Source organism: Nicotiana tabacum, chromosome 14 (assembly GCF_000715075.1).
Source record: "Nicotiana tabacum cultivar K326 chromosome 14, ASM71507v2, whole genome shotgun sequence".
Classification (NCBI taxonomy): Eukaryota; Viridiplantae; Streptophyta; class Magnoliopsida; order Solanales; family Solanaceae; genus Nicotiana; species Nicotiana tabacum.
This window is the reverse complement of record NC_134093.1, coordinates 77927819-77999907: the sequence shown is the minus strand read 5'-3', so window position 1 is coordinate 77999907 and position 72089 is coordinate 77927819.

Here is a 72089-nt window from a genome sequence, read left to right as displayed (position 1 = left end):
TTATATATGCGTATATATATTATGTATTTATATGGGATATGGGAAAAAGGTTATGGCGTTATATACGCACCACCACCTGATCAGCTGGTATACGTTGATGATTTTGCCCACAGTGGCCGAGATGATATGATGGGATGCCCTCAGAGGCCTGATGATGTTATGAAACATGTACCTATGCACGACATGACATCCATACGCATATACATGACACTATAAATATTTCATGATTTACAGAGTTATCCAGACTTACAGGTTGAGTCATTTACTCTATATTTCTTCCATGTCTATTATGTACTTATTTATGTTCCTTACATACTCGGTACATTATTCGTACTGACGTCCCTTTTGCCTGGGGACACTGTGTTTCATGCCCGCAGGTCCTGATAGATAGGTCGAGAGTCATCCAAGTAGGCTATCAGCTCAGCGGAAGGTGTTGGTGCGCTCCATTTGCTCCGGAGTTGCTTATGTGGTCAGTATGATTAGGACATGTACTAATTAGTATGGCGGGGCCCTGGCCCGACCTTTATGACATTTATGTACTCTTAGAGGCTTGTAGACATATGTCGTGTATGTGAAAGATTGTATGGTCTTGTCGCCCTATGTTTTGAGTTTATAAATGATCATGTTGGCCTATTAGTCCGATTTATCACATGTATATGATGATGTAATAAGAAAGATACGTTATGTTGGTACTCGGTTGAGTAAGGTACCGGGTGCCCATCACGGCCCATCGGTTTGGGTCGTGAAAAAAGTGGTATCAGAGTAGTTCTGTCCTAGGGAGTCTACAAGCCATGTCTAGTAGAGTCTTATTTATGGGTGTGTCGTGCACCACACTTATAAGCAGGAGGCTACAGGGCATTTAGGACTGTCACTCTTTCTTCTTAATCTAGATCGTGTGGTAGAGCTCAGTTGTAAGAACTCAATTTCCTAAACTCTATCCTATTCGTAATACAATGATGCCTACACTTAGAAAGACGGTTGGTAAGAGATATAGCTGTGGAAGAGTTGAGTCAGAGGGACTCGATTTTTGCATCATGCTTATGATGGATTAGTAGAGTTAGTTGACATTTCCGAAGGATAGTGCAAATGTGGTAATGGATCTCCTTGTGAGACACCTCGATGGTGCACCCTAAAATAGTACAGCTAGATATGAGTACTACAAAGATAAGCACTGGAAGCCTGGAAGGGATAAATATTACCTTAGTTTGGCTCCCATCTCTGGAAGAAAGAGAATGTTAGGCAATTCGAGGAGCCAATGGATGGAGCAAGAGGGGCTAAAAGCAAAAGAATGTTTTGTTCGAGTTTTTAGAATAAAGTGATAGACAGAAATGTTAGCAGGAAAATAAGAAGAGAGTTAATGGAGCAGTATGAGTAAAATGTGGTACATGGATGACAAGGGTAGATCAAAAAATGATAGTATTACAGAGTCTATAGTCAAATGAAGGGAAAAACGAGAGGTGACAGGCCTTGAGACAACAAAAGAATACAGGCCATAAAGTCATATCCTCACTTCGAAAAAATAAGTTTGTGACTCCAACGCAACTACCGGAAGGAAAAGTGAGACCCCGGAATAATAGAAATCAGTATGGGCTGGTGAATAAGATAAACTAAACATGAATTAGGGACTGAGTGACTTGATAATAGTCAGCATCATGAGAATTTCAGATTTGCGTTCCGGCGATAATAGAATGGACAACAGAAGACGATTCGTGAGAAATTCAGAAAATGGTCATTCAGGAAGACGCTTCCCTAAAGCAAGCAATATGAGCAAAGTTAAGCTTAAGGGATTGTATGTGCCAGTTGCACTAAGTGTCACCATTGCGATTAAGGGAATTTGTTATCCTTGGTACAAAAGGATTGCTACAAGGCGAGTAAGGGTCATTGATGTTGTGAAACGACGCCAAAGATGAAGAGGTAAAACATCTATAGGTAGCTTGTCGTAGCGCTAAATATTAGTACTTCCCCTAAGAGGGGAATGTGGAGTGAGGTGGCATTAAGTCAGAATTAAGTGGTTCTAGTAATTATGGAATGGTAGAGGGAGAATGCGATAAAATAAAAAAGGGACGAGATTGCACTTATTCAAAGCCTACAGATATGCTACGATTCCAGAACATTATGCAAACACGACGTCAAGGAAAGAAAGTAAGGGTCCTTGCCCAAGATGTTATTGATAGACGAGGAGTCAGTGCGAGACATAAGTTAAGACAAAGGAAATAACCCAAGAAAAGATTACGCGGAATATTGATATGAGAATGGGTCAACGAGCAGTCAGTAATTGATTCAGGAAGAGCCTAGTTGTGGCTAAACAGGGGGTTACAGACGAGGTAGCAGATCATGCAAGATAAACATAGTAAAACCCAATATGGTAAATCCAGTCTCGCAGATATGACATCGTGATCCTTGAGAAATATTCAGATAGAAGTTGGGGTAGTTAAAGGTACCATATGAGTGTTATGGATATAAAAGAGAGTGCCATTGGGAAGTTAGTCAAAATATCAAGTTCAAAAGCAACCCTACAAGCCCAAGGGGGTGGAAGTAAGTAACTACGGATAATTATAGGCAAGGAAGGACATCAAAAGGTCTGTCAAGTATACAATGTAATAAGCTCACAGCTTTACAAGAGTCAGAGAATCCTCCCTAAATACTACAATAAAAGACTAGCTGAGAAAGTAAGGAAGGAAGCTTTAACCTAAGCTGGGTGACCTAAGGAGGAAATGGTCTTATAACAACAGTCTCACAACAACATTGTATGCACTCTATAAGAAAATGGCACGTACTGTGGCTAATGAACGGGAAATAAAATCAGAAGTGATATTCAAGATCATATGAGTTGTATGGAATTTCAATATGCATGGGCACCAAGATAAGCTAAGTATGCACGCAAAAAAAGGGTAGAAAGACCAGGAAAAGTAATTGATCACATTTGAAGAAAGCTGAGATGGAACAAAAAGAATTATTCGATTCATGATCCAGAGTTAGTTACGTTATGAACGCACTTGAGAGTTTGGAGTTTTATACATGCAGCATATACAGCCATAGAAGATTCTGGTATAAGTTAAAAGAAAGAATTGAGCCCTGGTCATAGACGAAGGATTGAATTATTAAAGGATTGTATCATGGATATTCCTCAGCGCCCATGAAAGGTTAAACGTAATAACTAATACCATGAACCACAGATCGGGAGGTAGCTTAAGCCTACATAAAGGCTGATCAGAAGAAGGAGGAAACTAAAGAGTTATATCAACGAAGTAAATCAAGAATCTGATTATTGGACACAGAAAATTATAGAAATCGTGATTGGGAACATTACAGGATCACTCTTAATATCAGAGGTACTAGAGGGATAGTACAACAACCATAATCTATGACGGCCCTACGATAAAGTCAGTTAGAAAAGTACCAGCCTCATAAGAAGTCAGTATGAAACTCCCACTGGATTGTGTATGCACCAGAGGTGCAAGTATTATAATAGAGCTTCATGTTATGAACGTGAATTATACCTATGTGGAAGGGAGGTCGTGAAAGAGATAGAAGATACGATGCGAGATATTAAGGTAAGTAAGGCAAAGGTGAAAAACGTACAACATACTCAAAGGCAGAAGATCGTGAATAGTCCATGCTTTGGATAGAAGGCTAGAAGTACTGGATTCAATATCCAAGAACGATAGCAGCATCGTCAGTAGCGTACCTTCCAGCCTATGGTTTCTAAGTACCGAGAGATCTAGTCAAGAGAGTAAAGAAGAGTTAGAGATGATGTGATGTCTCGCTTAATGTTCCAGAATAACATAAGGGAATCAATGGTGCAAGCAAGTTCAAGGAAGGTTGTGAATAGTATAAATAGATACGTAGAAGTCACAACCTAAAGTATAGTAAAGCGACAAGGTTTTATGACAGGAGTAAGGATGAGAAAGGGCGAGTAAGAGTGTGACGAGAATGGGTCAGTTCTCGGGATTAAGCCCATGAAAACATGAGAGTCGATGAGTTCTCTAAGTTATACCAAGCTCAGTATAGCCTGAATGAACTCAAAGGAGTCTAAGACTAGTAGAATTTAGAAGAGATGGAATGCTGCCCTGGTAGTGAAATGAAGGTGTAATTGTGATAGATAAAAGATAACGGTTGGGCCTTCGACTGAATAATGATTTGAAGAAAGAAAAAAGGGAGAAGGAGAAAATATTTCGCGAACGGCACGAGATCAGAATACCCCCATAAGATGAATCACATCGAGATACTATGAAATACGATTACGGAAATCACTTCAAATATTCCTCGATGCAACGTAAGCCCTAGTGGCAAGGTTTTACGTAAGAAGTTTCAAATTATCAGTGGTATATTGTAGATCAATATTGAGGCAAATCATAATGGATGGACAAAAGTCACAAAGTATAAGCTGGGATTAGGTCGCCATTCTTAAGATGAATAGTAATGAGGAAGTATTAAAGGACTTAGATTTATACATATGGGATAAGCAACAAGAGTAAGATGGAATTTGGTAGCATACCTCCGCAACGATAAATCGAAGTAAGAATTATGGTATAGTATGACTTAAAGCTAATGATTCCCAGAGGGACATCTTGACATAATTTTGTATATGTTCACAAAGTGAAGCCTAGAGATTGGCTAAAAGCTAGAGGAAAGAGAAGAGAAGTGCCGCATAAGCGCACATACAAAGTTAGAGTCGTAAAGGCTGCATGATAGAAGGTAGCAACAGTTACGAGATTAGAAGGATTCTGACTAAAAGTCGTGGTGTGAGAAAGAGGCTTAAAGGGGGGGAATACCCTGGCCTTTGGGATTCATTCATAGAACAGCCGCCTAGTTGGCAAGAGGAGTACTAAACTATTCGCAAGAGCTATGGGTTATGAGAATGATAAGTGCATCCGTCAACATTAGAGGACGAATGGTAAGTGCATCCGTCAACATAATATAAGATCGGAAATGAGATGTTACGTCCCGAACTTTTGTACGTTGATGTTTTGTCGTAAGTTAATCAACGTAAGCTCAGGAATGAGATTATTTTGAGGTTATAAGCATTATGCTATTTCAAACAAGGGATAAGTAAATTCGTGAAGGTGAGAGGGTAAGCAAATCAAAGAAAATGAATTTCGTCGAAGCTTGGAAATTTGGGATAAAATACGGACCGAGCTATAATACCCGGTATTTATGGACTAGTGCCATACAAGGTACTACATGACCATGATAGTAAGATGTAAAAGGTATGTTAAAAGAGAGTAGTATTTTAATTAATTTGAGATAATTCTTAATTATGTGGGTGATTGGTTAATTATAGGATAATGGGATATTACCCAATTAATTAAGGAATTATGTTGGATAAGGATTAAAGGGCATGAGGTGGCAGCCCCCCATTCAAATTAAATGACTCATGATATAAAATGAAATGTGGCCATCCAAGGTGTCATACAAATGACACTTATGTAAAGACTACTAAGACATTAGAAGTTTGGCACTGTGGTCTTCACTTGGCCTTAACATAATCAACAATCTTATAATCTTCTCCATACTACAAATATTCAAAAACAGACGTGACCCCAATCCAACAAGATTTCTTGAAATAGAAGAATTACAACGAGATTTCTTAGCACTTTAGCAATATGAGATTTTGAGATTCTAAAGGAGTACGGTGCAACCTTTTCCAAGAATATCATATGGATTTTTCCCTACTTTAGGTATGTTAAGGCTATCCCTTATTTCTTTTGGCATGATCTATACGATACAAACAAAACGAAAAAATGTAGAACTTTCATAAATGACTCTATTCGTAAAAATGCTAGAGATGCCTATGTTCTAGATTCTCCATGTGTCCTATTATTTTATCATCTGCTCATGGGTCTCAGAAAATACGTAAGTTGATAAAGTTTATTTCATGATATTAATTAAAGGCATAATGGTCTTATGACACTCCAGAAGATTTTATTGATGTACTTCTCATGCATTGCATTCATTTTCATTGACCCATGACCAGGTGTGTGTGTGTGTGTGTGTATATATATATATATATATATATATATATATATATATATATATATATATATATATATATATATATATATATATATGTATGTATGTATATGTATATGGGATATGGGAAAAAGGTTACGGCGTTATATACGCAGCACCACCTGATTAGCTGGTATACGCTGATGATTTTGCCCACAGTGGCCGAGATGTATGATGGGATGCCCTCAGTGGCCTGATGATGTTACGAAACATGTACCTATGCACGACATGACATTCATACGCATATGCATGACACTATAATTATTTCATGATTTACAGAGTTATCCAGACTTACAGGTTGAGTCATTTACTCTATATTTCTTCCATGTCTATTATGTACTTATTTATGTTCCTTACATACTCAATACATTATTCGTACTGACGTCCCTTTTGCCTGGGGACACAGTGTTTCATGCCCGCAGGTCCTGATATACAGGTTGAGAGTCCTCCAAGTAGGCTATCAGCTCAGCGGAAGGTATTGGTGCACTCCATTTGCTCCGGAGTTGCTTATGTGGTCAGTATGATTAGGATATGTACTGATTAGTATGGCGGGGCCCTATCCCGACCTTTATGACATTTATGTACTCTTAGAGGCTTGTAGACATATGTCGTGTACGTGAAAGATTGTACGGCCTTGTCGGCCTATGTTTTGAGTTTATAAATGATCATGTTGGCCTACTAGGCCCGTATGTCACATGTATATGATGATGTAATAAGAAAGATACGCTACTTTGGTACTCGGTTGAGTAGGTTACCGGGTGCCCGACGCGGCCCATCGGTTTGGGTCGTGACAAATAGGTAGTCACAACCGGAATGAAATGTGCGGACTTAGTCAACCGGTCTATAATCACCCAAATACCATCAGATTTCTTCAAAGTCCATGGGAGTCCAACAACGATTTCCATGGTGATATGCGCACATTCCACTTAGGAATCTCTAGCCTCTATAGCAAACCACCTGCCCTCTGATGCTCGTACTTCAACTGCTGAAAGTTTAAGCACTGAGCCACATACTTCACTATATCTTTCTTCATTCTTCTCCACCAATAGTGCTACCTCAAATATTGATACATCTTCACGGCACCTGGATGAATGGAATACTATGAACTTTGGGCCTCCTCAATAATCAACTCACGTAACTCATCAACATTAGGCACACAAATCTGACCCTGCATCCGCAACACCCCATCATCCCCAATAGAAACCTCCTAGGCATCACCGTATTGTACCGTGTCCTTAAGGAAAAGCAAATGGGGGTCATCATACTGACGCTCTCTGATGCGATCAAATAAAGACGATCGAGAAACCACACAAGCTAGAACCCGACTAGGCTCCGAAATATGTAACCTCACAAACTGATTTGCCAAGGCCTGAACATCTTATGCAAGCCACCTCTCACCAACAGGAATATATGCAAGGATACCCATACTCACCGCCTTTCAACTCAAGGCATCGGCCACAACATTGGCCTTCCCGGGATGATACAAAATAATAATATCATAGTCTTTTAACAACTCCAATTACCTCCGCTATCTCAAATTTAGATCCTCTTGCTTGAACAATTGTTGTAGACTCCGATGATCTGTATATACCTCACAAGATATGTCGTAGAGGTAATGCCTCCAAATCTTCAATGTATGAACAATGGCTGCCAACTCTAAATCATGAACGGGGTAGTTCTTCTCATACGACTTCAACTGGCGTGAAGTATAACCAATCACCCTACCCTCCTGCATCAAGACACACCCAATACCAGTCTGAGAAGCATCATAATACACCATATAAGAACCCGATGTTGAAGGCAAAACTAGAACTAGAGTTGTGGTCAAGGCAGTCTTGAGCTTCTGAAAGCTCTCCTCACACTCATCAGACCACCTGAATGGAGCACCCTTCTGGGTCAACCTAGTCAAAGGTGCAACAATAGACGAGACACCCTCCACAAAGCCGCGATAATATCCGGCCAAGCAAGAAAACCTTGAATCTTAGTAGCTAAAGACGGTCTGGGCCAACTCCGAACTGCCTCAATCTTCTGTAGATCTACCTTGATCCTCTCACTGGACACCACGTGTCCTAGGAACTCCATAGAATTGAGCCAGAACTCACACTTGGATAATTTAGCATAAAGCTTTTTCTCCCTCAACATCTGTAGAACAATCCTCAGATGTTGCACATGCTCCTCCTGGCTACGTGAGTACACCAGGATACCATCAATAAATACTATGACAAAAGAATCAAGATATGATTGGAATACATGGTTCATCAGACGCATAAATGATGCTGGGGCATTAGTCAGCCAAGAAAACATCACGAGGAACTCGTAGTGATCATAGCAGGTCCTGAATGCCATCTTCAGGATATCAGAATCTCGAATCTTCAATTGGTGATACCCAGACCTCAAATTAATCTTGCAAAACACTCTAGCTCCTTGAAGCTGGTCAAATAAGTCATCAACACGCGGTAGCGGATACTTGTTCTTAATTGTAACTTTGTTCAACTGCATATAATCAATGCACATCTGTATAGTACCATACTTCTTCTTCACAAACAGAATTGGTGCACCCCAAGGAGACACACTATGCCTAATGAACCCCTTATCAAGAAGCTCCTGAAGTTGCTCTTTAAATTCCTTCAACTTTGCTGGTGCCATACGATACAGAGGGATAGAGATGATTTAAGTGCCCGGTACCAAGTCAATACCAAAATCAATGTCCCTGTCGGGTGGCATGCTCGACAAGTCTGCAAGAAATACATCCGGAAAGTCTCGCACTATCGGAATAGAATCAATAGTAGGAGTATCAGCACCAACATCCCTCACAAAGGCCAAATATGCCAAAACTCCCTTCTCAACCATCCGTTGGGCCTTCAAATATGAAATCACTCTACTGGGAACATAGTCCAAAGAACCTCTCCACTCAATCCTAGGCAATTCCGGCATTGCCAACATCACGGCCTTAGCGTGACAATCCAGAATAGCATGACATGGGGACAACCAATCCATGCCAAGAATCACGTCAAACTCGACCATACAAAGAAGTAAAAGATCAACTCGTCTCCAATCCCTTAATAGTCACCACACATGACCGATACACACGGTCCACAACAGTAGAATCGCCCACCGGTATAGATACATGAACAGTTGTAACTAAGGACTCACGGGGCATATCCAAATAACGAGCAACATACGATGATACATATTAATAAGTGGAACCAGGGCCAAATAATATGGAAACATCCCTCTGGCACACTGAAACAATATATATGATCACTACGTCTGAAGCAACGGCCTCTGTCCTGGCGGGAAAAGCATAACATCGAGCTTTACCACCACCTGATCGGCCTCCCCCTCTAGAGTGACCTCAAGCTGCCTGAGTCCCACCCCGAGCTGGCTGAGCAGGTGGTGAAGTAACTGGTACGGAAGTCATAGCCTGACCTCTCTGATGAACTGGACCTCCCATAAGACGATGGCAATAACTCTTTACATGCCCCAACTCTCCACACTCGAAGCAACTCTGATCCGTCAATGGCAGTGAGGACTAAATCGAGCCCTGAGAATTAGAATAACCACTAGAAGGACCTAGTACAGATGAACCCTGAACTAATGGAGCATGTGATTAACTCTGAGCTGGGAGGGCACTGAAAGATGAGTGACCTGGATGAGCACTATATGAACCATTGCTAGCTGATACACCACGATGAACCAGATGAGCCGTCTAAGCAGGCCTATAAGGATGACCCCTTATGTGGTGGGACTGTCCTCCAGGTGATACACTACTGAAACCACCCAAACCACGAGGCCTCTTGGCCTTCCTCTCCTCATGCTCTTGACTATGAACCTACTCTAGGCATCTAACAATATCAACCACCTCATTAAGCCTCGTACCTGATGCAATCTCCCGAGTCAGGATGAAGCACAGTCCATATTTGAGGCCATCAATGAACCTCCTAATCCTCTCCCTCTCAGTGGAAACAAACCATATCGCATGATGATCCAACTTTGAAAATATCATCTTGTACTGGGTCACTGACATACCTTCCTGGAGTAGCTGCTCAAACTGCCTACGCAACTCCTCTCTGCGAGTCTGTGGAACAAACTTCTCTAAGAATAGAATTGAGAACTCATACCATATAATTTGTGCAGCTCTAGCTGGACTGCTCAACTCATAGGCCTCCCACCATTTGTAGGCTCCCCCCGTCAGCTGAAAAGTAGTGAATGAAACCCCACTAGTCTCCAAATACCTATCGTGCGAAGGATCCGCTAGCACCTGTCTATAAAATCCTGAGCATCCTCCGACTCGGCCCCACTGAACTCAAGAGTCTTAAGCCTCCCAAACTGCTCTAGTCTATTTTGCTCCTCATCAGTCATAGGTGGGACAACCTAGGCCCGAGCAGCTGCAATCGATTGGGCTGGTAGTTCCCTCGGTGTCTGGAGTCCCTGAGCTCCCTACTCTGGAGTACGAGTGGCGGGAGTCAGAGCAGCTCCACTGGCCTGAGAAGTGGTTGGTGCAGCCGGAACTGAAACCACTTGAGCAAGGCTAGTGGATACAGTCAATATCTGGGCCAAAGCCTCCTGAAGGCCTGGAATCACAATGGGCACAACTGGTGCCTGAGCTGGTCCCACCGACTCGACCACATCCAGTACCTGCTCCTGAGTTGGAGCAACTGGTGGCTCCACAGGTGCTGCTTTAGCTGTAGTACGAGCTGTACCTTGGCCTCTAACGCGGCCCTAGTTGGTGGTACTGGTGGCCGTCCACCTGATCTAGTCGCATGTCTCCTCACCACCTATAAGAGAATAGAATAACAAAAATTTAGTTTCCGGAATCAACAAATTCGCACGACAGAGTACAGGAAATTAAAATTTTCCTAAGGGTTCGGTAGCCTCTCGAAGATAAGTACAGATGTCTCTGTACCGATCCGCAAGACTCTACTAAACCTGCTCATGACTCGTGAGACCTAAGTAACCTAGTACTCTAATACCAACTTGTCACGGCCCAAAATCCCATCCTATCGTGATGGCACTTAACACATTACTAGGCATTCTGACAATCCCATAACAACTACGCATTTGAATTAAAAACATGATTTAACAGGTTCAATAGTGAAAAGTCTCATAAATAACCGATAAAAACAATTGTAACTCAACTACAACAATTCCAAAAAGCCTGGTGTCACCGAGTACATGAGCTACTAGTGTCAACATAGACTAAAACTTTAGTACAACTGTCTGGAAAAAAAAACAGTACTGAATAAAAATGAAAGGAAGGAGATTCAAGGTCTGCAGGTGTCATAACAGCTACCTCGAAGTCTCCGAGCAGGTACTAGCACCAGATCTAGCAATCACCGCATCCAGATGTACCTGGATCTGCACACAAAGTGCAGAGTGTAGTATGAGTACAACCGGCCCAGTGTACTCAATAAGTAACAGGGCTAACCTTGGTCTGAAAGTAGTGACGAGCTCAGAAAGATACAGTCCAAATCAAAATAGTGACAACATAGATATAACAAGATAATGAAAGAAATAACTCAGAGGAACTTCCATATTCAGCTCGTACACAGCACAAACATTTAGGCATGCTTTCAAATTCAACAATTTAAGCCCAACACTGAAAAAATATGCGAAGTACATCTAGCATAAGGAATGTTACATCTTTATGCCTATATGTCAAATATGCATGTCAAATGTAATGTATCACATTAATAATCCCAAGTACTCACACTCTCAGAGTACTCAATCTGTCTATCTCATTTCCCACTCATCACACACAATCACTCAGCACTATACGAGTGTCTGGCATCAATGCCCCTTACCAAATCAAGTGTATATAAATCATTGTGCCTGTACTCACTGCGGGTATGTCAGACTCTGGAGAGGCGGATCCTACCCAAGCCCGAATATAAAGCCTATAAGTCCTGCTGCAGCGTGTAACCCGATCCATAATTATAGTAATAGATATAAAGATAGTATGTCCTGTTGTGGCGTGCAGCTCGATCCACAATATCACTCACAACCCGGCTCTTAGGACCCAATTTAGTCATCAATCTCTCTAGTCTCACGGGATCACAAATCGCGTACCATGCATCCCAAACAATTATAACATGATGTAACAATAATGATAACAGAGACTGAGATATGATATGCAAATGAATAAACATGACTGAGTACATAATTCCAGTTTAAGAAAATAACTCAACAGTAGAAATAATCTCAGTGGTCCCAATAGAATAAGCACATAGCCTAAACATGATTTCTAACATGAAACACAGCTCAATTACTCTAACACGTAGGAATTACACAGATAAAACAAGACTAGATAACTATACAGTACCACAAAATCAATCGAGTCATAATTCCCTTCACGACCACATGCCCGTCACCTAGCATGTGCGTCTACTACACCCCATGTTTTCGTACATAAGTGTACGTCGTAAGACAATTGATGTAAGCTCAGAAATGAGATCATTTTTGAAAGTACATAAGGTAAGTTAATCATGTTACCTTGGAGGTTACAATTCTTTAAGATCATAGATAACAAGTACCAAGAGGGTTGAAAGACTTAGAAGCTAAACAAACTGAAGAAAATAAGTTTCTTCGAAAGTCGACAAGTTGGGAATATTATAACATGTACTCTTGAGATAAGAATAGGGTGCTTAACATGATAATAAGGTTATTTTATAATTTATTTTATTCATATGACAGTCGTGTTTTATGTTTGGAAGTCAAGCAAGTTGTGGAACAAAAGTTGGCAAAGGTCATCACAAGTTACATTCATAAATGTGCTGAATATTAGGTCAAATATAGCAGAGCTTTTCTCCTAATATACTTGGAATAACAGGATGCTCCACATATCAAATTGAATATCTACAAGTCTAGTTTCTAACTCCTTAAACCCTTCATCGATACGACATCGGAGTAGAGAGATATTTGTAGTTTCGTGAGAGTGCATAGACTGCATAGGTTACAAGTAGGTGTGTCACTGAAGCTTTTTGAGCAATACATTTCGTGTGTTATATGAGGTCTTTTTTGGACATATTATATACCATATTGAAGGTCTTGGAATTTATCTTCCTATTCTCTTAACCGTTTATTTATACGATATCCGGATAAAAATATATAAGCGTCGGAAGAAGGGCTAATGCTAGGATGCCAAGCTAGCGCCTCTTTGACTTTTCAATAGTTGATATATATAGGTTTTAAATCGTCTTTCTCTTCATTTTTCAAATAAAACGGCCATATAACCCCCATACACTTACCCTTTAAGCTCTCTTCTAGGGTTTCAAATAAGATTAACATCCCGGGTACAAAATCAAGAAGCGATAATATTAGAACGATCCCTATGACGTAAGTATCGCTATATCGCCTCTCTTTTTCTTTGTAGTTTGAGTTTTGGAAGGTACTTCATAGTTAAGAAAACATCTACTTTCTGTATTTAAGCTTTTTAAATATCAAAGAAGGTTGATAAATTCGTTTCCTAATAGTTAGAACTCACGGGATGGTGATCGGAAGCCGTGAGTTCGATTTATTTCACTTTTAGTGGACTGTTTTGTAGTCCACCCGTGTTGGCTTATTATGCTGCTGATTTATGGAGTTTGGAAGGATGAAAGGCGTGGAGAAATGCCACATGTGGTAGGGTAGTAGGCTGGTCGCTCGTCGTTGTAATTTCAGGCTAATTGATAACCTGTTGATTGGGTGTGTTATAGTATATTTGGGGTTTTTGTTGTATTGAAGGTCCCGAATTGTAGTTGGATTGTTTTTGAGTTGCTGATTGTATTGTGTTTGTATATTGCCTATAGTAGGCTTGAGGGAACACTAAAATCAGGGGAAATGCTGCCGTTTTATTTTAGAATCGAGTTATCGTTTGAGATACGTAAAAATACTAGTGCCATCTAAGTTGTACATGTATTTCTTTGTTATAAGGTTGGCACGCTAATTGTCGCAAGCTTGTTGTTGAGTTGCATTGATGAGTTGAGGTATGTTAAGGCTATCCCTTCTTTTCTTTTGGCATGATCCATATGATACAACAAAATGAGCAAACACGCAACTTTCACAAATGACTCTATTCTTAGAAGTACTAGGGTGCCTATGTTCTTGATTCCCCATGTGTCCTGTTATTATATGGGTCTCAGAAAATCCGTAAGTTGATAAAGTTTATTTCATGATATTAACCGAAGGCATATTGATCTCATGACATTCCGATAGATTTTATTGACTTACTTTATTATGCATTGCATTCATTTATACATGTATATTAACCTATGACCAGATGGCGTTATATATGCGTATAGTATATGTATATGGGGTATGGGGAAAGGTTATGGCGTTATATATGCACCACCACCTGATCAGCTGGTATACGTTGATAATTTCGCCCACAAAGGCTGAGATGATATGATGGGATGCCCTCAGAGGCTTGATGATGTTACATACGCATATACCTATGCATGATATGACATTTATACGCATATTCATGACATTATAAAAATTTCATGATTCACAGAGCTATTCAGACTTACAGGTTGAGTTCTTTACTCTATGTTTCTTTCATGTCTTTATATATTGCTTTCACGCCTTACATACTCGGTACTTTATTTGTACTAACATCACTTTTGCATGGGGATGCTACTTTTCATGCTCACAGGTCCCGATAGATAGGTCGAGAGTCCTCCTAGTAGGCTATTAGCTCAGCGGAAGGTGTTGGAGCACTCCACTAGCTCCGGAGTTGCCTATTTGGCCAGTATGATTTGGACATGTATTGATTGGTGTGGCAGGGCCCTATCCCGACCTTTATGACGTTTATGTACTCTTAGAGGTTTGTAGACAGATGTCATGTATAAGGATACTTGTATGGCCTTGTCGACCTATGTGTTGAGTGTACAAATGATCATGTCGGCCTTATAGGCCCGTATGTCACATGTATAAATTTCTATATCATGTTGGGTCATCCTATGTCTAATATTCCCTTATGTTTTATTCCGGTTATCTCATGACGGCCCTTCTAGCCCACTTACCCATGACGGTATGATAAGAAATATATGTTACGTTGGTACTGGGTTGTGTAAGGCACCGGGTGCCTGTCGCGGCCCTGCGGTTTGGGTCGTGACAGAAGTGGTATTAGTGCAGTTGTTTCCTAGGGATTCTACAAGCCGTGTTTAGTAGAGCCTTGTTTATGGGTGTGTTGTGCACCACACTTATAAGCAGAAGGCTACAGGGCATTTAGGATTGTCACTCTTTCTTCTTACTCTAGATCGTGTGGTAGAGATCAGTTGTAAGAATTCAAACTCCTAAATTCTACTTTATTCGTAATACAACGATACCTACATCTAGCAAGACAATTGGTAAGAGATTGAATGTGGTTGTGGAAGAGTTGAGTCGGAGGAACTTGATTTTGCAACATGCTTATGAGAGGTAAATGTGAGGTCTTCAGCAGATCATGTGTGTATTAAGACGTGTAACCTTCTTGATAAGGAGCCCTAAGGCATGAATATCTATCTACTCATATGGTAAAAAGCAACGAGAGAATCAGAAGGTAGATACATGCCCTAAGGCATGAATATCTTCTTTTTGTTCTTTTTCAACAACAAAAAGAAGCAAGGTGAAGAAGGGTACGCGGTACCCAGTTAGTGAAGATTATTAGTTTTTACAATACAGGCAGAGAAATATAAGCATTTTGAGTTACTTTCAATAGTAACAGAGATATATATAATTGACCACACTCATCTCAATTATGCCCTATGGGAGCTAACAGATATAGTTTAAGAGAAGGATAGGGTGTCAGGATCCAGCTGGGGTTAGAGTAACCCAAAATTATGGATGGATTGTTATCATTATCTAATATTTCCGAAGGGTAGCGCAAAACATGGTAATAGTTCTCCTTGTGAGATATCCAGATGGTGCACTCTAGTATAGTACAGTCAGATATGAATACTAGAATATTCAAAAAATTTAGAAGATAGGCAGTGGAATCCTAGAAGGGATAAATATTTACCTTAGTATGACTCCCGCCCCTAGTAAAAAAGAGAATGTTAGGCGACCCGAAGATGAGATGAAGCAAGGGGAGCTAAAAGTGAAAGAATATTTTGTTGAAGTTCTCAGAATAAAGTGATAGACAGAAATATTAGCATGAGAGAATAAGAAGAGAGTAAATGAAGCATTATGAGTAAGATGTGATAAATGAATGATAACGATAAATCAAAATATGACATGATTACAGAGTCTATAGTCAGGTGAAGGAAAAGACAAGAGGTGACAGGCCTTGAGACAATAAAAGAGTATAGGCCAAAGGTCATGTCCCCATTTTGAGAAATAAGTTGGTGAATCAAACGTGATTACCAGAAGGAAAAGTTAGACCCCCAGAGTAATAGAAATCAGTATGTGCTAGTGAACAAGATAAACTGAACATGAATTAGCGACCGAAGAATTTGATACTAGTCACCATTGTGAGAATTTAAGAGATCGCATTCCGACAATAATAGAATGGACAACAAAAGAATAACCTTTAAAGGTCATTTAGGAAGACGCTTCCCTAAAGCAAGCACTGTGAGCAGAATTAAGCTTAAGGGACTAAGTGTGCTAGTTACACTAGGTGTCACCTTCGTGCGTAAGAAATTCAGTTATTCGTGGTATAAAAGGGATACCGTAAGGCGAGTAAGAGTCCGTGAAAATGTGAAAAGACGCCAAAGATGAAGAGGTAACTATGGAATAGTAAAGGAAGAATGTGGTAGAAAGGCGAAAGGAATGAGATTGCATTTATTCAGATCCTACAGATAGGATACTACTCCAGAACATTATGCAAGCACGATGTTGGGGAGAGGAAGTAAGAGTTCTCGGCCAGGTTGTTATTGATAAATAAATGCGAATGGACACTTGATACATAAAGAGCCAGTGTGAGTGGTAAGTTAAGACAAATGACATATAGATATGAGGATGGACCAATGAGTAGTCTGTAGTTGATTCAGGAAGAGCCTAATTATGGTTAGACAAGAGGTCATAGATAAATTAACAGATCATGCAAGATAAACATAGTGAAACCCAACATAGGGAATCCAGTCTCACAGATATGATGACATCGTGATCCTTAAGAAATATTCAGATAGGAGTTTGGGTAGTTAAAGGTACCGTACAAGTGTTACGAAAATAAAAGAAAGTGTCACTGGGGAGATAGCCAAAATTTCAGTTCAGAAGCAACCCTACGAGCACAAGGGCACAGAGGTAAGTAACTAAGGATAATTATAGGCGAGTAAGAACATCAAAAATTCTTTCGGGTATACGATGTAATAAACTCACAGCTTTACAGGAGTCAAAGGGTCTCCCTTAAGTACTACAAAGAAAGACTAGCTGAGGAAATAAGGAAGAAGGTTTCAACCTAAGCATAGTGACCTAAAGAGGAAATGATCTTGCAACAACGGTCTCACTACAATATTGTATACACTCCATAAGAAAGTGGCACCTATCGTGGCTAATGAACGGGAATTTTTTTTCAAAGGTGATATTTGAGATCATATGAGTTAAATGAAATTCCAGTATTCGTGAGCACTAAGACAAGCCAAGCATTGATGCAGCAAGTGGCAGAACGACAAGGAAAAGTAATTTCTTACATTTAAAGATAATTGAGAAGGCACGAGAGGAAATCTATGGTACTAGCAAATTAAAGGAAGGTTGAAGTAGTATAAATAGATATGTACAAGTCACAAGCTAAAGTATGGTACAGTGACAAAGTTTTAGGTAGATAGGAGTACAGATAATAAAAGGTGGGGAAAAGGTGATGAGAATAGTTAAGGCCTCGGGATTAAGCCCAACAAGATATTTGATAGTTTTCGTAAGTTATAGAAATCTCAGTATAGCCTGAATAAACTTGGAGGAGTCTAAGACTAAGTGCATTTAGAAGATATGGAATGCTTCCCTTATAGTAAAATAAAGGTATAATTGTGATAGATAAGAGGATGACGCTTAGGCCTTTGATCGAGTATTGGTTTAAAGAAAAGGTATTTCATGAATTGTACGGGATTAGAAAACCCCCATAAGATGAATCGCATTGGGATGCTATGAAATATAGTTATTGAAGTATAGTATTGTCCTTGGTGGATCAAGCAAATCACTTCAAATGTTCCTCGATGCAACGTGAGCCCTAGTGATAATGTATTACATAAGAGGTTTCAAGTTATCAGTGGTAGATTATGGATCAACATTTAAGGTGAATCAACAATTGATGGATAAAAGTTACAAAGTATGAGATGATATTAGGATGTCATTATTAAGATGAACAATAATGAGGAAGCATTAAAGGACTTAGATTTATACATAGAGGATAAGCAGCAAGAGAGTAACCTGGAGTTGGGTAGCAGACCTTGGTAATAATAAATCAAAGTACGTGTTATGGTATAGTATGACCACCTAGTTATAGTAAAGCCATAAGCATAGATAACCGAGGCTATGAAACAAGATACAGCAATAGACGTAAGTTTGACAAAGTACCGAGCGAAGAACTTCAGCACACCTATAGACGCCCAGAGGGACGGCTTGTCAAAGTTCTGTATATGTTCCCAAAGTGAGGCATATAGATTGACTAAAGGCTAGAGGAAAAATGAGAGAGAAGTCACATAGGCACACATACAAGGACAAAGTCATACATGCTGCATCACAGAAGGTAGCAATAGTGACGAGATTGGAAGGATTCTGATCACAAGTCGTGGTGTGAGAAAGAGGCCTAAAGGGGGGAATGCCCTGGCATTTGGATTCATTCACAGAACAATTTCCTAGATGGCAAGAAAAATATTAAAGTATTTGCAAGAGCTACAGGTTATGAGACATATGAGCAAATCATTTAATATTCGAGGACAAATGTTCCAAAGGGGGGAATAATGTTACACCCCACGTTTTCGTACGTAAGAGTACGTCGTAAGACAATTGATGTAAGCTCAGAAATGAGATCATTTTTGAAAGTACATAAGATAAGTTAATCATGTTACCTTGGAGGTTACAAATCTTTAAGATCATAGATAACAAGTACCAAGAGGGTTGAAAGACTTAGAAGCTAAACACACTGAAGAAAATAAGTTTCGTCGAAAGTCGACAAGTTGGGAATATTATAACATGTACTCTTGAGATAAGAATATGGTGCTTAACATGATAATAAGGTTATGTTATGAGTTATTTTAGTCGTATGATAGTCGTGTTTTATGTTTGGAAGTCAAGCAAGTTGTAGAACAAAAGTTGGCAAAGGTCATCACAAGTTACATTCATAAATGTGCTGAATATTTGGTCAAATATAGCAGAGCTTTTCTCCTAATATACTTGGAATTATAGGATTCTCTACATATCAAATTGAATATCTACGAGTCAAGTTTCTAATTCATTAAACCGTTTGTTGATACGACATTGGAGTAGAGAGATATTTGCAGTTTCGTGAGAGTGAGCAGACTGCATAGGTGACAAGTAGGTGTGTCACTGAAGCTTTTTGAGCAATACATTTTGTGTGTTATATGAGGTATTTTTGGGACATATTATATACCATATTGAAGGTATTGGAATGTAGCTTCCAATTACTATTAACTGTTCATTCATACGGCATCCAGATAAAAATATATAAGCGTCTGAAGAAGGGCCAATACTAGGGTGCCAAGCTAGCACCTCTTTGACTTTTCAAAAGTTGATATATATATAGGTTTTAAATCATCTTTCTCTTCATTTTTCACAGAAAACGACCAGAGAACCCCCATAAACTTACCCTTTAAGCTCTTTTCTAGGGTTTTAAAGAAGATTAACATCTCGGGTATGAAATCAAGAAGCGATAATATTAGAACGATCCCTACAACGCAAGTATCGTTATATAGCCTCTCTTTTTCATCGTGGTTTGAGTTTTGGAAGGTAATTCATAGTTAAGAAAACGTCTAATTTCTATATTTAAGCCTTTAAACATCAAGGAAGGTTGATAAATTCGTTTCCTAATAGTTAGAACTCATAGGACGGTGATCGGAAGCCATGAGTTCGATTTATTTCACTTTTAGTGGACTATTTTGTAGTCCACTCGTGTTGGCTTATTGTGCTACTGATTTATGGAGTTTGGAAGGATGAAGGGCATGGAGAAACGCCACATGTGGTAGGGTATTAGGCTGTTCGCTCGTCGTTGCAATTTCTGGCTAATTGATAGCTTGTTGATTGGGTGTGTTATGGTATATTTGGGGTTTTTGTTGTATTGAAGGTCCCGAATTGTAGTTGGATTGTTTTGAGTTGCTGATTGTATTTTGTTTATATCTTGCCTATAGAGGTCTTGAGGGAACACTAAAATCGGGGGGAATGCTGCCCGTTTTATTTTAGAATCGAGTTATCATTTGAGATACGTGATATACTAGCGCCATCTAAGTTGTACATGTATTTCTTTGTTAAAGGGTTGGCACGCTAATTGTCGTAAGCTTGTTGTTGAGTTGCATTGACGACTTTAGCTATGTTAAGGCTATCTCTTCTTTTATTTTGGCATGATCCATATGATACAACGAAATGAGCAAACACGCAACTTTCACAAATGACTCTATTCTTAGAAGTACTATGGGTGCCTATGTTCTTGATTCCCCATGTGTCCTGTTATTATATTGTCTGTTCATGGGTCTCGGAAAATACATAAGTTGATAAAGTTTATTTCATGATATTAACCGAAGGCAAATTGATCTCATGACATTCCAGGAGATGTTATTGACTTACTTCATTATGCATTGCATTCATTTATACATGTATATTGACCTATGACCAGATGGCGTTATATACGCATATCGTATATGTATATGGGGTATGGGGAAACGTTATGTCGTTATATACGCACCACCACCTGATCAGTTGGTATACGTTGATGATTTCACCCACAGAGGCCGAGATGATATGATAGGATACCCTCAGAGGCTTGATGATATTACGTACGCATATACCTATGCATGAAATGACATTTATATGCATATTCATGACATTATAAATATTTCATGTTTCACGGAGCTATTCAGACTTACAGGTTGAGTTTTTTACTTTATGTTTCTTTCATGTCTTTATATACTGCTTTCATGCTTTACATACTCACAACTTTATTTGTACTGAAATCTCTTTTGCACGGGGACACTGTGTTTCATGCTCACAGGTCTCGATAGATAGGTCGAGAGTCCTCCTAGTAGGCTATTAGCTCAGCGGAAGGTGTTGGAGCACTCCACTAGCTCCGGAGTTGCATATTTGGCCAGTATGATTTGGACATGTATTGATTGGTGTGGCAGGGCCCTATCCCGACCTTTATAACGTTTATGTACTCTTAGAGGCTTGTAGACAGATGTCATGTATAAGGATACTTGTATGGCCTTGTCGACCTATGTGTTGAGTGTACAAATGATCATGTTGGCCTTATAGGCCCGTATGTCACATGTATAAATTTCTATATCATGTTGGGTCGTCCTATGTCTAATATTCCCTTATGTTTTATTTCGGTTATCTCATGATGGCCCTTCTGGCCCACTTACCCATGACGGTATGATAAGAAAGATATGTTACGTTGGTACTGGGTTGTGTAAGGCATCGGGTTTCCGTCGCGGCCCTGCGGTTTGGGTTGTGATAGTGTCACCTCTACACCAACCATATTACACGATTTCCAGGGATTCATACCCTCAATACCAAGTTTAGAAGTGTTACTTACCTCAAAATGTATGACTCAATGCTCCAACAAACCCCTGCCTTGCGAATCAGCCTCCGAACGACCCGAATCTAGCTACAAAGAACTTAATATAATCAATACAAGCTATAGGAATAGATACCATACGATAAGGCTATGTTTTTTAACCAAATTCAAAAAGTCAACCCCGGGCCAACGCCTCAGAATCCAAAACAAATTACAAAATCCGAACACCCATTCAATAATGAGTCCAACCATACCAAAATCATTCAATTCCAACCACAAATCGACCCTTAAATCTCCAAATCTTACTTTCCAATCCCTAGTCCAAAATCCCCCAAATTTCACCTCAAAAACACACAATCTAGGTGGTAAAATCGATGGGGTATTCAATATTAATGAATAAAAGTGATCAAAAGTTGCTTACCTCTTGAAATATAGTGAAATCCCTCTCAAAAATCGCCACAAACCAAGCTTCCAAAGTCCAAAAAAGAAAAAAAAGACTCAAACCCTCGTTTATAACCTCCTGTCCAGCATTTTCGCTTCTGTGGGCTCACCAGCCGCATCTGCGGCTCCGCTTCTGCAGGCTCACTAGCCGCATCTGCGGAAGAAAGCTTGCTCCTGCGGAATCTCATTAAACCTCCCAACCAGCCGCTTCTGCGGCCCAAATCCTACTTCTATGGGTCTGCTTCTGTGGTCCAAACCCCGCACCTGCGGGAGTGCACCTGCGGAAGCCTTCCTCTTCTGCGATCCTTTAGCCCCTTACCAAAATCCGCATCTGTGGCAGCTCCATCGCATCTGCGGTCTCGCCCATGTAGAAAACCCTCGCACGTACAACCACTACCCAACTCACTCATGACCACACTTGTGACCCAATGGGCTTCTGCGGCTCCGCACCTGCGGCCAAAACCTCGCAGGTGCGGTTGCACCAGAACTGAGGCATAATATATTTTGCATAAGTCCACAACTCAATCTGAAATCAATCCCAATCTCACCAAAGGCCCCCGGGTCCCCATCCAAACATGCCAACACATCTTAAAATATCATATGAACTTAGTCAAAGCCTCAAATCACATCAAACAACATCAAAAACACGAATCACATCCCAATTTAAGCTTATTGAAACTAATGGATTTCTATCTTACAAAACCAATGTTGAAACCTCTCAAACCAATTCCGATTGACCTTAAATTTTGCATACACATCATTAATGTGTATTCCAACTTCCGGAACCAAAAGCCAAGCCCGGTATCACCAAAGTCAACTCTCGGTTAAACTTCTCAACTTTCCAAACCTTCAATTTTCCAACTTTCGCAAATTCAAGCCAAAACGACCTACGGACCTCCAAATCAATATCCAGACATACTACTTAGTCCAAAATCACCATATGAAGCTATCAGAACCATCAAAACTCCATTCCGGAGTTGTTTACTCATAAATCAACATCCAGTCAACTCTTTTAACTTAAGCTTCCAACTTTGGGACTAAGTTGTCCCAATTTATTCCAAAACATCCCCGGAACCAAACCAATCACCTCGGTAAGTCACACAACCACAATTGAACATAGAATAAGAAATAAATGGGGGAACGGGGTTACAATACTCAAAACGACCGGCTGGGTCATTACAGTATCAAGCCTACCTTATCTCACCGCATGCGTATCAACCCCTAGCCTTATACCACCGCATGCGTGTCAATATCACAACATAATCACAACTCGTACCATAAGTGCCCATATGCCACAACTTGCTGAAAGAATCAACAATACCAATATTTCCACAAAAAATAGCCCATGGCTCAACCACAATGTGCACAAGAATCTCAACAATAACAAAATGAAAGTGAATTTCTCAACAAGAAACATATCTCAACAATTAACAACTTCACCTCAATGTGATAATGACTTTCTCAACTTCAACACCAATAACTCAACAATAAGATATTTCACGAAATAAAAACTTCAATTACAAGTAATTTACCAATTAAAGATGTAACAAGGCAATAAGGAAGGCAATACTTTCAACTAAAGCATATAAGAGCAAATTAGCAAGTAAGAGGTGAAACAAGTGTTAACAATGTCAAATAAAGCATGTAAGGGTAGATTAACACATGTAAGGGTGGATTAACACATGTAAGGGTAGATCAACAATGAAAGATATAACATGTTATGACAATTTAATTAAAGGCATGAAAAAGAGACTAAATAGCCTAAACCGATCAAATACCAAACATAGCCCATGTATCCACTCGTCACCTTGCATACACGGCTTTCACATAACATAATTAGCACAAACAAATCAATTCCTAACGGGTAGTTCCCCCACACAAGGTTGGACAAGATACTTACCTCAACTAGGCCAACTCAACCCTCGAAAATAGCATTTTCTCTAAAATTCGCCTCCACACGGCTCAAATCTAACCAAAGGTGACTTAATATCATCAACCAATGCAAGAGAAAACAATTACAATAGACAAAGCTTTGATCTTTACAAAATTCCCAAAAAGTCAAAAAAGTCAACCTCGGGAAGATTCCGACTACCCATAACCCCATGAGTCCATATATGTGATTAGTTTCAAAATCTGAGTCCAAATCGACTCTCAAAACTCAAATTCTCATTTTTCAAAAACATGACAAAATTTCCAAATTTTTCCTCTTTGATTCACATAAATTTGATGTTAAAGCTAAGACATAATCATGAAATATAGTTGGAAAATGATTAGAATCACTTATCCAATGTTTGTATATGAAAATTCCCTCTCCAAATCGCCTCGTACCAAGTCTAGGGTTCTAAATTGTGAGAATATGTTGAAAACTCCTGACTCCCAGCCCTTTTGATCAGTTGTAGTCGTCGCAATTGCGACATGGGTTCACAATTGCGAACCCTCAAAATTGCAAAAAAACCCTCGCAAATGCGGCTACTGACATCCTAAGAGGAAGCCGTAAATGTGACATTGGCTTCGCATTTGTGAAGCCTGTCTCATCGCAAATGCGACACTTTTGTCGCAAATGCGAACTACCCAATATCCTGACACTATTCGTAATTGCGACCCAAGTTTCGCAATTGTGACACTTTATACCCCATCCTAAGGTCGCAATTGCGACCCTGGTGTTCGCAAATGCGACACCAGAGGCATCAGCACACCAGATTTCTGTTTTCAATCCAAAACATTTCGAAATATGTCTGAAACTCATATGAGCCCTCAAGGCTCCAAACCAAACATTCACACAAGTCTAAAAACATCATACAAACTCGCTCGCACTATCAAACCACAAAAATAACATCTAGAACTACGAATCAGACACCAAAACGCATGAATTTCAAAGTAAAGTTCAAGAACTTTTAAAAATGCAACTATGCGTCCGAATCCTGTCAAATCAACTCCAAATGATACCAAATTTTGCAAACAAGTTCTAAATAGCATAACGGACCATTTCCAAGTCCCAAAACCAAATTACGCAACCCGATAGCCAAAAGTCAACCTACGGTCAACTTATAAACCTTAAATTGCCAATATTTGGCAAAACAGCACAAATCAACCTACGTGCTTCCGAATTTAATTCCGGGCATACGCCCAAGTCCAAAATCTCAATACAAAGCTATCGGAACCATCAAAACACCATTCCGGGGTTATTTTCACAAAAGTCAAAGTTTGATTGCATTTCTAACTTAAGCTTCTAAGTCAAGAACATAAGGGTCTAAATCAACATGAAATCTTTCCGGAACAAAACCAATCAACCCCGTAAGTCATAAAACCATAAACACATATGTGTGAAGCATCAAAAGGGAAAACGGGGCGCAAATACATAAAACGACCGGTCTGTGAAGCCCACCTTATCTTAATGCATGCATATCAACCCCTAGCCTTATACCACCACATGCGTATCAATATCACAACATAGTCACAACTCACACCACAAGTGCCCATATGCAACAACTTGCCAAAAGAATCAACAATACCAATGTTTCCACAACAAATAGCCCATAGCTCAACCACAATGTGCACAAGAATCTCAACGATAACAAAATGAAAGTGAATTGCCTAACAAGAAAGATATCTCAACAATTAACAACTTCACCTCAATGTGATAACAACTTTCTCAACTTCAACACCAATAACTTAACAATAAGATATTTCACGAAATAGAAACTTCAATTACAAGTAATTCAACAATTAAAGATATAACAAGGCAATAAGGAAGGCAATACCTTCAACTAAAGCATATAAGAGCAAATTAGCAAGTAAGAGGTGAAACAAGTGTTAACAATGTCAAATAAAGCATGTAAGGGTAGATTAACACATGTAAGGGTAAATTAACACATGTAAGGGTAGATCAACAATGAAAGAGATAACATGTTATGACAATTAGTTAAATGCAGGAAAATGAGTCTAAATAGCCTAAACCGGTCAAATACCAAACATAGCTCGTATACGCACTCGTCACCTTGCGTACACAGACTTCACATATCACAATTAGCACAAACAAACCAAATTTTAAGGGTTAGTCCCCCCCTCCCCCACAAGGTTCGACAAGATAGGCCAACTCAACCCTCGAAAATAGCTTTTCCCCTAAAGTTCGCCTCCACACGTCTCAAATCTAACCAAAATTGACTTAATATCATCAACCAATGCAAGGGAAAACAATTACAATAGACAAAGCTTTGATCTTTACAAAATTCCCAAAAAGTCAACAAAGTCAACCCCGGGTCTAAGGGTAGATTCTGACTATCCATAATCCCACGAGTCTATATATGTGATTAGTTTCAAAATCCAAGTCCAAATCGACTCTCAAAACACAAATTCTCATTTTTCAAAAACTTGACAAAATTTCCCATTTTTTCCTCTTTGATTCACATAAATTTGATGTTAAATCTAAGACATAATCATGAAATATAGTTGAAAATTGATTAAAATCACTTTCCCAATGTATGTATATGGAAATCCCCTCTCTAAATCGCCTCCTACCTAGTCTAGGGTTCTAAAATGAGAGAATATGTGGAAAAATCCCGACTCCCAGCCCTTTTGATCAGTTGCAGTTGTCGCAATTGCGAATTGCAGACCCTCGCAATTGTGAAGAAATCCTCGCAAATGCAGCCACTGACAGCCTAAGAGGAAGTCCCAAATACGACATTGGCTTCGCATTTATGAAGTCTGTCCTCATCGCAAATGCAACACTTTTGTCACAAATACGAACTACCCAATTTCCTGACACTATTCACAATTGCGACCCAGGTTTGACAATTACGACACCTGGGATCCCCCTGCTAAGGTTGCAATTGCGACCCTAGTGTTCGCAAATGCGACACCAGAGGAATTAACACACTAGATTTCTGTTTTCAGTCCATAACATTCCGAAACATGTTCGAAACTTATCCGAACCCTTGGGCCTCCAAACCAAATATCCACACATGTCTAAAAATATCATACGAACTCGCTCGCGTGATCAAAATACAAAAATAATATCTAAAACTATGAATCAGACACCAAAATGCATGAATATCAAAGTTAAGTTCAAGAACTTCTAAAATTGCAACTAAGCGTCCGAATCCTATCAAATTAGCTCCAAACAATACCAAATTTTACAGACAAGTTCTAAATAGCATAAAGGATCTATTCCAAGTTCCAATACTAAATTACCAACCCGATAGCCAAAAATCAACCTACAGTCAAACTTCTAAATCTTAAATTGCCAATTTTCGGCAAAACAACATAAATTAACCTACAGGCTTCTGAATTCGATTTCGGGCATATGCCCAAGTCCAAAATCTCGATACGAAGCTATCAGAGCCATCAAAATACCTTTTTGGGGTCATTTTTACAAAAGTTAAAGTTTGGTCAACGTTTCTAACTTAAGCTTCTAAGTCAAGAACCAAAGGGTCTAAATCAACCCGAAATCTTCCCGGAATGAAACCAATCAACCTAGTAAGTCATAAAACTATAAACACCCATGTGTTAAGCATCAAAAGGAAAAACGGGGTATAAATACACAAAACGACCGATCGGATCGTTACATTGTGGTACTCGTTCATGTCCATTATTGGTGTCTTAGTTCTAATAAATATTATCATGTTAGATAACAATACTTTTATATAATTAAAATTTCATTAAAAATGTTTAAAGCTTATGAACTGGAGTTACTTGTTCACCTGAGGTGCCATTGCTACTTTGAGTCAAGATGCATTAGGGGCATATTTGCACATGAATTATCTTATTTGGAGTAATTTGATTGCAGCTTCTCCTGATTTTGTTTCATCATATTCATTTCTTCATTTTGTTTTTCTTTTAACTCAATTATTTCATGTTCTAACCTTTGTATAACCTTATTAGAAGAATTATCTGCAAACAATATTTCCTAAGGAAGACCTAATACCCATAGAACAAAAGGATTTGGACCAAGTCATAAACCACGAACATACCCACTTTTGTCATTTCTGAATACCTAGGAATACACATCGCCTTCCCAAGCAACACTGCCAGGAGGTTGGTCAGTATAGCTCTCACTATTGCTCATCCTTTCATTTATCATTTCCTAACCATAGAATACACAATAAATTCAATTTGGAATTCATTTATTCGCTTTTATGTTGTTTTCCTAACTATTTCACAATTTAGAAATAAATGCAAAACGAAATCTTATGATTGACTTGGCAGAATCATCATCCAATGGTCTACCATCCTTATGTTTTTTATGAGTTAATATTAAAATTTGTGCTCGTATAGGCTTTATCCCAGATATGCGTGAACAAAGGATTTTAAAATATTTTAGTTAGTAATTTTTATAGGTTTACCTGCTCATCCATCAAGGTAGCAATACTTTTGGATCCTCCTGTGTGAGGCATCTTTTGATTGGCCCTATTATTTCTATTTGCTTGGGTACGCCTCTATCATTAAAATATTAAAAGAATATCTTATAAATTATAAATAAAAATTGTGCAGAACTAAAATCAGAACACTCAAAATAATCAACTAGGGGTGTTTTAAAGATTTGTTGATACCTTAGATTTATCCGAAAGCTAATAAGAGACAAGACCACTCCATTGATCCCTCGGTGTGCGACTTGGTCTATTTTTCAACAAAGCGTCTTTGGTCTTATATTTTCGCATATATTCATCTTTTAAATCGCACTTGTAATCTTTCCATTTCTTTTCTTGTGACTTTAAGACATAAGCTTCTCCCCATTTTGGGATAGAGAACTTCTTCTGAAAAAATAAAGCCAACATTTAGAAGAAAACATCATGTATAAAAGATTGAGCTTGCTCATATAACAATAATAATATATAAAAAAAAATAAGAACTACTCCATACCCTCACAAAATCCACCAATTTCTTCTTTTCCTTCTTGTCAAAATTTCTCCAATCATTTGCGTGTAGAGGTGTTAGTTCTGGAGTTCTCGCAATAATTCCTAGAAAGCTAGCAAGCTTTTGACCGTTTTTTCCAATAGCTTGGTTACGATTATTAAACGGCACATCAACTACATTTCCTGCAGAAAATTTCCAAATATCATTTAGTAAAGTAGGCCCACAAACCTTTCTTTGCTCCGAATTACCTAGAATGGAAGACTCGAAGGTCATCAAATGACAAAAACTTATATGGTTAAGCACCTGAGAGATGCTCTGAAATATGTTAAATAACAATATCATGATAAAACCTCAGTTTATGCACAGTAACAACAGCAAGAAGAGGAAACAATGAAACATCTAAGACCAGAATATACTCAGAGAACTTTACATCATATAACTCCACAAGCTACAAGTACAAAAATCAAAACCAAAACCAAGTAACCAAACATATGCTACAAGTGTAACATCCAGCTATTACCCAACTTGGATCTGTGTGGTGATAAGTTAAAGGAAACTAAAAGATGCAACTAACTTTATTTTAACAACCTTTACACGTTAAGAACTTCTTTCCTACTGAATATAGTTTCAGTTTGATGATATCTGGCTTGAACAGAACAAACTAAATGCAGAGAAAATCATATAGCTCACTTCAACTAATTGTATTTTGCAGCGTAGTAAATTGATAGTAACAGGGAAAAACTTTAAGTTATCCAGATTGTTGCTCTATGCGTAAGATCCTATTTACACTGAAAGTAACAAATAATGGCAAACATAAGATATCCCATCATTGTCATTAGATTACTACTAGTAGTTTATTTAGCAATGAGAAGAGCTGCAACTAGTAACTCAGGAACTACATTGTTACCTACTGCATATGGATCAGATTTGCAAGTATACACTATGGTACAAAAACCTATTGGATAAAGGCAGTTGGAACTGCAGCCGTAATAGAAGTTTTAGATACTCTAACAACAGTGATAGGGGATATGCAATTTACCACCAGAAGTGAGGAAATAAGGTTTTCTTGTATGCAGCATTGATATAGAAAGTACAGATTATGAAATCATCATATATCTTGCATGTGTGAAACGACTTCAATCACAATACCATATATAAACTTGTTATATTAACAAAGTTTTCACACAATTAAGATTTGAAATAATCCAAGAGAAAAGTGTTACCTGATTCATCATTATTATGTTGAACCTCAGTGCCACCAGTTGAACTATTCAACTCGTTAGATTAATCATCATGTGCTTGATCTTCAGAGTAATTCCGATTATCCATCAACTAATCAATATAAGGTTGGGTTGCAGAGTGGTTTTGACCATCCATCAAATGGTCAATATAAGGTCGCACATCTTCATCATCATCTTGTTCAATTATCAGTCGGTCGCGATCTCTAGTTTGCATAGTTCCTTCTCCAAAATTAAGCAATTATCTAGTTGTATTAGGTTATACTAGGACCAATTAACTCCAACAAATCAGCAAATCATATGCAAAACAGGAGAAAGCATCATCCTAATCTCAAGGCGTGAAAAAAATTAACGATTCGTTCATACAAACAAAGCCTTGCGACAAAGATTATTCAAGAGATAGGAGTTATTGATGCACTAGGAAAAACAATTATCCACTGATAATACCACATTAGAATATCACAATTAAATGGATACAATAAGAAAAATATAAGTAAAAAAGCACAACAAATCACTCAAACATCCAATATTCAAATTTCTTAAGTAAAAAAATAACAAAACCTTAGAAGTTCTTAAATAACACTTGCAAGAAAAATATTCTATAAGTTCCACCTATCATATTCAGAATCACATTCATTTTTAATGTCATTTCCTCCCTCAACATTAGTTTCACCATCATTTAGAGAAGCTTGAGAGTGTACATTTGTATCAATTACTATCCCATTGACACCACTTCTTACCCAATCATTGTACTCATCTTATGGAACACGAGCATTTTCAAAGAGAGCCAAGTCAGTGGCATCACTCTGCATTGATGACTCAAACTGCGCACTATGTTCCTCTCCCATATTGAAAATATCTCGAGGTTTAATTAACCTAGGGACAAACCATTCATGATCTTGAGGATCTTGTGCAAATATTACTTGTTGAGCTTGTTCTACAAAAATAAAGGGTTCATGACGATCTCGATTGCCAGAGTCTGTTAGGCGTGAGAAATTCACAAGTGTGAACCCCAAGTCATCTTCTTTAACTCCTCTACCTTTGGTTACATCAACCCAATCACACTTAAATAAGACAATTTTAAATTTTTTGTAGTAGTTTAACTCCACAATATCATTCAATCTGCTATAATATGTGATATTTGCCGACTTTACAGCATTATCACTTGTACTTTCATAACTTTCAGTCTTTGAAACGACCATAACACCACTATTTTGTGTCACCTTGAATTCTTACATCAAACACACTGAATCTTTTTTAAATGTAACTCGGCCCTTGTGCAAGGACTTTAACACCTTTAAGATGTTAGATGTGGCTTCCAATTCCTTTACCTAACCAAATAAAAGATACAACTAAAAATGTAGATATTTTTACAAGGACAATAATTTAACGTAACCAATGACTTATTCCTACTACGTACTTGCTCCTTGAACCACTCATGAAATGTATCAAAATGCACATGGTCAAGTTGATGTTTTGTCAAACGATGTTTTCGATATGATCTCATGATTTCAGCTATATGTTCCCAATTCATGTAACTCGGATATATCAATTTTGTTATCAAATAATAGATATACATAAATTAAATAATAGATATAACACTTACTTTTTATAATTCTCAATCACTTCTAATTCGTAATTGAATAGCACGTGCCGATGTGCTTGCAACCATGTTTTCTCATCCAACTCAAATACATCTACTCCATCGTACGACTCCCCGACTATTGAAAAAAGAAATTCTTCTTTACTAGCCTCATGCTCAATCTCATCACTGCATTTTCTTCAACAGTAAGACTTTGAATATCCACCCTCCAAATATCGTGAACAAAATGCCATACACTCATTTGCTATGTATGCTTCTACTATTGAACATTCTGGACATGCACGATTATGAACATATGATTTTAAAGTACCCAATTACCTATGGAATAAAATAATAGTATTAGTTTGATGTTATAATATTTAACAACTAAAGATATATAATAAAGATTCAGTGATATTCTACAAACCTCTCAATTGGGTACATCCAGCGATAATATACTGGCCCCGCATGTTTAGCCTCAATTGCCAAGTGAATAAACAAGTGCATCATAACAGTAAAGAATCCTGGGAGAAAAAGTTTTTTCATAGTAGACAATGTTTCTGAAATGTTTTCTTCAAGTAACTTTAACTCTTCTAGTTTTAGTTCTTTGCTACATAAAATACGAATGAATGTGCATAGTTCAATTAAAATGGAACTAACTGTTTTATATACTGATCTCCGCAAGGTAAGAGGAAGAAGTCCTTGCATTATAACATGACAATCATGAGCTTTTATCCCAGAAATCTTTCGTTTGCGAATGCAACGTGAGATATTAGACGTATAGCCATCTGGAAACTTGGCATTTTATAGTACTTTATAAAATAACTCATTTTCCTTCTGAGATATTGTAATGACCCAATCGGTTGTTTTGTATAATTGCGTCCCATTTCCCCTTTGATGCTTCACACATGTGTAATTTAGGTTTTATGAATTGCGGGATTGATTGGTTTCGTTCAGCGAGGATTTTCGCTTGATTTCGACTCTTTGGTTCTTGACTTAGAAGCTTAAGTTAGAAATATTGATCACATTTTGAATTTTATAAAATTGAACTAGGAATGGTATTTTCATGGCTCTGATAGCTTCGTATCATGGTTTTGGACTTGGGCGTATGCCCGGAATCGAATTAAGAGGTCCGTAGGTTGATTTGCCAAAAGTTGGCAATTTGAAGTTTATGAGTTTGACCGCAGGTTAACTTTTGGCTATCGGGTTTGAAATTTGGTTTTGGGACATGAAATATGTCGGTTATGCTATTTAGAACTTGTCTGCAAAATTTGGTATCATTTGGAGTTGATTTGATAATATTCAGACGCGTGGTTGCAATTCTAGAAGTTCTTGAACTCTACTTTGAAATTAATGTGTTTTGGTGTCTGATCTGTGGTTCTAGATGTTATTTTTATATTTTGATCATGCGGGTGAATTGGTATGATATTTTCAGGCTTGCATGGATATTTGGTTTGGAGCCCTGAGGGCTCGGATGAGTTTTGGACGTGTCGTGAAATGGTTTGAACTGAAAATGAAATTGTTGGTGTGTTGGTGCTTTGTTGCTGCAATTGTGAGCACCAGCCTCGCAATTGCGATGGAGACAGGGGTGGTCTGATGTAGAAATTGCGACTTACCCCTTCGCATTAAGTCAACAGGCTTGGGCTTGGGTCGCATTTGCGACCACTTGGTCGCTTTTGCGAAGGTATCCAGCTTCGTAATTGCAAACCCTTTGTCGCAGTTGCGACTTCTATTGACGCTGTCAGGGTTCGCAAATGTGATCCCTGATTCACATTTGCGAGGGTTCGCATGTGTCACAAATGCGACATCTGCAGCTGGACATAAGTGCTGGAAAGTCGGGATTTAGTCTCATTTCTCACATTTTAGAACCCTAAACTCGATAGGAGGCGATTTGGAGAGGGGCGTTTCATCTACAAACATTGGGTAAGTGATTCTAATCAATTTCCAACTATACTTCATGAATATATCTTAGATTTAGCATCAAATTTATGTGAAAAAATAAAATTGGGAAATTTTGTCAAGTTTTTGAAAAATGAGAATTTGAGTTTAGAGAGTCGATTTGGACTCAGATTTAAAAACTAATCACATATATGGACTCGTGGGATTATGGGTAGTCGGAATCTACCCTTGGACCCGGGTTTTGACCGGGCAGGGACCGGGGTTGATTTTTGTTAACCTTTTGAGAATTTTGTAAAGAACAAAGCTTTATCTATTGTAATTGTTTTCCCTTGCATTGGTTGATGATATTAAGTCACTTTTGGTTAGTTTGAGCCATGTGGAGGCAAATTTTAGGGGAAAAGCTATTTCAGAGAGTTGAGTTGGCCTAGTTGAGGTAAGTATCTTGGCTAATTTTGTGTGGAGGAGCTACCTCTTAGGATTGGGATTGATTGTGCTATTTGTGTTATGTGAAAGTTGTGTATGCAAGTTGACGAGTGGGTACACGAGTTATATGGGGTATTTGACCGGTTTAGGCTATTTAGACTCCTTCCATGCCTATAATTGAATTGTCATAACATGTTATAATTTTTATTGTTAATCTGCTCTTACATGTGTTAATCTACCCTTAGGATTGGGATTGATTGTGCTATTTGTGTTATGTGAAAGTCGTGTATGCAAGGTGATAAGTGGGTACACGGGTTATATGTGGTATTTGACCGGTTTAGGCTCTTTAGACTCCTTCCATGCCTATAATTGAATTTTCATAACATGTTATAATTGTCATTGTTAATCTACTCTTACATGTGTTAATCTACCCTTACATGCTTATTTGACATTGTTAATATTTGTTCTACCTCTTACTTGTCATCTTGCCCTTATATGATTAAGTTGAAGTTATTGCCTTTCTTATTGCTTTGCTACATCTTTAATTGCAGAATTACTTTTACTTGAAGTTGTTATTTTGTGAAATATCTTCTTGTTGAGTTATTGGTGTTGGAGTTGTGAAAGTCGTTATCACATTGAGGCGAAGTTGTTAATTATTGAGATATCTTTCTTGTTGAGAAATTCACACATTTGTTATTGTTGATATTCTTGTACACATTGTGGTTGAGCCATGGGCTATTTGCTGTGGAAACATTAATATTGTTGATTATTGACAAGTTGTGGCATACGGGTACTTGTGGTGCGAGTTGTTATTGTGTTGTGATTATGATGCACATGCGGCGGTATAAGAATAGGGGTTAATGTACATGCAGTGGCATAACGTGGGATTTATGTGCATAGTTCTAGCAAGGGAATTACTTGAAGCTAAAGTATTTCGGCTAAAGTGCGTGTAGCTATTTCGGAAATAATATTTTCAAAACTATCTAAATATAAGGCCCACGCGGCAGTATAAGGAAAGATTGTGATTGTGATTGTGAAATAAAGCATACGAGGCGGTACCTCGGTTGTGATTCTTATTGTGCATTTCATGTTGAAAAGAGTTATTGGTTCAACAAATTCTTGTTGCTTTTATTCTTCCTTGTCTTACCAGTTTTGTCAGAATTTGACTATTTGTGGTTCTCATTGATTGCTTTCTTCTTGTTATCCTATGCTTACCATTCTGTCATTAGTTTACGATATTAAATTGCTTCAGTCATCTCTTTGTTTTCCATTACTTCCCGTTATTATATTTTCGTTCTGTTTATCATGTCCTAGTAGGTGTCTTGACCTGGCCTCGTCACTACTTTACCGAGGTTAGGCTTGATACTTATTTTATACCGTTGTGATCATACTATGCTTCTACACATCCTTTTGTCCAAATCCAGGTATGTCTGCCTGTGCTGGATGTTAGTGATTGTCTTGTTAGCTGCCTTTCGAGACTTCAAGGTATACATGCTCAACGTCCGCAAGCCTCAGAGTCACCTTCTGTTTTAAGACATTGTACTGTTTATTTCTTGTTTCAAAACAGCATTGTATTACGATATTATCAGTACATTCTTGTAGAGTTTATGAATCTGTTCCACTAGGTTTTGGGGAGTTATTGTCAACTATACTGTTGAGTTCTATTAAGATAGTTTACATAATTTAATTTGAAGTTTTATTAATATTTCTGTCAGTTCTCAATGCACATTAGGCTTACCTAGTCTTAGAGACTAGGTGCCATCATGATATCCTAAGGTGAAAAATTGGGGCCGTGACAAGTTGGTATCAGCGCTCTAGGTTCATAAGCATTACGAGTCATAAACAGGTTTAGTAGAGTCTTGTGGTTCGGTATAGAGACGTCTGTACTTATCTTCGAGAGGCTACGGGACTGTTAGGAAAATTCCACTTCTTTGATTCCTTACCGTGAGAATTAGTTGCCTTTGAAATCTGTATCTTTGATTTTCTATTCTCTCACATGTAACGACCTGACCGGTCATTTTGAGAATTATCATCCTGTTCGGTGGCTTAAGGTCTCGAGTAGCTTTGTATTGTGTATTATGACTTGCGTGTGTGGTCAGATTCGGTTTTTGGATGATTTGGGATTGATTTGTAGTGATTCTTATTTTAGAAACTTAAGTGGCAAGAGTTGACTGGAGTTTGACTTTTGTGTAGACAACTCCAGAATGGTGTTTTGATGATTCCAATAGTTTTGTATGGTGATTTTAGACTTAGGCGTATATCCGGATTTGGATTTGGAGGACCATAGGTTGATTTGATGCATTTTGGAAAAAATTGAAAAGTTGAAGGTTTGAAAGGTTGAGAGGTTTGAACGGGAGTTGACTTTATTGATATCGGGTTCAGATTGTGATTCCGGGAGTTGGTGTAGCTCTGTTGTGTCATTTGGAACTTGCATGCAAAATTTGAGCTCATTCGGAATTGGTTTGATATATTTCGGCATTAGTTTTAGATGTTGGATGCTCATTAGTTCATTAGGCTTGAAACGATGTGCGATTCGTGGTTTTGGTGTTGTTTGATGTGATTTGACGCTTCGAACGAGTTTGCAATGTGTTTTAGAACTTGTTGGTATGTTTGAACAAGGTCCCGGGGGCCTCTGGTGTGTTTCGGATGGGCTAAGGGCTATTTCTCCATGTTTTGGATTGCTAATTGTTGTTATCTGGTGTTCTCCATCACGGTCGCGATGAAGCAATCGCGTTCGCGTAGAGTTCTGTGGAAGCCAGCATTTTGTTCTTCGCGGTCACGAAGAGGAAACCGCGTTCGTGAAGCTTGGGGAACTTATGTCTTCGTGTTCGCGTTCTATGATACGCGATCACGTATAAGGAAAGCTGGAAAGAGGCATCATATCTTTGGTCAGCTATTGATTTTCGTCTTATCGATCACGATGGTAATTCCGTGATCGCGATGTGTAATATCTAGGCAGAATATAAAAGTACTCTATTTCGAGGGTTTGTTATTTTTATCATTTTTTGAGTTAGAGAGCTCGGATTTGGGCGATTTTGGAGGGGATTTTCACGCTTTGGATTGGGATAAGTTTTCTTGACCCGGATTTGATTATATTTCATGATTCCATCTTTGTTTTTATCATTAAATTAGTGATTTCAATTGGAGAAAATGAGGATTATTTTAAAAACTTTCTAAAATGTAAAATGATGATTTTAAGGCCGATTTGATGTCGGAATTCGATAATTTTGATATGGTTGGACTCGTATCGGAATGGGTGTTCGGATTTTGTGAGGGTTACAAGATGAGGTCAAAGGGTTAACTTTTTGGTTTTCATTAAAGGTTGAAACATTATTATCCGAAATTACTTCCTATGGCTTTTATTTATGATATTAAGTTATTTTGGCTAGATTCGAGCTGTCCGGAGGTTATTTCACACGAGAAGGTCATTGTAGAGTATTGATTTAGTTTCTTTGAGGTAAGTATCTTGCCTAACTTTGTGTGGTTTCAAATTAGGTAAGGCTGACAAGTGGGACGGTCCAGGCCCGGGACCGCGGCCCATGTGGGCTTCTAGGCCTAAACGGTCCTTAACTGGATAAGCCCGTGACCGTGGAGGTGGGCCGGTCCTTCACATTGAGCCCGCAAGACCGGGACCGTTTGAGACCGGCACCGGACCGGTCCTTGGCGGGCCTAAACGGTCCCAAACGGTCCCAATGGTCATAATTTTAATAACAAATCTGACCGTTTGGGATTGCAAAAATCTGGCAGTTGGCCTTTAAAAAATAGTCGTTGGCTATTTATAAAATAGCCATTTAACCCTAATAGCCACTTAACCCCCCAAATTTTGTTTTAACCCCAAACTTTTTATAATTACATTTTTTCCCTATTTTCAATTATAAATACCCCCCATTCTTTCATTTTTCTCACAAAATCATCAATCTCTCTCAATCTCTCTCTAATTTTCTTCTATAATTGCTACTATTGCTTACTTTATTGTTACAATTTGTGAAAAAATGTGAAGTTAGTGAATTGAAGTCTTCAAGTCTTCAACGATAATTAATTTTCAACAAGTTATTCGTCAATTCGGTAAACTCGTTCCAACTCTTAATTTTTAATATTATAGTTTTGTTTGTTTTATTTATTTTCTATTATTTGATTAATTACGATGTCTTCCTTAAAAAACCTTTTTGGTAAAAATAAGGGAAAATCCAAGAGTGGCGAATCTAGTGGCCAATCTGTTCCTCCTCCACTTTCCCTGGCTCCCCGACCCAAACCCCGTACCCGTCCTACACCTGCTATTCTTAATAGTGATAATAATTTATTACAATTTAGTGAGAGTCAATTTTGCCATAATGTTGGAGCTCGTGAACAATTAGACCATGAATTAATGAATGCTCTTTATTCTAATCCAACTATTGATGAAAATGATGAGGAGAAAATAGATTTTGATGAAACGCAGCCGGATGATGATACACCCACTAGTCCTGCTCCTGAAGTTAACCAAACTAATGACAATCCAAATGATGCCCCGTCTGACCCTCCTATTACAACCCCTACTTTTTCTAGACAACGTACCAAACGGACAGAAACATCTATTGTTTGGCCATTTTTTACTCAACTAATTCCACAAAATAAGGCTAAGTGTAAAACGTGTGGCAAGGAATTAGCTTTTAAATATTTTGGAGGTCGAGGTGGGACGAGAACTTTGGCTAGACATATATTGATACACCCTCAAGATAAATCCAAATATCTTCGTATGAAAGCCTTGGCCGAGGGGACAAGTGTACCTACTCCTAGTCAGGCTGACCCTAGTACCGGGTCAAATCAATTTCAACCGGGAATTAACATTGTTACCGGTGATATTTTATATTATGATCCAAAAAATAATCGGGAAGAATTGGCAAAAATGATTACTGTTATGTGCTTACCCTATAGTTTTCCTTTTAACCCTCACTTTTGCATTATATTAGAAAAACTTTTAATCCTACTTATAAAGATTTTCCTCACACAACCGTAAAGAGCGATATTTATAAATATAAACATGAATATGAACAATATTTGCACTATTTATTTACTCATATAAATTGTCGTGTTGCTATTACAACTGATATTGGTAGAAGTGGCAATGACTATGATTACCTTACTGTTACCAGTAATTGGATTGATGAGGATTGGATAATACAAAAAGCGTATTATTGCTTGTAGAATAATTAATTCACGTCACACAGGGCAGTTTATTGCTAGCACAGTTACGGATATTTGTAGATATTTTTGCATTATTGATAAAATCATGTCAGTTTCAATGGATAATGCTACTAGTAACACAAATATTGTAGTTTTGCTTACCACTACACTAAGTTCTGCATTTAGTAACATTTTTCATGTTAGATGTATTTGTCATATTTACCATTTAATTGTGGGTGATGGTATGAGAATTTTAAATATTGAAATTGAAAAGGTTAAAATGGCTCTTAAGTGGCTTTTTTATTCAAACCATAGAAGTAGACTTAGAGAATATTTTAAAAGATGCGATGAATTTGGCCTAAGAGAAAGAAAGGTTCCTAAACCGTGTCCAACTAGATGGAATTACATGTATGAAAGTTTAGTTGTTGCATATGAATATAGAAACCCCATAAACTCAATGTTTAATGCTCATGTAAGTGATGATGATGAGTACCTTACAAATGCGGATTGGGCTAATGTTAAAATGCTTGTAGATTTTTTAGAAAAATTTCATATTGCTATAAATGAATTTTTTGGGCAATATTACCCTACTATTTCTAACAGTTTAGTTTATATTGCAGAACTTGCAAATTTGTTTGCTCATTTTTCAGAGGGTGGGGAAATTTATCAACTTGCTATTGATTCTATGAGAAAAAAGTTTAAAAAATATTTTTTCCCTATTCCCCCTATATATGGTGTTGCTGCCTTGTTAAATCCTACTATGAAATTAGGAGGTCCTTAATTTTGGTATAAAACTGTTTATAATGGTTTAGCACTTGAAGAAGAGGAGTTGTCTAAACTTTCGAAAGCAATAGCCTCAATTAAAATAAATACTCAAACTATTTATAATGCTTATCAAGTTGCATTAGATCAGGCTAGACCAAATGTTCCAACTCCTTCTTCTGATTCCCAATCATCTGCACTTAGTGCTTGGGCGGGTTTCAGGGGTTCTCAAGGTTCTACCACTAGTGATTTTTCACAACTAAATGAGCTTGAAGTTTATTTGTCACAGGGAATTGAGGAAGTGAATCCCGACGGCTCCTTTAATATTTTGGAATGGTGAAAGGACTAAGAAAAACACTTTCCAATTCTTTCAAGGATGGCCCGAGACATTTTAACTATTCAAGCTTCAATAGTGGCATCGGAGAGCGCTTTCAGTCAAGCAAGACTTCAACTTGGTGATTATAGAGCATCTATAGGGAGAGCTTGGAAATATCAGTACTTTTCAGAGATTGGATCCGTTCGGAAAGAAGAAATTTTGGACTTGCTGAATCACAACCAGAGGTAGATGAAGCTTACGAAGAAATGCTAGCTAAACTTGCGGAGGATGCTGCTTCGCCCCAAAGCGGCGATGACCAAGCTACTTTTCCGCCACCGCCAACAGAAATTCCTCCGGACCTTGATGGATTTATGAAGTTTGTAAGAGATACCATGTAACTTGTATGAACAAAAATTAGTATGTATTATGTAACTTGTATTTTGGCACATCTTGATTAGTTTCTTTTTCTTCTCAATGGTGGTATTAGCACCTTGTTGTGCTCATTCCATAGGGGGAGGAAGACTAAGAAAGATATTGCCATATTTTTTCAATACTATAATAAAATTATAACGCATTGCTTTGAATATCTCTTTACAATATTTTTGTTTTAAAATTTGAATTAAAAAATTTAGGTCACATATAATTTACAAGAAATTACCTTAGATATTTTTTATTACCATATTTGTTTTCTCTAACTTCTATAAAAAAAAATTTAAAAAATATCTGTTGTGACCACTTAGGCCCACTTGGGCCCACTTAGGCCCGGGACCGGCCTACTTAGCCTGGGAGCATTAGTTCTTGGGTTGATTGTGTTATTTGAAATACGTGAAATACGTATACACGAGGCGACGAGTGCGTACCCAGCCTTATATGTGAAAATTGACTGGTTTAGACTCTTAGGCTTCTTTCATCTATTTATTTGAAATTGTTGGCATATGTTATATCTTTTATTTGTTATGTTTACTCTCACATGCCTTAATTGAAGTTGTTAGCACATGTCATATACTTTACTTGTCAAGTCTACTCTTATATGCTTTATTTGAAATTGTTACCCCTTTTATTGTTATGTGACCTCTTTTATTATTGATTTATTCTTAATTGAAATTGTTGCAACATGATTTCCTTTCATTGTCAGATTATTCTCATGCATTTAGATGTAGTTGCTAGTTCCTGCCATCTCTTTCAATGTTAGCTTATTTCACACTCTAGAATTTGAAGTTTGCCATTTTAGAAATACCTTCATTATTGAGTTTATTCTTAAGCAATTAATTTAAGTTGAATTTGTTGAAAGCCATTAATCTGTTTTTGTTGAAGTTGTTGTTTAATGGGGTGTTGTTCATTGTTAAGTTACTTTTCCCGTTCATTTTATTGTTATTGAGATTTTGTACACATCGTGTTTGAGCCATGGGATATGTGATGTGGTGATATTGGTATTGTTGTTGTTAAGAGGTTGTGGACTATGGGCACTTGTAGTACGAGTTGATATGTTGTGTTGTTGTGATGTTATCATGTGTAAATTTGTTGTGCGGGTTGATTGTTGTTATGCGGAGCATAAGGGTGGCATCTCATTGTAGTTGTTATGCGGAGCATAAGGGTGGCATTTCACTATTGATGATTGTGCGGAGCGATACGGGTGGCTATTGTATTATTGCCAGGGCGGAGTGATACGGGTGGCAATCGGAGTAATATGGGTGGCTATTATGTTAAATGTCTGGGCGGCGCTATAAGGGTGGCTATTATGATATTATCAATATGGAAAGATAAGGGTGGCTATGTCAGGGATGATATGTGATGTCCTGGGGACATTCTATTGATGATATTTGTGTGATGGTATGATATTTCCTTGTGTATGTCATGCACCTTACTCGATGTCTTTGATCATACTTGTTGACTTGGACTGTGATAGTACACTCGCACAAGCATACGTCGTAGCATGCCACTTATACCAGTTCAGGAGTATGAAACTTGACATTCATTGATCATGTCCATGTATTCTTGTATTATCTGATTTTATTGTGTTATTGAGCATATGACCATGCGGGGGCGGATTGTGCTATTGAGCATGTGACCACACCGGGCGGATTGTGCTATTGAGCCTATGACCATGCCGAATGGATTGTGCTATTAAGCATGTGACCACATCAGGCAGATTGTTATTGCTAGCATGTGACCATGCCGGGCGGATAGAGATATTGGCACGTGAGTTGTCCATGCGGTGGTGATTGAAAATATGGGCACGAGGTGTCATGAGCGTATGATTCGTGATTTAGGACTCGTGACTTTTGATTATGAGATGAGGCCTCTCGGAGTACTTTCGTTGTTAGACTTGTGTTAGAACGACTTGATTAAATTATTGTTATTTGTTTTCCTTATTTTATTTCAATGGTACTTTAACGGTGTTCTTATTTACATTACTGTTTATATCACACGTTGATTCTTGCTGCCATTTACTGATTCCTGCTTCCATTATTAGCTTTATACTTCTATACATCACAGATTATTTTGACTAGTAGGTGTCTTGACTTGTACCTCGTCACTACTCCACCGAGTTTAGTCTTGATACTTACTGGGTACCAACCGTGGTATACTCATACTATACTTTTGCACATTTTTGTGCAGATCCATGTATTGGAGATATCGGACTCAAGAAGAGTTAGCTTCTTGATCGCGAGTATTAAAGGTAGAGCTGCCTGGTCATCGTAGTCCCTCGGAGTCCTTTCCCTTTTTATTGTACTGTTACTTTGTTATCCGAACAGTATTGTATTTCAATTTTTGAGATCCTTCTATGTATTCAACTAGAGTTCGTGACTCTGTATTACCTAGTCTTGGGAGGTTGTTGTGATTATTGCCACGTAGGCTTGTTTCACCTTTTTTATATTAAATTCTATTTTAAAATATCACTGTTAAACTGGATTAATTATTCTAAGTAAATGGCTTACCTAGCCTTAGAGACTAGGTGCCATCACGATGCCTAAGGCAGGATTTTGGGTCGTGACAAGTTGGTATCGGAATTCTAGGTTCATAGGTTATGTGAGTCACGAGCAAGTTTAGTAGATTCTTGCTAATCGGTAGGAGATGTCTGTACTTGTCGTTAAGTGGCTACGGAACTATTAGGAAAATTCCACTTCTTTCATTCATGTCATGCGGGTTTTGTTAATTTTGATGTTTGAGCCTTTGTATCTCTATTCTCTCACTGATGGTGAGGACACACGCTATCGGATCAGCCGAGCAGACACTCGCGCCCTTGCTAGAGCCGCGAGAGGCCGGGGCCAGGGTAGAGGATGAGGAGGGCCGCGTGTCGCAGCTAGAGCACCTGCCAGAGTAGCAGTTAAGGAGCTACCAGTAGCTCCGGTTGGGGATAGGCACCGGAGACGCCTGTTGTTACCCCTGGACTTCAGGAGACCTTAGCGCAATTCCTGAGCATGTTTGGTACATTGGCTCAGGCGGGATTGGTCTCTGTTACACCAGCTACTTCACAGAGTGGGGGAGGAGCTCAGAACCCTGCCGCCCATACTCTAGAGCAGCAGGCTCATATTGGTCATATTCCGGGTGTGGTGCCGGTACAGCTTGTTATTCCGGTTTAGCCAGAGGTCAGGCTAGGAGCATCAGAGGAGGAGCAGAAGAGGCTTGAGAGGTTCAAGAAGTATGGTCCACTTATATTTAATGGCACAACTACCGAGGATGCGCAGGTTTTTCTAGAGAAGTGTCACCGTATTCTCCGAACCATGGGTATTGTAGAGGTGAGCGGAGTTTCTTTTACTATATTTCAGTTGTTGGGAGCAGCGAATCCGTGGTAGCAGGCTTATGAGGAGGGTAGACCAATTGATGCAGCACCACCCACTTGGACTCAGTTTTCAGAGATGTTTTTGAGGGAGTTTGTTCCCCAAACCCTCAGGGATGTGTGGCACATCGAGTTCAAGCAGCTACGTCAGGTCACCATGACGGTATCAGAGTATGCGATCAGGTTCAGTGAGTTATCCCATCATGCACCTACTTTGTTTCCTACAGTCGGAGAGCGAGTCTGCAAATTTATCGAGGGGTTTAGTTATGGTCTTAGATTCAGCAGGGCTCAGGAGTTAGAGACCGATACTCTATTTCAGCAGGTTGTGGAGATTGTCAGGAGGTTAGAGCATATTCAGGGTGAGTAGAGGGAGGATAAGGAGTCCAAGAGGTCTCGAGGTTCTGGAGGATTCAGTGGATTCTACTCTTCAGCTATGCCTCATCACGGCAGAGGCTCAGGCAGTCGAGCAGTCCAGTCCACACTGCAGTCTACTCGTGGTGCTCCGGATAGTCAGGGACCTCAAGGTACTCATATGGGGCAGTCAGCTTTTAGTGCACCGCCTGCACGGGGTTCCTATAACGGTTATTCCAGTTATCCAGCAAAGACTCAATACTAGCAGCCATCCCCAAAGAGGGGTTGTTATGAGTATGGCGATACTAGGCACATCATGAGAGATTGTCCCAGACTATGGAGAGGTGGATTTGATCATATCACTCTGGCTATGGGCTCCCTTCCAGTTGCTACTCCACCTGCATAGTTAGCTAGGGGTGGAGGCCAGGGGGTAGAGGGCACCCTAGAGGGGGAGGCCTGGCCCGTTGATATGCTTTCCATAGTAGGGTTGAGGCCTCTGTACCAAATAGTGTCGTTACAGGTATGGTTTCGATTTGTCATAGAGGAACATCAGTCTTATTTTGATCTGGTCATATTTATTGGTGTGAGTCCTCCTATCTGCCTCATATATAAGTGAGTTTCGTGATTCTTGTACTCTTCTTATGTGTTTACCTCTATTAAGAGATTCTATAGTGGTAGCCCGTGTCTATCGTCTTGGTTTGTTCACTATTGAGAGCTATGAGATTAGAATGAACTTTTTGTTACTCATTACGGTAAGTTTTGATGTGATTTCTGGATGGTTTGGTTAGGATATTAATTTAGGTTCTCTACTAGTATGGGAAGTCCGTTACGTGTTGTGATTTTGTTTAGCAAAATAGAGTTAGTAAGGTTTCGGTTGATGTGATGTGTATTCTACTCGTGATACAGATCTGAGGATGGGATCCTTGCATTTTCATGTGGTTAGATATGTTTGAACCGGGCTACGTGTCGCGGTGGAGTTATATTAGGATGAGATCCTATGATTAGCTCATATGTTTTGATTCTCCCTTGTGGAATGGATCCGTAGTTTGGTACTGATAGGGAGTTGTGCCTATCGAACTTGTTTGATAGTTCTCTCATGTGTTTCTCTTTCCATATTCGCGTTGTGCTTATTGGGTTTAGCTTGCGAGGTATGTGCCCAGATGGCATTGGGTGTGACTTGTTGATTTAGGTGGGTGGTTATGAGGTCTTTATGTTTCTTGCATCGTTGTCAGGATGGTGAAGGTTGGGGGTAAGGTTTTAGCTATTATGAGGTTAATTGCCAGTGTTGGATTTGATTATAGGAAGCTATTGTGGTCATAGATGTTATTATAGGTATATGGGCGATGTATTATGTCGTGTGGTCATACCTTGTGGGTGTGTGCATAAGCTGTTGCAGCTGGTTGAGGTTGATACAGTGTGTTTATGTGGGAATCGGGTCTTTGGGAAATGATCGGATTTTGAAAATTTTGTTCTAAGGCTTATCGGTATGGGTAGGAGGAATAATCTTCAGTCGAGATGGTGTTGTCAGGCTTATGTGGATTGGGGTGGCGTGAGACCACCCGCGAGTATATGTATGGTGAGTTCATTCAGTGACTTCATGGCTTTAGAATGGTTCTTGTCACGTTCGAGGACGAAGTTTGTTTAAGAAGGGAGAATGTAACGATCCGGCCGGTCATTTTGAGAATTAGCATCCCATTCGGTGGCTTAAGTCCCAAGTAGCTTTGTATTGTGTATTATGACTTGCGTGTGTGTTCGAATTTGGTTTTTGGATGATTTGGAAGAATGATTATTGTTTTAGAAACTTAAGTGGCAAGAGTTGACCGTAATTTGACTTTTGTGTAGACGACTCCAAAATGATATTTTGATGATTTCAATAGCTTTGTATGGTGATTCTAGACTTAGTTGTATGTCCGGATTTGGATTTGGAGGTCTGTAGGTTGATTTGATGCATTTTGGAAAAAGTTGGAAAGTTGAAGGTTTGGAAGGTTGAGAGGTTTGACCGGGTGTTAACTTTAATAATATCGGGTTCGGATTATGATTCCGGTAGTTGGTATAGCTCCGTTGTGTCATTTGGAACTTGCATGCAAAATTTGAGCTTATTCGGAATTGGTTGATATGTTTTGGCATTAGTTTTAGAAGTTGGAAGCTCATTCGTTCATTAGGCTTGAATCGATGTGCAATTTGTGGTTTAGGTGTTGTTCGATGTGATTTTGTCACGACCCAAACTGCAGGGCAATGATGAGCACGTGATGCCTTATTCAACCGAGTACCAACATAACATATCTTTCTTATCATAGTATCATGGGTAAATGAGCCGGAAATGCCGTCATGAGATAACCAGAATAAAACATTAGGGAAAACTCGACATAGGACGACCCAACATGATATACAAACTTATACATGTGACATACAGGCCTATAAGGCTGACATGATCATTTGGTACACTCAAAACATAGGCCGACAAGGCCATACAAGTATCCATATACATGGCATCTGTCTATAAGCCCCTATTAATACATAAACATCATAATGGTCGGGACAGGGCCCTGCCATACCAATCATTACATGTCCAAAGCATACTGACAAAATATGCAAGTCCAGAGCAAGTGGAGTGCACCAACACCTTCCGCTGAGCTGATAGCCTACTAGGAAGACTATCAACCTATCTATCGAGACCTGCGGGCATGAAACGCAGCATCCCCAGGCAAAAGGGACATCAGTACCAATAAAGTACCGAGTATGTAAAGCAGGAAAGCATAAATAAAAATAGTACTGCAAACAGAGATAGAGAAGATACAACCTGTAACATCTGAGTGCCCTTCTGCTGAGCTGATAGCCTACTAGGAAGACTGTCAACCTGTCTATCGGGACCTACGGGCATGAAACGCAGCATCCCCAAGCCAAAGGGATCTCAGTACGAATAAAGTACCGTGTATGTAAGGCAGGAAAGCATAAATAAGAATAGTAATGCAAAGAGAGATAGAGAAGATACAACCTGTAACATCTGAGTTCCTCTGAGGACTACTGACATGAAATGCATGATACATATACATAAACTTTTAAAAACATACGCCTCTGTGGCCATCATCATCATCATATCGTACCCGACCATAATAGGCTCAGAGAAAATGTACCCGGCCATCATAAGGCTCGATAGAATTGTACCCGGGCACGTGGAGCTCGGTAAAATCCAACTGATTAGTGGTTGCACAATAGGTGTCGTACCCGGCCGACTATAGTGCGGCTCGGTAGAGTAAAATAGATACATATAAATAATGTATGTTGGACTCATGGAATCACGTTCTAAACCTTTCTGGGTGATATAAGGTCGTCGCACGATTAACATTATGGACCCCATGCCATCAATATGAACCTCAATAGGATTCAAGGACCATACATACTTTCTTAGAATAACTTTATAAGGAAAGAACAACATGGACAACCTTAGTTGCTAGGAGTAGATCTGTTATGAAATAGTGTATCATTTACGTTCATTTCACTTTAGATCATGCCAAAAGAAATAAGGAAGTGCCTTAACATACCTTTTCAATCTTCTCTCCAATCGTCAACCAAGCTCAATATGATCTTCTTACGTCTCTAATGAGTAAACCGAATTCGTCCTCATCACATAAGCGTTGTAACTCTAATATGTCAAAACCAATATTATAGAAGAAAATAGACAACACCTCCCCTGTTTGTAGTACATCCCATAAGTTACTAAAAGTCACCAAATAATAACCAGTAGCTAGATGGAACACAACCAGCACAATAACACGTCGAGCGGCAAGCTCGGTTCATGTCTAATCACACTATATTTTGAACCCTTTCCCTCTTATTTATATTCAAGAAAATGTTGATAAAAACAATACAATATACTCAGTTTATTCATTTTCCATCCATAAAATGCTGCAAGAACACCTCCCAAACAATCCAACAATCAACAACATTACTAACAAGCCTTTCGATCGATATATCACAAGTTCTAGCCTGAACGACTTAGATGTAACTTGGATAAGCTTAAATCAATATAGAGTAGGAGGTCCCTTACCTTTAAATAGATATAACAACTCCAATTTGATCTTATTTCACCACAAAATATCCTTCCAATGCAACCACAAGTACAAGGAAGTGAAACTAGCAACCACTTCGGGTTTCTCGGCACTAGAATCACTTTGAAATACTTGAAATCACTTTGGGATGATATGAAAACCTTTGGAGATTATTTCCAGAACATATACCACTTAAAACAACCCCCGACACGAGCTGGAACCACATCAAAATCAGCAACCACAAGAGGAACAAGAAACTCACTAGCACGACGAGATTTCTAGCGTTTGATTCATGTTTTTATCTTTGGTTTTCACTCTAGAATCATGAATTCTGCTTTGAGAGTGTTTTGGGAGAGTATAGGGTCTGTTTGGGTCGAATAAATGGTCCCAAATGAGCCTTGCCCCGATCTTTAAAGGTTGGAGAGTCATCCACCACCAAAGTGGGTCCCATTGGGAGCTGCTTGCGCAGTCTCACGAAAATGCAAATATCTCTCCACTCCAATGTTGTATCAATAAATGGTTTAATGCATTAGAAACTAGACTTGTAGATCTTCCATTTTATATGTATATCATCCCGTAATTCCAAGTATATTGGGAGAAAAGCTTAGCTTTATGTGACCTAATATTTACCACATTTATGAATGTAACTTGTGATGACCTTTCCCAACTTTTGTTCCACAACTCGCTTGACTTCAAAATGTAATACACGACTATCATACGACTAAAATATCTCATAAAATAACCTCCTTATCATGTTGAGTACCCTAGTCTCACCCCAAAAGTATATGTTATAACATTCCTAACTTGTCGACTTTCAACAAAATTTATTTTCTTCGATTCGTTTGGCTTCTAAGCCTTCCAACTGTCTTGGTACTTGTTATTCATGATCTTAAATATTTTTAACCTCCAAGGTAACATGATTAACTTACTTTATGTACTTTCAAGTATAATCTCATTTCTGAGCTTACATCAATTGACTTACGACGTACTCTTACGCACAAAAAAATGGGGTGTAACATCATTCCCCCCTTCGGAACATTCGTCCTCGAATGTTGACTGATGCACTTATCCGTATCTTAAGATATAGCTCTTACAAATACTTTAATATTGTCATTTCCATCTAGGCAACTGTTCTGCGAATAAATCCAAAGGCCAGGGCATCCCCCCTTTGGGCCTCTTTCTCATACCACGACTTGTGGTCGGAATTCTTCCAATCTCATAAATGTTGCTACCTTCTGTCACGCAGCATGTACGACTCTGACCCTGTATGTGCGCCTATGAGACTCTTCTCTCCTTTTTCCTCCAGCTTTTAGCCAATCTCTAGGCCTCATTTTGTGAACATATACAGAACTATAACAAGTTGTCCCTCTAGGCATCTATAGGTGTACTGAAGTTCTTCGCTCGGTACTTTGTCGAACTTACGACTATTGCTATATTTTATTTCATAGCATCAGTTTTCTATCCTTATGGCTTTACTGCATCTAAGTAGGTTATACTATACCATAACACTTACTTTGGTTTATTATTAACGAGGTTTGCTACCTAACTCTAGGTTACTCTCTCTATGCTTATCCTATATGTATAAATCTAAGTCCTTTAATGCTTCCTCATTACTGTTCATCTTAAGAATTACAACCTAATTTCATCTCATACATTAGAACTTTTATCCATCTATTGTTGATTCACCTTAATGTTGATCTATAATCTACCATTGATAACTTGAAACCTCTTACATAATGCATTGTCACTAGGGCCCACGTATCATCGGGGAACATCTAAAGTGATTTTCCTGATCCACCTAGGGATGATACTATTCTTCAATAACCATATTTCATAGCATCCCAACGTGATTCATCTTATGGTGAGTATTCTAATCCCGTGCAATTCATTACATCTCTTCTCTTTGAATCATTACTCAATCGAAGGCCTAAACATCATCCTTTTTTCATTTATCACAATTACACCTTTACTTTACTACCAAGGGAGCATTCCATCTCTTCCAAATGCTCTTAGTTTTAAACTCCTTTGGGTTCATGCAGGCTATACTGAGCTTTCTATAATTTACGGAAACCATGAGCTCTCTTGTTTTGATGAGCTTAATTCCGAAGCCTTAACTATTCTTGTCACCTTCTCACTTACCTTTTCTTATCCTTACTCCTATCTACCTAAAACCTTGTCGCTCTACCATACTTTAGCTTGCGGCCTATACATATCTATTTATACTAATCACAATCTTCCTTTACATTGCTAGCACCATAGATTTCCTTTCGTGCCTTCTCGGTTGTCTTTAAATGTAAGCAATTACTTTTCATGGTCGTTCTGCCACTTTTTGCATGAATACTTGGTTTATTTGAGTGCCCACACATATTGGAATTCCATGCAATCCATATGATCTCGAATATTACTTTTGATTTTACTTCCCATTCATTAGTCACAGTAGGTGCCAATTTCTTATAGAGTGCATATGATGTTGTAGTGAGATTGTCGTTACAAGATCATTTCTTCTTTAAGTCACTATGCTTAGGTTGAAGCTTTTTACCTTATTTTCTAAACTAATCTTTCGTTGTAGTACGTAGGGGAGACCCTCTGACTCCTATAAAGCTGCGAGTTTATTACATCGTATACCCGAAGGAATATTTGATGTTCTTACTCGCCTATAATTATTCTTAGTTACTTACATATGCGCCATTGTGCTCTTGGGGTTGCTTCAGAATTGAAACTTTGACTATCTCCCCAGTGGCGCTTTCTTTTATTTCCGTAACACTTATAGGGTACCTTTAACTACCCCAACTCCTATCTGAATATTTCTCAAGGATCACGATGTCATCATATCTACGAGACTGAATTCCCTATGTTGGGGTGGTTCACTATGTTTATCTTGAATGATCTATGTATTTATTTGTATCCTTTTGTCTATCCATAACTTGACTCTTCCTGAATTAACTACTAACTACTTGTTGGTCCATTCTTATGTCTATATTTTATGTAATCTCTCTTGGGTTATTTCCTTTTTCTTAACTTACCTCTCGCATTGGCTCCTTATGTATCAAGTGTTCATTCGTACTTATTTATCAATAACATCCCGGGCGGGAATCCTTACTTCCTCTCCACGGTGTCATTCTTGCATAATGTTCTGGAGTCGTAATATATCTTTAGGATCTGAATAAATGCAATCTCATTCCTTTTGCCTTTTTAACCGCATTCTTCCTTTACTATTCCATAGTTACTTCATCATCTTTGGCGTCTTTTCACATATTCATTGACATCTTCATGTTTTGTTTAACCCTTCTGTACCAAGGATAATTGAATATCTTATGCACGAGGGTGACACCTAGTGTAACTGGCACACTTAGTCCCTTAAGATTAACTCTGCTCACTGTGCTTGCTTTAGGGAAGCGTCTTCCTTAATGACCTTTAAAGATTATTCTTCCATTTTCCATTTTGTTATTGTCGGAATGTGATCTCTGAAATTCTCACGATGCCGACCATTATCAAATCTTCTAATCCCTAATTCATGTTCAGTGTATCTTGTTCTCTAGCCCATACTGATTTCTATTACTCCGGGGTTTAACTTTTTTTCTGGTAATGTCGTTCGAGTCACCAATTCATTTCTCGAAATGAGGATATGATTTTATGGCTTATACTCTTTTATAGTCTCAAGGCTTGTCTCCTCTTGTACTTTTCCTTCACTTGACTATAGACTCTGTCATCCTATCATATTTTGATTTACTGTAATCACCCATTTATCACATCTTACTCATAATGCTTCATTTACTCTCTTATTATTCTCCTGCTAATAATTTCGTCTATTTACCTTATTATGAAAACTTCAACAAAACATTATTTCGCTTTTAGCTCCCCATGCATCGTCTCACTGGCTCTTCGGGTCACCTAACATTCTCTCTTTACTAGGGACAGGCGGCATACTAATGTAAATATTTATCCTTTATAGGGATTCCAATGCCTATCTTCTGAATTTTCTGAACATTCTAGTATTCATTTTTAACTGTACTATTCTAGAGTGTACCATCTAGGTGTCTCACCAGGAGAACTATTAAATATCCTTCAAAAATGTCAGCTAACGCTAACAATCCATCAACCATTTTGGGTTACTCTAACCCCAGTTGGATCCTGATATCCCATCCTTCTCTTAAATTATATTTGTTAGCTCTCATAGGGCATAAATGAGATGGGTGTTGTCAAGTGTATATATCTCTGTTACTGTTAAAAGTAACTCAGAATGCTTATATTTCCTTGCCAGAATTGTAAATACTGATAATCTTTACTAAATGGGTACCTCGTACCCTTCTTCACCTTGCTTTTTTTACTTGTTAAAACTTGTATCTACCTTCTGATTCTCTCGTTGCTTTTTACCATATGGGTGGATAGATATTCATGCCTTAGGTCTCCTTATCAAGAAGCTTACACGTCTTAGTACACACATGATCTACTGAAGAACTTACATTACCTCATCATAAACATGATGCAAAATCGAGTTCCTCGGACTCAACTCTTCCACAACCATATTCAATCTCCTACTAACTGTCTTTCTGGATGTAGGTATCGTTGTATTACGAATAAAGTAGAATTTAGGAGTTTGAATTCTTACAATTGAGCTCTACCACATGATCTAGAGTAAGAAGAAAGAGTGACAGTCCTACTAGAAAAGGCTTGTAGACTCCCTAGGACAGAACTGCTCTGATACCAAGTTTGTCATGACCCAAACTGTAGCGCGACGACGGGCACCCGGTACCTTACTCAACCGAGTATCCACATAACATATGTTTCTTATCATAGTATCATGGGTAAATGAGTCGAAAAGGTTGTCATGAGATAACCAGAATAAAATATAAGGGAATACTCGACATAGGATGACCCAATAGGATATGCAAACTTATACATGTGACATACGGGCCTATAAGGCTGACATAATCATTTGGTACACTCAAAACATAGGCCGACAAGGCCATACAAGTATCCATATACATGACATCTGTCTACATGCCTCTATGAGTAGATAAATGTCATAAAGGTCGGGACAGGGCCCTGCCATACCGATCATTACATGTCCAAAGTATACTGACAAAATAGGCAACTCCGGAGCAAGTGGAGTGCATCAACACCTTCCGTTGTGCTGATAGCCTACTAGGAAGACTGTCAACCTGTCTATCGGGACCTGCGGGCATAAAACACAGTGTCCCAGGCAAAAGAGACATTAGTACGAATAAAGTACCGAGTATGGAAGGCAGGAAAGCATAAATAAGAACAGTATTGCAAAGAAAGAAAGAAAAGATACAACCTCTAACATCTGAATGCCTTTGAGGACTACTGACATGAAATGCATAATACATATGCATATACATAAACTTTTAAAAACATACACCTATGTGGGCGTCATCATCATCATATCATATCTGACCGTAATAGGCTTAGTAAAAATGTACCCGACCACCATAAGGCTTGGTAGAATTGGACCCAGCCAAGTGGAGCTCGGTAAAACCCAACTGATCAGTGGTTGCCCAATAGGTTTCGTACCCGATCGACTATAGTGCGGCTCGGTAGAGTTAAATAGATACATATATATAATGCATGATGGACTCATGGAATCACGTTCTAAACCTTTCGGAGTGATGTAAGGTCGTCGCACCTTCAGTTAACATTATAGACACCCATACCATCAATATGAACCTCAATAGGATTCAAGGACCATACATACTTTCTTATAATAACTTTATAAGGAAAGAACAACATGGATAGCCTTAGTTGCTAGGAGTAGATCCGTTATGAAATAGCGTATCATTTACGTTCATTTCACTTTTGATCATGTCAAAAGAAACAGGGAAGTTCATTAACATACCTTTGCAATATTCTCTCCAATCTTCAACTATGCTCAATATGATCTTCTTACGTCTACAATGAGTAAACCGACTTCGTCGTCATCACATAAGCATTGTAACTCTCATATGTAAAAAACCAATATTCTACAAGAAAATGGACAACACCTATCCTGTTTGTACTACATCCAATAAGATACTAAAAGTCACCAAACAGCCCAAACAACAAATAGTAGCTATATGCAACACAACTAGCACAATAACACGTCGAGCGGCAAGCTCGGTTCATGTCTAATCACACTATATTTTGAACCATTTCCCTCTTATTTATATTCAGAAAATGTTTATAATAAAAACACAATATACTCAGGTTATTCCATAAATTTTCCAGCCGTAAAACTCTGCAAGAACACCCCCCCAAATAGTCCAACAATCAACAACATTACTAACAAGCCTTTTGATCGATATCTCACAAGTTCTAGCTTTAACAACTTAGTCATAACTTGGATAAGCTTAAATACATGTAGAGTAAGATGTTTTGTACCTTTAAACAGATATAACAACTCCAATTTGAGCTTAGTTCACCACGAAATATCCTTCCAACGCAGCCATAAGAACAAGGAAGCAAAACTAACAAGCACTTCGGGTTTCTCAACCCTAGAATCGCTTTAAAATACTTGAAATCACTTAGGTTTGATATGAAACCCTTTGGAGAGTATTTTCCAAAACATATACCACTTAAAGAAACCCCCCCCCCCCCCCCATGACCTGGAACCACACAAAAATCAGACACCACAAGAAGAACAAGAAACTCACTAGCACGACGGGATTTCACTATTGATGATTGTGCGGAGCAATACGGGTGGCTATTGTATTATTGTCAGGGCAAAGTGAGATGGATGTCGATCAGAGTGATACAGGTGGCTTTCAGAGTGATACGGGTGGCTATTATGTTAAATATCTAGGCGGCACGATAATGGTGGCTATTATGATATTATCAATACGGAAAGATAAGGGTAGCTATGTCATGGATGATATATGATGGAATAGGGACATTATGTTGATGATATTCGTGTGATGGTGTGATTTTTCCTTTTGTATGTCATGCACCTTACATGACTTATTTTGTTTCTTTCAATGAGCTACTCGATGTCTTTGATGTTACTTGTTGACTTGGACTATGATAGTACACTCGCACAAGCATACACCGTAGCATGCCACTTATACTAGTTCAGGAGTATGGAACTTGACATTCATTGATCATACCCATGAATTCTTGTATTATCTTCTTCTATTGTGTTATTGAGCCTGTGACCATGCAGGGGGGATTGTACAATTGAGCATGTGACCACGCCAGGCGGATTATGCTATTGAGCTTGTGACCATGCTGGGTGGATTGTGCTATTGAGCATGTGACCACGTCGGGCGAATTGTGTTATTGAGCATGTGACCACACCGAGCGGATTGTGCTATTGAGAATGTGACCACACTGAGCATATTGTGATTGTTAGCCTGTGATCATGTCAGGCGGGTTGAGATATTTGCACGTGAGTTGTCCGTGCGGTGGTAATTGAAGATGTGGACACGAGGTGTTGTGAGCGCATGATTCATGATTTGGGACTCGTGACTTGTGATTATGACATGAGGCATCTCGGAGTACTTTCATTGTGAGACTTGTGTTAGAACAACTTGATTAATTGGTTGTTTATGTTTTCCTTATTTGGTTTCAATTGTACTTTAACGGTGTTCTTATTTACATTACTGTTTATATCACATGTTGATTCTTGTTTCCATTTACTAATTCTTGCTTCCATTATTAGCTTTATACTTCTATACTGCATAGGTTATTTTGACTAGTAGGTATCTTGACTTGTACCTCGTCACTACTCCACCTAGTTTAGTCTTGATACTTACTGGTACCGATCGTGGTGTACTCATACTACACTTCTGCACATTTTTATGAACATCCAGGTATTGGAGATATTAGACTCAGGCAGAGTATCGCGAGGATTCAAGGTAGAGCTGCTTGGTCGTCGCAGTCCCTTGGAGTCCTTTCCCTTTTTATTTTACTGTTAATTTGTTATCCGAACAGTATTGTACTCTAATTATTGAGATCCTTACATGTATCAGCTAGAGTTCATGACTTTCTATTCCCCAGTCTTTGGAGGTTGTTGTGATTATTGCCACGTAGACTTGTTTCACCTTTATTTTGATTTTTATATTAAAGTTTGTTTAAAAATCACTGTTAAACTGGCTTAATTGTTGTAAGTAGTCGGCTTACCTAGTCTTAGAGACGACATGCCATCACGATGTCTAAGGCAAGAATTTGGGTCGTGACAAGTTGGTATCAGAGCTCTAGGTTCATAGGTTCTGCGAGTCAAAAGCAAGTTTAGTAGAGTCTTGCAGATCGATACGGAGACGTCTGTACTTATCTTCTAGTGGCTACATAACTATTAGGAAAATTCCACTTCTTTCATTCATGCCGTACGGGTTTTGTTAATTTCGAAGTTTGAGCATTTGTATCTTAATTTTCTGTGAGGACACGCGCTATCGGAGAGGCTGGGGCTGGGGTAGAGGACAAGGAGGGGCACCTGCTGCAGCTAGAGCACCTGCCAGAGTAGCAGTTGAGGAGTCATCAGTAGCTCCAGTTGGGGGACAGGCACCGGAGGTGCCTGTTGTTACCCCCGGACTTCAAGAGACTTTAGTGCAATTCGTAAGCATGTTTGGTATATTGGCTCAGGCGGGATTGATCTTCGTTGCACCAGCTACTTCATAGAGTGGGGGAGGATCTCAGACCCCCCCCCCCCTGTGCCTATACTCTAGGGCAGCAGGCTCATGTTGGTCATACTCCAGGTGTGGTGCCGGTATAGCCTGTTATTCCGGTTCAGCCAGAGGTCATGCTAGGAGCATCTGAAGAGGAGCAGAAGAGGCTTGAGAGGTGCAATAAGTATGGTCCACCTACTTTCAGTGGCATAACTACCGAGGATGTGCAGGGTTTTCTAGAGAAGTGTCACTGTATTCTTCGCACCATGGGTATTGTGGAGGTGAACGAAGTTGCTTTTACTACATTTCAGTTGTCGGGAGCAGCGTATCAGTGGTGGCAGGCTTATGAGGAGGGTAGACCAGCTGATGCAGCACCACCCACTTGGTCTCAGTTTTCAGAGATGTTTTAAGGGAGTTTGTTCCCCAGACCCTCAGGGATGTGTGGCGCACCGAGTTCAAGCATCTGCGTCAGGGTACAATGACGGTGTCATAGTATGCCATCAGGTTTAGTGAGGTAACTCTTCATGCACCTAGTTTAGTTCCTACAGTCAGAGAGCGAGTCCGAAGATTTATCAAGGGGCTCAGTTATGGTCTTAGATTCAACATGGATCGAGAGTTGGAGACTGATACTCTATTTCAGCAGGTTGTTGAGATTGTCAGGAGGTTAGAGTGTATTCGGGGTGAGGAGAGGGAGGATAAGGAGGCCAATATGACTCGAGGTTCTGGAGGATTTAGTGGATTCTACTCTTCAAACCCATCACAGTGGAGGCTCGGGCAGTCGGTCAATCCAGTCCGCACTTCAGACTACTCGTGGTGCTCTAGTTAGTTAGGGTAGTCAAGGTACTCATATAGGGCAGTCATCTTTTAGTGCACCACCTGCACGGGGTTCCTACAGTGGCTATTCTAGTTAGCCGGCAAAGACTAAGTACCAGCAGCCACACCCGCAGAGGAGTTATTATGAGTGTGGCGATATTAGGAACATCATAAGAGATTGTCCCAGACTCGGGAGAGATGGATTTGATCAAAGCACTCAAGCTATGGGCTCCCTTCCAGTTGGTACTCCACCTGTACAGCCAGTTTGGGGTGAAAGATATGTGGGTAGAGGGCGCCCTAGAGGGGGAGGCCTGACCCATTGATATGCTTTCCATGGTAGAACTGAGGCCCTGCACCAAATGGTGTCATTACAAGTTCGGTTTCGATTTGTCATAGAGGAACATCAGTCATATTTTGATCCGGTCATATTTATCAGTGTGAGTCCTCCTATCTTCCTCATATATGGGTGAGTTTTGTGATTCTTTTACTCTACTTATGTATTTACCTCTGTTAAGAGATTCTATAGTAGTAGCATGTGTCTATCATCTTGGTTTGTTCACTATTGAGAGCTATGAGATTAGAGTGAACTTTCTGTTACTCATTACGATAAGTTTTGATGTGATTTCTAGATGGTTTGGTTACGATTTATGATTTAGGTGCTCTACCGTTATGGGAAGTTCGTTACGTTTTGTGATTTTATTTAGCGGAATTGAGTTAGTAAGGTTTCAGTTGGTGTGATGTGTATTCTACCCATGATTCAGAGCTAAGGATGGGATCCTTGCATTTTCGTGTGGTTTGATATGTTTGAACCGAGCTACGTGCTGCATTGGAGTTATATTAGGATGAGATCCTTGTGATTAGTTCATATGTTTTGATTCTCCCTTGTGGAATGGATCCATAGTATGTTACTGATAGGGAGTTGTGTCTGTCAAACTTTTTTGATAGTTCTCTCATGTATTTATCTTTCCATATTCGCGTTGTGCTTATTGGGTTTAGCTTGCACGGTATGTGCCCATATGGAGATGGGTGTGACATGTTGATTTGGGTGAGTGGTTATGAGGTCTTCATGTTTCTTATATCGTTATCAACATTGTGAAGGTTTGGGGCAAGGTTTTAGCTGTTATGAGGTTATTTGCGGGTGCTGAATTTGATTATAGACAGCTATTATGGTCAGAGATGTTGTTAATAGGCATATGGGTGATGTATTACATCGTGTAGTCATACCTTGTGGGTGTGTGCATGAGCTGTTGCAACTGGTTGAGGTTGATACAATGTGTTTATATGGGAATCGAGTCTTTGGGAAATGATCGGATTTTGAAAATTTGGTTCTAAGGCTTATCGGTATGGGTGGAAGGAATAATCTTCAGTCGAGATGGTGTTGTCGGGCTTATGTGGATTGGGGTGGCATGAGACCACCCGCGAGTATATGTATGGTGTGTTCATTCAATAACTGCATGGCTTCGGAAAGATTCTTGGCACGTTCGAGGACGAACGTTTGTTTAAGAGGGGGAGAATTTAACAACCCAACCGGTCATTTTTGAGAATTGGCATCCCGTTCGATGGCTTAAGGTCTCGAGTTACTTTGTATTGTGTATTATGACTTGTGTGCTGTCGGATTCGATTTTTGGATGATTCGGGATTTATTTGGAAGAATGATTCTTGTATTAGAAACTTAAGTGGCAAGAGTTGACCGCAGTTTGACTTTTATGTAGACGACTCCAGAATGGTGTTTTGATGATTCCAATAGCTTTGTATGATAATTTGGACTTAAGCGTTGGTACGGATTTGGATTTAAAGGTCTGTAGGTTGATTTGATGCATTTTGGCAAAAATTGGAAAGTTGAAGGTTTGGGAGGTTGAGAGGTTTGATCGGGAGTTGACTTTATTGATATCGGGTTCGGATTATGATTCCGGGAGTTGGGATATCTCCGTTTTTTCATTTGGAACTTGCATGCGAAATTTGAGCTCATTCGGAATTAGTTTGATATGTTTCAACATTACATTTAGAAGGTGGAAGCTCATTAGTTTATTAAGCTTGAATCGATGTACGATTTGTGGTTTTGGTATTGTTCGATGTTATTTGAGGCTTCGAGCAAGTTCGTATTGTGTTTTGGAACTTTTTGGTATGTTCGGACCGGGTCCCGGTGGCCTCGGGTGTGTTTCAGATGGGCTATGGGTCATTTCTCCATGTTTTTGATTGCTGATTGTTGTTATCTGGTGTTCTCCATTGCGGTCGCGATGAAGCCATCCCGTTAGCGTAGAAGACGGCATTTTTGTTCTTTGAGGTCACAAAGAGGCAACTGCGTTCGCGAAGCTTGGATAACTTATGTCTTCACGTTCGCGTTCTATGATATGCGATTGCGTATAAAGAAAGTTGGATTAGGCATCAGGATTTTGTTGTCCGTGATCGCGTGAATGAAACCGCGTTCACGTAGTGAGATGAAGGTTGTGTGTCATGTTTGCCACTTTTTTACGCGTTCGCGAAGATTGTTTGGTCAGCTATTAATTTTTGTCTCCGCGATCGCGATGGTAATTCCGCGATCGTGATGGTAATTTTGTTATCGCGATGGTAATTCTGCGATCTCGATGTGTAATAGCTAGGCAGAATACAAAAGTACTCGATTTTAAAGGCCTTGTTATTTTTATCACTTTTTTGTTAGAGAGCTCGGATTTGGGCGATTTTGGAGGAGATTTTCAAGCTTTGGATAGGGGTAAGTATTTTTTACCCGGATTTGATTATATTTCATGATTCCATCTTTGTTTTTATCATTAAATTAGTGATTTGAATTGGAGAAAATGAGGATTTATGTACAAACTTTCTAAAATGTAAAATGATAATTTGAAGGCCAGTTTGATGTTGGAATTGGATAATTTTGGTATGGTTGGACTCGTATCGGAATGGGTGTTCAGATTTTGTGAGTTTTGACGGGTTCTGAGGTGCGAGCCCGAGGTTGACTTTTTGGGTTGACTTCTTGGTTTTCATTAAAGATCGAAGCTTTATTATTCGGAATTGCTTCCTATGGCTTTTATTTAAGATATTAAGTTATTTTGGCCAGATTCGAGTCCTCTGGAGGTTGTTTCACACGAGAAGGTCATTTTAGAGTATTGATTTAGCTTCTTTGAGGTAAGTATCTTGCCTATTTTTGCCGGGGGAGGGGGGGGACTACCCCTTAGGATTTGGGTTGATTGTGTTATTTGAATTATGTGAAAGACGTGTGCCTGAGGTGACAAGTGCGTTCCCGGGATTATATGTTAAAATTGACCGGTTTAGACTCTTAGACTTCTTTCATGTATTTATTTGAAATTTTGGCATATGTTATATCTTTTATTTGTTATGTTTACTCTCATATGCCTTATTTGAAGTTTTTAGCACATGTCATATCCTTTACTTGTCAAGTCTACTCTTATATGCTTTATTTGAAGTTGTTACCTCTTTTATTGTAATGTGGCCTCTTTTATTATTGAGTTATTCTTAACTGAAATTGTTGTTACATGATATCCTTTCGTCGTCAGATTATTCTCATGCATTTAGACATAGTTGCTAGTTTATGCCATCTCTTTCATTGTTAGCTTTTCACATACTAGAATTCGAAGTTTGCCATTTTATGGAAACACCTTTATTATTGAGTTTATTCTTAAGTAATTAATTGAAGTTGAAGTTATTGAAAGACATTCATCTGTTTTAGTTAAGTTGTTCATTGTTAAGTTACTTTTCTCATTCATTTTGTTATTATTGAGATTTTATACACATCGTGTTTGGGCCGTGGGCTATGTGATGTGGTGATATTGGTATTGTTATTATTAAGAGATTGTGGCCTATGGGCACTTGTGGTATGAGTTGATATGTTGAGTTGTTGTGATGTTAGCACATGTGAAATTGTTGTGTGGGTTGATTGTTGTAATGCGGAGCATAAGGGTGGCATCTCATTGTTGTCGTTATGCGGAGCATAAGGGTGGCATTTCACTGTTGATAATTGTGTGGAGCGATACGGGTGGCTATTGTATTATTGTCAGAGCGGAGTGATACGGGTAAATATCATAGTGATATGGGTGACTATTATGTTAAATGTTTGTGCGACATGATAAGGGTGGCTATTATGATGTTATCAATACGGAAAGATAAGGGTGGCTATGTCAGGGATGATATGTGATGGCCTGGGGACATTATTTTGATGATATTCGTGTGATGGTGTGATTTTTCCTTGTGCATGTCATGCACCTTATGTGACTTGTTGTGTTGTTTTCAATGAGCTACTCGATGTCTTTGATGTTACTTATTGACTTGGACTGTGACAGTACACTCGCATAAGCATACACCGTAGCATGCCACTTATACCAGTTCAGGAGTATGGAACTTGACATTCATTGATCATGCCCATGTATTCTTGTATTATCTGCTTCCATTGTGTTATTAAGCATATGACCACGTCGGGCATATTGTGATATTAAGCATGTGACCACGCCGGGCGGATTGTGCTATCGAGCATGTGACCACGCCGACCGGATTGTGTTACTGAGCCTGTGACCACGCCAGGTAGATTATGCTATTGAGCATTTGACCACGCCCGGTGTATTTTGATTATTAGCTTGTGACCATGTCGGGCAGGTTGAGATATTTGCACGTGAGTTGTCTGTGCGGTGGTGATTGAAGATGTGGACACGAGGTGTCGTGAGCGCATGATTGATGATTTGGGACTCGTGACTTGTGATTATAACACGAGGCATCTCGGAGTACTTTCATTGTGAGACTTGTGTTAGAACAACTTGATTAATTAGTTGTTATTTGTTTTCCTTATTTGGTTTCAATGGTACTTTAACAATGTTCTTATATACATTACAGTTTATATCACATATTGATTCTTGTTGCCATTTACTGATTCTTGTTGCCATTTACTGATTCTTGCTTCTATTATTAGCTTTATACATCTATATTGCACATATTATTTTGACTAGTAGGTGTCTTGACTTGTACCTCGTCACTACTCCACCGAGTTTAGTCTTGATACTTACTGGGTAACGACCGTGGTGTATCATACTACACTTCTGCATATTTTTGTGCAGATCCAAGGATTGGAGATATCGGACTCGGGCAAAGTTAGTTTCTTGATCGCGAGGATTCAAGGTAGAGTTGCTTGGTCATCGCAGTCCCTTGGAGTCCTTTTCCCATTTGATTGTACTGTTAGTTTGTTATCCGAACAGTATTGTATTTCAATTTTTGAGATCCTTCTCTGTCTCAGCTAGAGTTCATGACTCTGTATTACCTAGTCTTGGGAGGTTGTTGTGATTATTGCCACGTAGGCTTTTTTCACCTTTATTTCTGTTTTTATATTAAAGTTTATTTCAAAATATCACTGTTAAACTGGCTTAATTGTTGTAAGTAATCGGCTTACTTAGTCTTAGAGATTAGGTGCCATCACGACGCCTAAGGCGGGAAATTGGGTCGTGACAAGTTGGTATCAGAGCTCTAGGTTCATAGGTTCTGCGAGTCACGAGCAAGTTTAGTAGAGTCTTGTAGATCGGTACGGAGACGTCTGTACTCATCTTTGAGAGGCTACAGAACTATTAGAAAAATTTCACTTCTTTCATTCATGTCGTGCGGGTTTTGTTGATTTCGAAGTTTGAGCCTTTGTATCTCTATTCTCTCACAGATGGTGAGGACATGCGCTACCGGATCAGCCGAGCAGACACCCGTTGTAAGGCCCAGTAAAATATTTATCTAAAATTCGGGGTTTCGTGGTGCCGAGGTAGGCTAATGTATTGGAGGGTACGGACCTTTTGGTTTAGCAGAGCGTTAGGGAGTTGAAGAAAACATTGTTGCAGAACAAGACATTTCTGCGGTCCATTATGTGACCGCAGAACTGACCTGCGGACCACAGATCCGCCGCAGAGTGAAACAGAGAAATGGGCCAATTTTGGAGGTTGTTTTGCGGTCACCTATGCGACCGCATAATCATTTTGCAGGCCGCACATCCATCGCAGAACTAGCATGAAGATTTCCAGAGGGAGATTCTGTGGCCGCACAATTAATATGGGGGTCACAGACCTGGCCGTAGACCGGACCAGACCAGCCCAGTTTTTGGGACCGTTTCTGCGGTCCACTCTGCGACCGCAGAGTAGTGTTCGAAGGGTCCATTTTCTGGGTTTTATAACCCGACTGCAGAGGTGCGAGCCCGGGGTTGACCTTTTGGGTTGACTTTTTGGTTTTCATTAAAAATCAAAGCTTTATTATCCGGGATTACTTCCTATGGCTTTTATTTATGATATTAATTTTTTTGGCTAGATTCGAGCCGTGTGGAGGTTGTTTCACATGAGAAGGTCATTTTAGATTATTGATTTAGCTTCTTTGAGGTAAGTATCTTGCCTAACTTTGTGTGGGGGAACTACCCCTTAGGATTTGGTTTGATTGTGTTATTTGAATTATGTGAAAGATATATGCATGAGGTGACGAGTGTGTACCCGGGCTTATATGTGAAAATTGACCGGTTTAGACTCTTAGGCTTCTTTCATGTATTTATTTGAAATTGTTGGCACGTGTTATATCTTTTATTTGTTATGTTTACTCTAACATGCCTTATTTGAAGTTGTTTGCACATGTCATATCCTTTACTTGTCAAGTCTACCCTTATATGCTTTATTTGAAGTTGTTACCTCTTTTATTGTAATGTGACCTCTTTTATTATTGGGTTATTCTTAATTGAAATTATTGTTACATGATATCCTTTCGTTGTCAGATTATTATCATGCATTTAGACGTGGTTGCTAGTTCATGCCATGTCTTTCATTGTTAGCTTATTTCACACACTAGAATTCGAAGTTTGCCAATTTATGGAAATACCTTCATTATTGAGTTTATTCTTAAGCAATTAATTGAAGTTGAAGTTATTCAAAGCCATTAATCTGTTTTAGTTGAAGTTGTTGTTTAATGGGGTGTTGTTACTTTTCCCGTTCATTTTGTTGTTTAACAGGGTGTTGTTCAAATAATGAGATTTTGTACACATCGTATTTGAGTCGGGGGCTATGTGATGTGGTGATATTGGTATTGTTGTTGTTAAGAGGTTGTGGCCTATGGGCACTTGTGGTATGAGTTGATATGTCGTGTTATTGTGATGTTAGCACATGTGAATTTATTGTGTGGGTTGATTGCTGTTGCGGAGCATAAGGGTAGCATCTCACTGTTGTCGTTATGCAGAGCATAAGGGTGGAATTTCACTGTTGATGATTGTGCGGAGTGATACAAGTGGCTATTGTATTATAGTCGGGGCGGAGTGATACAGGTGGCTATCAGAGTGATACGAGTGGATATTATGTTAAATGTCTGGGCGGAGCGATAAGGTTGGCTATTATGATGTTATCAATACGGAAAGATAAGGGTGGCTATGTCAGGGATGATATGTAATGGCGTGGGGGCATTATGTTGATGATATTTGTGTGATGGTGTGAATTTTCCTTGTGTGTGGAATTCACCTTACTTTATTTGTTGTATTGCTTTTAATGAGCTACTTGATGTCTTTGATGTTACTAGTTGACTTGGACTGTGATAGTACAGTCGCACAAGAATACACCGTAGCATGCCACTTATACCAATTCAGGAGTATGAAACTTGACATTCATTGATCATGCCCATGTATTCTTGTATTATCTGCTTCCATTGTAATATTGAGCATGTGACCACGCTGGGAGATTGTGCTATTGAGCATGTGATCACATCGGACGGATTGTGATAGTGAGCTCGTGTCCATGCCGGAGGATTGTGTTATTGAGCCTGTGACCACGCTCGGCGGATTATGCTATTGAGCATGTGACCACGATGGTGATTGAAAATGTGGGCATGAGGTGTCATGAGCGTATGATTCATGATTTGGGACTCGTGACCACTGATTATGAGATGAGGCATCTCGGAGTACTTACTTTCTGAGACTTATGTTAGGCGACTTGAGTAATTGGTTGTTGTTATTTGTTTTCCTTATTTGGTTTCAATGGTACTTTAACGGTGTTCTTATTTACATTACTGTTTATATCACATGTTGATTCTTGTTTCCATTTACTAATTCCTGCTTCCATTATTAGCTTTATACTTCTATACTGCACAAAATATTTTGACTAGTAGGTGTCTTGACTTATACCTCGTCACTACTCTATCGAGGTTAGTCTTGATACTTACTGGGTACCGACCGTGTTGTACTCATACTACACTTATGCACATTTTTGTGCAGATCCAGGTATTGGAGATATTGGACTCAGACAGAGTTAGCTTCTAGATCACGAGGATTCAAGGTAGAGCTTCTTAGTCGTCATAGTCCCTTGGAATCCTTTCCCTTTTTATTGTACTGTTAGTTTGTTATCCGAACAGTATTATATTTCAATTTTTGAGATCCTTCTATGTATTCAGCTAGAGTTCATGACTCTGTATTACCTAGTCTTGGGAGGTTGTTGTGATTATTGTCGCGTAGGCTTGTTTCACCTTTATTTTGGTTTTTATATTAAACTTCGTTTTAAAATATCACAGTTAAACTAGATTTATTGTTGTAAGTAATTGCCTCACCTAGTCTTAGAGACTAGGTGTCATCACGATGCCTAAGGCAAGATTTTAGGTCATGACATCACAGATGGTGAGGACATGCATTGCTGGATCCGACAATCAAACACCCATGCCCCCTGTTAGAGCCGCGAGAGGCCGAGGCCAGGGCCGGGGCAGAGGCCGAGGAGGGTCACGTGGTGCAGTTAGAGCACCTACCTGAGCTGCGACTGAGGAGCCACCGGCAGCTGCAGTTGGGGAACAGGAACCCGAGGCGCCTATTGTCACCCCAGCACTTCAGGAGACCCTAGCACAGTTCTTGAGCATGTTCGATACTGTAGCTCAGTCGGGGTTGATTCCACTTGCACCAGCCACATCTCAAGCTGGGGGAGGAGATCAGACTCCCGCAGCCCGTACTTTAGACCAGTGGGTCCATGTCGATCAGGTCCTATAGGTTATGCCAGCGCAGCCTGTCATTCTTGTTCAACCCGAGGTTAGGGCAGTGGCATTTGAGGAGGAGTAGCTTAGACTTGAGAGGTTCAAGAAGTATCATCCTCCTACTTACGGTGGCCTAACTTCAGAGGATGCGCAGGGTTTTCTAGAGAAGTGCCACCGTATTCTCTGCACTATGGGTATTGTGGAGACAAGCGGAGTTGCTTTTACTACATTCCAGCTGTTCGGAGCAGCGTATCAGTGGTGGTGGGATAACAAGGAGGGTAGCCCAGCCGATGCAGCATCACTTACATGGACTCCGTTTTCAGAGATGTTCTTGGGAGAGTTTGTTCCCTAGACCCTTCGGGATGCATGGTGCGTGGAGTTTGAGCAGCTGCTCCAGGTACTATGACAGTGTCAGAGTATGCCATCAGATTTAGTGAGTTGTCCACACATGCACCTACCTTGGTTTCTACAGTCAGGAGCGAGTCCGCAGATTTATTGAGGGGCTCAACTACGGTGTTAGATTCAGCATAGATCGAGAGTTGGAGACAGATACCCCTTATCAGTGGGTGGTAGAGATCACGCGGAGGTAGAGGGTATGCAGGGCTGAAAGAGACAGGATAGGGAGGCCAAAAGGCCTCGATGTACTGGAGGATTTAGTGGTGGTCACACTGCAGCTACAGCCCGTCATGGTAGAGGCTATGTGAGCCGTCCAGTTCATTCAGCACTTCCAGCTTCTAGTGGTACTCCGGCTATTCTGAGGTCTCAGGTTGCACACTTTATCAGCCACTTTCTAGTGCACCTCCTGCACGGGGGCCTTCAGCGGGCAGTCTAGCCAACCGGGCCAGGGCCAATTTCAGCAGCCACTCCCAATGAGAGCTTGCTTTGAGTGTGCTGATACCCGACATATGGTGAGGAACTTCCCCAGACACAGGAGGGTGCACCTTCACAGACTACTTAGGCTCCCCAGATTCCACCTAGTTCACAGACTTCACATGCCATGGTTGCTGCTCCAATTGCCGCTACACCCACATAACCAGCTAGGGATGGGGGTCAGGCAGGCAGCAGTCGCTCTAGAGGGGGAGGCCAAGCCAGATTCTATGCTTTTCCGGGTAGGACGGAGGCAGTCGCATAAGACGCAGTCATCACAAGTATGGTTTTGGTTTGTCATGGGGATGCATCAGTCTTATTTGATCCAGGATCCACTTATTCATATGTGTCATCTTACTTTGCTTCGTATTTGGATATGTTTCGTGATTCTTTTAGTTCTCCTGAATATGTATCCATGCCTGTGGGAGATTTGATTATTGTGGACTGTGTGTATAGGTCGTGTTTAGTTATTATTAGTGGTTTTGAGACCAGAGATGATCTATTGTTACTTAGTATGGTAGACTTTGATATTATCTTAGGCATGGATTGGTTGTCACCCTATCATGCTATTTTGGATTATCACGCCAAGATTGTGACACTAGCTGTGCCAGGTTTGTCACCGTTGGAGGGGAGGTACATTGGATTATATTTCTAGCAAAGTTGTGTCATTTCTTACGGCAAAGCGGATGGTTGAGAAGGGGTGTGATACATATCTAGCCTTTGTGAGAGATGTCAGTACTGATACTCCTATCGTTGAGTCAATTCCGGTAGTGAGAGACTTCCCATATATATTTCCAGTAGATTTTCCGGGCATGCCGCTCGATAAGGATATCGATTATGGTATTGACTTGTTACCGGGCACTCAGTCCAATTCTATTCCACCATATCTTATGGCACCAGCAAAGTTGAAAGAGTTGAAGGAGTAGTTGCAAGAGTTGCTTAATAAGGGTTTCATTCGACCTAGTGTGTCACCTTAGGGTGCTCCAGTTTTGTTTGTGAAGAAGAAGGATGGTTCTATGCGCATGTGTACTGACTATCGGCAGTTGAACAAGGTTATAGAGAAGAATAGGTACCCATTGCCATGCATTGATGACTTATTTGCCAGTTATAGGGTGCTAGAGTGTTCTCAAAAATTGATTTGAAGTCAGGGTATCATCAGCTAAAAATTCGGGATCCGGATAATCCAAAGACTGCTTTCAGGACTCGGTATGGTCACTACGGGTTCCTCGTGATGTCATTTGGGCTGACCAAGCCCCAGCAACATTTATGCACCTGATGAATAGTGTATTCCAGCCATATCTTGATTCATTCGTCATTGTGTTTATTGACAACATCTTGGTGTACTCCCCCAATCGGGAAGATCATGAGCAGCATCTGAGGATCGTGCTCTAGACCTTGAGGGAGAAGAAGTTGTATGCAAAATTCTCAAAGTGTGAATTCTGGCTTGATTCGGTGGCATTTTTGGGTCATGTGGTGTCAAGTGAGGGGATCAAGGTAGATCCGAAGAAGATTAAAGCAGTTCAGAGTTGGCCCAAACCATCTTTACCTACTGAGATTCAGAGTTTTCTTTGTTTGGCCGGATATTACCGTTGTTTCGTAGAGAGTTTCTCATCCATTGTTGCACCTATGACTAGATGGACCCATAAGGGTTCTCCTTTCAGATGGTCCGAGGAGTATGAGGTGAGCTTTCAAAACCGAAAGACTACCTTGACTACAGCCTCAGTGTTGGTGTTGCCTACGGGTTTGGGGTCTTACATTGTATTATGATGCATCACGTGTTCGGCTTAGCGCAATGTTGATGAAAGACGGTAGGGTGATTGCCTACGCGTCTCGGCAGTTGAAGGTCCATGAGAAGAATTATCCGATCCACGACTTGGAATTGGCAGCTATTGTTCATGCACTGAAGAATTGGCAGCACTATTTGTATGGTGTCCCGTGTGAGGTCTATACCGACCACCAGAGTCTCCAGCATCTGTTCAAATAGAAAGATCTTAACTTGTGGCAGTGGAGATGGTTAGAGTTGCTTAAAGACTAAGATATCACTATTCCAGTTCATCCTAGGAAGGCCAACGTGGTGACCGTTGCCTTGAGTAGAAAGGCCGAGAGTTTGGGCAGATTAGCATATCTACAAGTCCTAGATATTCAGGCCTTGGCTAATCAATTTATTAGATTGGATGTTTCGGAGCCCAGCCGAGTTATTGCTTGCATGGTTTCTCGATCTTCTTTATATGATCGCACCGGAGAGAGTCAGTATGACGACCCCCATTTGCTTGTCCTTAAGGCCACGGTATAGCACGACGATGCCAAGGATGTTTCTATCTGAGATGACAGTGTGTTGCAGATGCAGAGCCGATTATGTATGCCTAATATAGATGGGTTACGTGAGTTAATCCTTGAGGAGGCCCACTGTTCGCGGTACTCTATTCATCTGGGTGCCGATAAGATATGTCAGGATTTGAGGCAGCACCATTGGTGGAGGAGAATGAAGAATGATATAGTGGAGTATATGGCTTGGTGCCTAAATTGTCAGGAGGTGAAATAAAAGCATTAGAGGCCACGCAGTTTACTTCAGAGACTTGAGATTCCTGAGTGGAAATAGGAGTGTGTTACCATGGACTTCATTGTTGGGCTCCCACAGAATTTGAAGAAATTTGACACAGTATGGGTGATTGTGGACAGGTTGACCAATTCGGCTCATTTCATTCTGGTGGTGACTACCTATTCTGTAGAGCAGATGCGAGATTGTTCGTCTCCACAGTGTGCCGGTTTCCATTATCGCTGATCAAGGTATGCAGTTCACATCGCATTTTTAGAAAGACGTGTAGCATGAGTTAGGCACACAGGTTGAGTTGAGTATAGCATTCCACCCCAAGAAGGACGGGCAGTCCGAGAGCACTATTTAGATATTAGAGGATATGCTTTGTGCCTGTGTTATGGATTTGGGGGGTTCTTGGGATTAGTTCTTGCCACTTGTTGAGTTCGCCTACAACAACAGCTACCAATCGAGTGTTCAGATGGCTCCTTATGAGGCCCTATACGGGAGACGATGTCGTTCTCCAGTTGGTTGGTATGAGTCAGGAGAGGCTAGGTTGTTGTGCTCATATTTGATTCGAGATTCCTTGGAGAAAGTCAAGTTAATTCAGGATCGGCTTCGTACAGCCCAGTCTAGACAGAAGAGTTACATTGATCGGAAGGTTCGTGATGTAGCATATATGGTTGGAGAGCGGGTTTTGCTCTGAGTTTCACCCATGAAGGGTGTGATGAGGTTTAGGAAGAAGGGAAAGTTGAGCCCTAGATATATCGGTCCTTTTGAGATCCTTGAGAGAGTTGGTGAGGCGGCCTACAAGCTTGCATTGCCACCTAGCTTATCTGCAGTTCACCCGGTGTTTCATGTTTCTATTCTCCGGAAGTACTATGGTGATTCATCCCATGTGTTAGACTTTAGCTCAGCCCAATTGGACAAAGATTTGACATATATTGAGGAGCTGATGGCTATCTTGCACAGACATGTCCGGAAGTTAAGATCAAAGAACATTGCTTCAGTGAAGGTTCAATAAAGGGGTCATCAAGAGGAGGCGACCGAGCACGACATACGAAGTCATTATCCTCGTCTTTTCATCACTTCAGATATGTCTTTATGCATGTTCGAGGATGAATGTTTGTTTTAAGAGGGGGAAAATGTAACGGCCCTACCGGCCATTTTCTGTAATTGCGCCCCGTTTACCCTATTGATGCTTCACATATGTGTAATTTAGGTTTGATGACTTTCGGGGTTGATTGGTTTCATTCCAGGAAGATTTCGAGTTTATTTACACCCTTTGGTTCTTGACTTAGAAGCTTAAGTTAGAAATGTTGACCAAATTTTAACTTTTGTGAAAACGACCCCGGAATGGTGTTTTGATGGCTCTGATAGCTTTGTATGCCCGGAATCGAATTCGGAGGTCTGTAGGTTGATTTGTATTGTCTTGCCGAAAATTGGCAATTTGAAGTTTAGGAGTTTGACCGTCGGTTGATTTTTGGGTATCGAGTTCGAAATTTGGTTTTAGGACTTAGAATAGGTCTGTTATCTATTTAGAACTTGTCTGCAAAATTTGGTGTCATTTGGAGTTTATTTGATAGTATTCGGACGCTTGGTTGCAATTCTAGAAGTTCTTGAACTCTACTTTGAAATTGTCACGACCCAAAATCCCTTCTTAGGAGTCCTGATGGCACCTAGTCTCTAAGACTAGGTAAGACTCACACATAGTGAGTTATTAACAGATTTAAACCAATTAATCATTAAACCAGAATCGAAATTTCCTATACAAAGCCAACAACAATCAACAGATGTCCAATATCCCAAAACTAGTAGTAC